Raw genomic sequence first — 72,089 nt, 5'->3', positions numbered from 1 at the left:
GTTCTCATACTCCACACAGTCTTCCACCTCCCATCCAAGGAGGCCCGACTCAAGACCTTGGGCACCTGTGGCTCCCATATCTGTGTCATCTTAGTGTCTTATACTCCAGCATTCTTCTCGTTCCTCACCCACAGGTTTGGGCATCATGTGGCTCCCCATGTCCACATATTTGTGGCCAACATCTATCTTCTGGTCCCACCCATGGTGAACCCTATTATCTATGGAGTAAGGACCAAGAGGATACGAGACAGGTTCCTTAAATTTTTCAGTTTTTCAAAGTCTGTGAACTAAGTCTTATGTGTATATATGAGTAATATATGAGCAAATGTTATATTATCTACCTTAGAATGTGTTATTTCTTCATGAAACTCCTCTTTTAATGGTCAGAGGGCTAGGATTTTTCTGTGGGAAGTAACTCACCTAAAGATATATTTTATGTTGGAACAATCATCACATTATATGACTCGTCACCAAAATGTTAAAATATTATTTCCTAAAAAACACAAAAAAACATAAAGACAATATAGAATCATCTGTGGCTAAAAACAAGAAATATTTAAAATTAACATGATATATAATCACATATCTTTGGTTTACCATTTAAGATTTACTACCAGATTTACAGGTTTCCTTCTTTTCCCCAGTCATTTTTTCTTAACTAAAGTCCTTTCTCAAGTACATAACTCATTACTTTTTTATTGATAATAGTTTGGTGCTAACTTTTGTGTTCTATGTTCATCTACTGTTTTCTTTATTTCTTCTTGCATGATGCTTTTCTAACTACACAGTTCCATTCTCCAATTATTACATTTCCTTAGCCTTTTGAAATCATTATTCTACAGTCTTCTAGAATCTACTCTTACTTTGAAGAAATCTGTTCTTGGCCAAGTTTTTTTATTTTGTAGGTAATCATCTTTTCTGTCTGACTGTCATTAAATCCTCTTGCTTTCTTTGGTGTTCTATAGTATCGCACAGATAAACCTCAGAGGCATTATGCTAAGTGACAAAAGATTACATACTGTATGATTCTGTTTAAATGAACCTCTAAGAAAGGAAAACTAGTGTGGGGGTAGTATTCAGGCATTCATGTTTTAAAGTTCTGTAGGTGATTCTTTTTTTTTTTTTTCTGTAGGTGATTATTAAATGCAGCTAAGACTGAGCTGTAGCTGTATAAGCTGAGGCACAGAAACATTAGTTGACCATAGGAAAAATATTTCAGTCAAGTACCTCCCTTCAAGCTAAAATGTGAAGAGAAGCAACATTTATTAAGCACTTACTAGATTCTAAGATTTTTTTTTTTTAGATTCTAAGATTTTTATTGTGGGTTTTAGATACATAATCACTTAACAGTCATGATATTTTTTAGAACTAATTATCATAAATACCCACATAATAAGTAACTCAACAAACTCATATTCAATGCGTTAATTTAAAGGAGCTAGGATATAACGTATGTCTAGTTCTAAAGCCATAATTTTCTTATAATCTTACAATGGTCCCATATACAGCTAAATCACTGAATGGACTCCCATGAACACACTTCTCACCAGTAGGCTAGAAACATTTTGTTCCAATAGTTTTTTTTTTTTTATAAAGTTGATTCAGACATATAAGCATTTACTTTCAGTAGAATGACATGTAACACTTAGATAATGTGTACATTCTCATAACAACCCCAGAGTCCTTTACATACATCAATGCATTAAATTTTCATGTGATTATTTCATTTTTATTATCCTTTTTATTAAATAATTTAATAATTTTATTATTATTATCCTTTTTATTAAAGGATTTGTAGGATTCATATCCTCATTTTACAAATAAGGAAATTGAGAAATAGAGAGATCAGTTGACTCTCTCATAGTCACAGAAATGATTAAAAATGGAGAATTAGTTAAAAATGGAGAGTTTGAACCTAGGAACTTTGACACCAGGTTTATATTCTCAACCATTACTCCATATTTAGTTACATATTGATATATACAGTGATGTATCAATGTGACAAGTGCTATGATAAAAATAGAAAGTAGATACATAATTAACCAAGGCTAGGGAGTATAGAAAGTCAAAAATAGTTCCAGAAGATAGGACATACATCAGGAACATTAGATAGGCAACTAATCGAAATTCCCTGTGGATTAGGTCAAGATAGGTAGGATAGAGTGTGGAGTGTGTGTGTTGGGAATTAGAGTGTTGCCCATTTCGAGTTAGCTAATTCTGCATTCAGTCATTTCACTTCCTAAAGATTATCCCATTTTCTCCAACTAACAATCAACCAATTTTATTATTAAAAAGTTTCAACTTTCTAGAATGACAGTTTTCAAAATTTAGGATTGAAGCCTCTTAAAATATGTATTGCTTAGGCCCACACTAAAATTATTAGATTTACAATGTCTGTGGCACATTGCATAAATAAAATCCTATTTACTTTTCATCAATCATTCTATATATTTATAATTTATGATCCACACTCCATCAATCATTCTATATATTTATAATTTATGATCCACACTCCATGCCACAGTTGTAAGAAGCTGAGAATAAACACATAGATGTCCTTGTACTCAGAAAATGTGGCATGATTTAAAATTCCAACCAAGATTTATAATTTTTACTTAGAATATAAAAGTTGGAAAGAATGTCACTCAAAACATTATGACAAAAAAAATACGTATGCTGGATAATCAAAGAACACAATTTTCTTGGATCTGTCAGAAAGTTCAAACCACAATGCAACTAACTAATCCAAAATTCAAGGGAAGATAGGTAACTCCAAAAAATGATGGAACATGATCCTGTGCTTACTAGGGGCAGTCACCCAGTTTCTTTCCCCTAAGGAACAAAAGTTTTCATCTGAAGGAAGAACACAAGTGGAGACTCAGTGCTGCTGAGACAAAGGAACAGAAACAAACTCAATAACTGAAGATGAGGCAGGTTCCTTAGGGTCCTATAGCACTAGGGGAGGAACAGAATCACTGAGGAGGCTTCACTTTCAAGACTCAAGGACATAGTACATGGCTCAGGCAGGATGAACCAGCCCAATTGGTATTGTAATGTCCTCTGGCTCTTACCACCAGACCAGCAGGGTTTGAGTAACAGGTAACAGTGCTCTAGACCTGAGAGAGTGTGGAGAACCTGAGGAGAAGCCTTATTTGTACCACAGCAACAAAGGAAGATCTAACACTGAGAAAAATCCAACTCATCAGCCCACACCCTGAACAAAGATAAAGTTAAATGAATGTGAAGCATTCACAGAGGACATTCAAAACAAAGCGTGAAGAAATGGATGACCTGAATAGTCCTTTACCTTTTTAAAAAAAATATTTTATTTGTTTATTCATAAGAGACACAGAAAGAAAGAGAAGGCAGAGATATAGGCAGAGGGAGAAGCAGGCTTCCCACAAGGAGCCCCATGCAGGATTTGATCCTGGGAATCCAGGATCAGGCCCTAAGCCAAAGGCAGACACTCAACCACTGAGCCACCCAGACATCCCTAAATAGTCCTTTACCTTTTAAAAAAAGTTCAATCTGTAGTTAGAAACCTTCTAACACAGAGGACTCCAGGCTCAGGTGACTGTATTGGTGAGTTTAGTCATTTAAATGCTAAATACCAATTCTCCACAAATTAGCCAAAACATATAAACAGATTGAAAACTAAGCAAATCATTTAAGATAAGATACAACTGAGACCATATCATTAAAGTCCATTTCATAAGTAGAATAAATAGACAGAGGATGAGATCAGTGTCACAACAGGATTCCAGGAAAAGCCACTTGTGCCTATAATTATACAGCATACTGATTGCTTCAAAGAGTTTCAAGTTCAGGATGTGATGTTAATTAATACAAATTCCCTCTACAAATTTACAACTATTTTTTCTGTTATAATAAGAATAAGTTGGATTTTTTTTCTTAAAGTGTATGCTATGGAATATTAGTGTAATAGGTTGGTCAAAGGAGCAATCTGAAGCCAATATTGTCTTAAGGTTTCAAATGAATATTTGTTAAATAAAAGATCTGAGAAATCCTGCAATAAAAATATAGCTAAAATTTTTGTTTTATTGACCAGGATTTACAAATATGTTTCCCCTGAATTCTTTCTATAAATAATGTCAGTAATAAGACCTAGAACTAGAGAACACTGAGTGATATCATATGGAACAAGAGTACACATGTACACATTTGGCTAATATTGGACTTGGGACATCACCAAAAATTCCTGCTTTCCATAAGAGGGAAACAACTCTAATAAACAACATAATATAGCTTCAAGGGGATCCCTGGATGTCCCAGAGGTTTAGTGCCTTCCTTCGGCCCAGGGTGTGATCCTGGAGTCCTGGGATAGAGTCCTACATCAGGCTCCCTGCATGGAGCCTGCTTCTCTCTCTGCCTATGTCTCTGCCTCTCTCTCTCTGTGTCTCTCATGAATAAATAAATAGAATCTTAAAAAAATAAAATAAAAAAATAACATAGCTTCAAAACAAAAACAAAAATCCTATGAATTTGCCAGGATTGCCAAGTTTTTACAATTCTGCTCATGATAGAAAATCTCACCTTTTCTCACATGATTATCATATTTGTAGGATCACTTTCATGTCTAAGAATACTAACATGGTAGAGTCAAAATAACATTCTTTTTGAGAGGGAGTCCAGGCATATGGGAAGTGTTTCAGCATCTATTATTTTGGAACCAGTATAGTAAGGCTGATATGCTATTTTTGTTTAAATTAGGATATTAAGGGATCCCTGGGTGGCGCAGCGGTTTGGCGCCTGCCTTTGGCCCAGGGGGCGATCCTGGAGACCGGGGATCGAATCCCACATCGGGCTCCTGGTGCATGGAGCCTGCTTCTCCCTCTGCTTATGTCTCTGCCTCTCTCTCTCTCTCTCTCTCTCTCTCTGTGACTATCATAAATAAGTAAAAAATAAATAAAAAATAAAAAAAAATAAATTAGGATATTAAGAAATTTATGGGTTTTTTTTATTATTTGTGTGGTATTTTCTTTTTGGAGGGTTGGTTTTGCTTTAAAATGATACAAACTGTGGAATGTGATGTGTTCAGTCCTGATGGAAGTAGAACGAAGTGCTCATTTTCTTCCAAGTGGGGAATCTGAATTATTTCCAAACAATGGAAAATTGTAAGACACTTTTATTCATGCATTGACATGGGCCTCACTTTTCATTTCTGGGTTTGAAAAAGAGGCTGACAGGCCTCTCCTGAGGCAGAACTGCATAACTTCCAAATGTTCTCTTTCCAATCTGAACAAAGAGAATTAGTGCTGTTCCCTTCTTAAATTTGATTCTTTACAAGAGTTATGTATTTTTCTTGGAAAAGACTTTCAGCACCTTTTCTCTAATCTGTTTTGTTCTGACACCGTAGATTACAGGGTTGAGGGCAGGTGGAATGACTACGTAGAAATTAGCCAAAAGGATGTGGATATAGCGTGGTATATTCTGGCCAAACCTGTGGGTCATAAATGAAAAAAATGCAGGAGTGTAGAAAGCCAGCATGACACATACATGAGAGCCACAGGTGCTGAGTGCTTTGAGCCGGGCATCGTGGGAAGGCAGTCGAAAGACAGCACGAAGAATCTGGACATAAGAAATGACAATAGCTATGATGTCAAACACCAGAATAGAGATGGCACATAAGCCATAGATGATGTTGATCCTGATGCTGGCACAAGACAGGCGGGCAATGCCCATGTGCTCACAGTAAGTGTGAGGAATAATTTGATGTCCACAAAATGGTAACCGTAGGATGAGTAGAACAAAGGGTATGGCAAAAGACAAAGGTCTCAGCAGGATTATCAATGCAATGACGACTACCACCCTGTTTGTCAGCACCAATGTGTACTGAAGAGGGTTGCAGATGGCCACATAGCGATCATAGGCCATAGCCACAAGCACAGCTGACTCCATGCCAGTGTATAGGTGGATGAAGAACATCTGGATGAGGCATCCTTCAAAGGAGATTTCTCTCAGGTTGAACCAGAAGATGCCAAGCATCTTGGGGATGGTGGATGTTGACAGGCCCAGATCGATAGATGACAGAATGGCCAAGAAGTAGAACATGGGCTGGTGGAGGCTGCTCTCAGTGTCAATCACAGAAAGAATTATGATATTTCCAAGAACAGCTGTCAGGTACACAGCAAAGAAAGGGAAACCAATCCAGATATGTATATATTCCAACCCAGGAATCCCCAGAAGGAAGAAAGAGTAGGGATGAAATAGGGTAGTATTAAGTGAGGTCATCTTTCTGGGATATTTTTTATAGTGAAATATATTATAGATAAGTATCTCTTATTCACTGAATAAGACTCATCCTTGCTTAGCACACAGAGAAAATGAAGAATTCAGTGAAACACTTATTCTATCTACCCATCACAGAGACTTGAAAATATATGAAATTGAGTGGCAAAGTGAAGCCACTTGTACTGCATCATAGCCATTCAATTAAATTGAATATTTTTATTCAACCAAGATTGACTAAGTATCTAGTATATATGTGCCAAGTTCTGTGCTAAGACTGATTGCAAAAGACAAGTTAGAGAAGGTTCCTTTTTTCGATGGAACTTAGTTTTAGTGGTTGAAACAGTTAAGCAACTCAATCATTTCAATTAACAAAATAATTGTAAAGATAAAGTTGTTTCCTTGCTACCTAGGTACATGAAATATTTTACTGAAAATCATTTTTATGGTATAGAAAAATTATTTGATTTATGACTATATACATTATGTACAAGATAGGAACATAAACATAATGAGAGTCATTATAATTCTGTATGTACCACATTTCTGAGCTGAACACATATAATGCACTCTTCAAAGAACCTGCAAGTGCGGTAAACCAGAAATTTCTAAGACAATTTTCGATCTATGTAGGCTTCTCACTGTTTAAGTCCCCAAAAACATTTTTCATGCCATAGTCATCTTGTGATCTCTCTTTTCTTGCTGGTGCCAGTATCAGAGAAGGTTTTATTAAAGAAGTTGTATTAAAGAAGTCATATAAAATGTCATTTCAGGATAATCTTCTTAATCCGGGTCTGCTTAAAATGGAACATACATATTCCTCTTCATTCCTGTTCTGATTATAGGTAAATAGAGCCTTGACCCTTAAGTGCTCTCCTGCTGATATCTGTCCAGAAAGAAACACAGATTGACAGGTGGGCACATAAATAATAATATTCAGGTTTATAAACTATCACAAAACTGTCAGGTAAAGTGAGTTAATTTATACACATCACTCCTGGAAATAATCATTTCTCTAAGATGTTACAATAAATGCACCTTAATAACTCAAGTACATTGTATCAGAGCTCTTGCTTTCCCTTTTACATACTCTTGATAGATAGATAATAATAGATAGATGGTAAGTAGATAGATGATAGATAGATAGATAGATAGATAGATAGATAGATAGATAGATAGATATCTGCACACACACAGAGAAGGTCTGGCATTTAAAAGTACTCAGTTCAAATAAGAATTACTAATTTTCAGAAAATTACCACCAACAGGAAAGTAGATCTAATCCATACCACTAGGAGGGTATTTCCTTATTAACATGAGAAGTTTGGAAGAACTTGGAGGGCTGAGGTAAAGTGTGTTATTGTGATATATCACCTTTGATGTACTTAACTCCCTTATAGACAGAACTGGGCCTTTCCATTGTTCTTCTGCTCAGTCTTCTGTGAGATTTCTAAGTCCTGTGCAAAGCAGGAATGAGCTATAAACTACATTAGCCAGACGAACTGTATTAGAATAGTATTTCTGGGGATGGAAGCATGTGTCTGTGTATGTCTGTGTGTTGGAAGGGTGCATTGCAGTTTGAGTCTTGGGCAAATTGCTTAAGAAATCCTAGAAAGAAGAGTTTGATCACAGGTACAGGAAGGAGACAGTTACAATAATTAGTCAAGCCAAGCAAATTACTAGATGGAGGATATAGAAGAGATTTCAAGAAAGAAATAAGAACTATATAGAAAACTATCCCTAATTTAAACAGGGATGACTAAATGCAAGGATTGGCTTTTAAACCCAGGGGATTTGGGAAGGGAATGAAGTAGAATCCTATAATCAGATTTATTTTTCTGTGTTGGAGGTTCAGCTAATTTAGAGTGTAGTATATGAGAAATGGCATAATGTTTAGAAGCACACACTAGGAATTAAAGCCAGAGTCTTTATGCCATGTGAATTTGGTTAAATTATTTCTCTTTTTTGGGTCTATGTTTCCTCACCTATGAAATGAGACTAAAATGCTTACATAGCAGAATTCACGCAAGTTTTGCATGACTCAAGATGGGCCATCAAAAAGTATAGTTGCAATTACTCATGAATCTATTGATAAGAACACAATAAAGTAGAAAGCTACAGTGGAAGTGGTTCCAACTTATCTCAGGCCTTCAGATAATCCTTACATCAGGGGTCAGCAGACTAAATCCTGATCCTCACTTTATCTGCATACAAATATTTTGATAGGGTTTCTAACATTTACAATAAAGTATATCTGATTACCCTATCCATAATAGCATTATCTACCCGGAGACCAAACCATTCTAAGAGGATTAGTACTACCTTTAGTTGGGAGAAAATAGCAAGTGTTTTGGTGTATTTTACTAGGTTGTAATTAGTGAGAGATAATTTCTGAATAGCTTAAGGTAAGTTTCATTATTGTTCTCCCTCTGTGTCAAAAATGCACCCAGGATAAGGACATTTATCCAACCTTTAAACTAGATTAGGGGACGCCTAGTGGCTCAGCGGTTGAGCATCTGCCTGTGGCTCAGGGCATGATCAAGGAGTCCTAGGATCCAGTCCTACATCAGGCTCTCTGCATGGAGCCTACTTCTCCCTCTGCCTATGTCTCTGCCTCTCTCTGTCTGTCTCTCATGAATAAAAAAATGAATAATCTTTAAAATAAATAATAAACTAGGTTAGAAGGGATTGAAGGAGAGATAACAGTGAGCAAAGAGACAGAACACATTGAAAGAAAGAACCTTAATAGATGAGTAATTAGGCTCCAGGTCAATGAAGAGCTCTATGCACAGAAAGAATGGCAGAGGCGTTAAAAGATTTAAGGTCTGTGCGCAGAGATGGTATAAGGATGTATTAGAAATGAAAGCAGTAGCTGCTCATGTGCACATGAGAGATTATGCCAACACATTCTTACGGTCAGTCCTCTCATCCCCTCCCTTTAGTCAGCAAGTTTTCCTACCGTCCCCTGCCCCCACGCATCCTATCATCATCTACCAATCTCCCTTGTGCTCACCAGGCCACAGATAAGAATCCATACTTCTAAGGCATTACTTGCCAGCCAGGGACTCCTGGAGAAGTTAGCAAATCTCCCTTAGCATCCTTCTGAGCTCCATTTGCTTTGGTGGGAGGATTTTTTTATACTGTTGCCACAGCCTCTAGAGTGAGAACTTTGTCTGTCTTGGAACTCCTTGGGGGATAGTGGGGGCTACAAAGCTCTGAGATCTGGATTAACTCCTTTTCTAGTGTTAAGTGAATTAGTGGAACAGAATCACCAGACACTGAGAGACCATATCCTGATTCTGGACCTTGACTCCCAAATCTAGAATTAATATATATCCAGGAGGATAATTATTATTATTTTGGTCTTGTAAAATATGTAAAAACCATAGATTGTGTGTCTTGTAAAATTTTTCAACATTTTTTCCAACAGGGTTCCTGGAATTGGTTTTAGGCTATTAGTTCTGAACTCCTCAAAGCAGGGGGGTGGGGGGGGGGGGAGATGCCATTGGTCCAGGCTCCAAATATATATAAACTGATGATTGTATTAAATTTGTGAAAATCTTCTTAGTATTGTTAAAAAAGATCTGTTCAACCCATAAATCTGAAGTTTTATGTTTCTTTAATTTTGAAGTTACTTTTTCAAATATTTCACCTCTTCATTTATTATTTCCCTCCTTCTAAAATTCATTACATATGCTTTTGGCAATTCTACATAAATCTTTCAATATATTCCTTTTTTTTCATTTTCTTGTATTCATTAGTGATAATTTCATAATTTCTTTATGACATATATAACTGTGTGTGTGTGTGTGTGCTGTTCAGTGATCTTACATGCAGAATTTTATATATATTGATTAGATCAACTCTATTAAAGTGTCTTTTTGTTCCAAATAGTCTTTATAGGAACTTAATTATGTGGAAGTTGCATTTGTTTCCTACTGCTGCCATAATAAATTATCACAAATTTAGTAGCTCAAAACAACACAAATTTATTATCTTATAATTCTGTAAGTTAGAAATTCAAAACATGTATCACTGGGCTAAAAATCCAGATGTCAGCAGGCGAGAATCCTTTTCAGGAAACTTTAGAGGTAAATCTTTTTTCTTGACTTCTAGAGGCTGCCCACATTCCTTGACTGCATGCCTCCTTCAGTCTTCAAGACTGGCAATGGCTGTTGTCAGTCCATTTGGGTTGCAATAACAGAACACCATAGATTGTGTGGCTTTTAGATGGCTGCCTTCTTGCTGTTTCTCCCCAGGGCCTTTCTTCATTAATCCCATCACAAGGGCCCCACCCTCGGGACCTAATCTGACCCTAATTACCTTCAAAGATCCATCTTCAAATACTATGATGTTGGAGGTTAAAGCTTCAATGTATGAATTTGGCAGGGGAGGGGGAGGGCATGAGCATTCAGTCCATAAGGGTGCCCTGAACTTGCAGGTGTGTCTGAGCCAGTGTCTTAACTAGTGCTGGCTGCACAATAGGAGAGACCCAGTATGAAGCAAAGGTGCTTGGCCCTTTGTTAAAAATACAGGGAAGAAAAGAGCTTTCATTTTTCTTCCATGGTTTCTCTTTTAATCAATGATGGTGTTTCCCATTTTCTCTTTTATCTTGCTCTCTTTTGGGCTTGGGGAAAACCTATGGGGTAGGTGCAGACATGCACAGGTGTACAGGGTTATTGTCCTGTGAATTGGCGAGTTGGCTACAGGTGTGGATAGGATTGGGGTCAGGAGCTCTGAGCAGGACTAAGGTAGCAAGTAGCCAAGTAAGCATCTTGGGAATATATGGAGGGTAATAGCAGGTGAGAATGTATGAGTCAGGCTCCAAACCCCAGCACCTGCCCCATTTTCATGTCAGATTCCAATCGCAGAACATAAATGTGAAGATAAGATGGTTTAAAAAATTCAAGACAACATTAAAGCCCAAGTATGGCAGAGATTAAATGTCAAGTGTAGGGCCCCCTTTTGAAGGAGGGTTCTAAGTGCTGCAGTGATCACACACTCATGAAGAGCCTAATGGTATTAACTAAGCCTCTACTAGCCTAACTTTTGAGATATATTGGTTAGTAACTGGGCAAAAAAGAAAGCAAAAGGACTGTACCTGCACCAATCAAGTTTTTATTTTTCATAGAATAAGGATTGACTTGAAATACCCAAGACACAGTATTAGAATCTGCTTAAAATTATTGATTTACAAGATTTACAGGGTTCCACTACCAAATTTTATGTTAATTTTGCCTTTTGGTTGTAACTCAAAATGTAAGCACAATGTTAAATATCCATAAAAAGAATTGAAAGAGTACATGATTACATTTGAGGTTAACTCTGAGTGAGAAGTAGGCTGGTGCCATAAAAGAGAGGGAACAACTGAAAAATAAATGGGAAACTGAATTCTCAGGTTAAATTGTCTGACCGACAATTAACGTATCTCAGCAAATTGTTAGAGCTACAAGTAGAATAGCAGTGATCTGGCTTGAAAGCCCTGCTCTTGAACACATAATTATACTGTCCCCCAAAATGATGATGTGGGAAGGTGAGAGAATGACCTGTATCAGTCATCCTAAGCTCTAACACAGAGCAAGGAACTAAAAGGTTAATGGAGACTTGCAAAGTGACCAAGTGATCAAGAAACCTTACTTTTTCATGCCTTCATTTCCTTAAAAGTCATGGCTTTCTATTCCTGTCTCAGGACCAGATTAGAAACTAGTATCTTCAGAGACCTTGTGTTTTTCACAAAACTGGTTCCATGAGATTTTCTTTTTAAATATTTTCATCTGTTTATATATTTTAGAGAGAGTATGTGAGCAGGGAAGGAGTGAGGAGAGGCAGAAGGAGAGATAGAATCCCAGGCAGAAAAAAAAAAAAAAAAAAAAAAAGAATCCCAGGCAGACTCCCTGCTGAGCGTTGAGCCCCATGGGGGGGGGGGGGGGGTTCAATCCCAAAACCCTGAGATCATACCCTGAGCCCAAACCAAGAGTTGGACATTTAACAGATTGAGCCACTTAGATGCCCCCTAGGGGATTTTCTATTGAAAGCTTCCCCCTGGCAAAGAGCAGCATCCTCATAAAGACTGAACAGGTTGAGACAAAAAAGAGACAGTATTGCATCCTTGTACTCAGTGTGGTGAGTCTTTCCCATCTCCCAGCTCACATGGCATCCTCATGTCACAGTGATGGCTGAGGGGAAAAAGAGAAATAGGAAGAGACATGAAGTAAGTTTCAGAGAAAGAAGGCTAAGACTGATGCTTAGAGAAGGAGTAAGATCATATTAGGAAAAACCGCCTAAAAAGTTTTAGTGAAAGAATTTGGATTTTAGCCTAAATCCATTCAATGTGCATTTTAGAAAAATCAGTCTGTCGGATATCTAAAGAATGATGGACAACTAGTATCTTTGGAACATGGTTCAGTGTTTTAAGAGAATTATCTAAAATTAAGTGTTTCATTCTTAAAGGTTTATTTACACTTATTATTTCTGTTTTCTAGGTGAAGAAACTGAGGTATATCAATGTGACAGTTCTTGTGCAAGCATGCACAGCTACTAAGTAATACTTTCTTTCAACTCTAGAGTAAGTCATGAAGCCAGGTTTCAGCACAATTAACCTGACTGCAGAGCTCGTGCTCTCAGGCACTGGCAAGTGCTGTGACTTAATCAACCCAAGAAATGATGATTGGTACTGATTTTCATGCTATTTTTTTTTATTTTACTTATGATAGTCACACACAGAGAGAGAGAGAGAGAGAGAGAGGCAGAGACACAGGCAGAGGGAGAAGCAGGCTCCATGCACTGGGAGCCCGACGTGGGATTCGATCCCGGGTCTCCAGGATCACGCCCAGGGCCAAAGGCAGGCGCTTAACCGCTGCGCCACCCAGGGATCCCTCATGCTATTTTTAGAAATAGAATCAAGAGTGTTTTTTGTTTTTGTTTTTGTTTTAACAGGTGGAGAAAGAAAATGGATGTTGCTCCTAATTCTGAGTGGACCCAATGGTTACATGGTAATGACATTTATCAAAATTAAACAACAGGGAAAGTAAGATGAAGTTAAAGCTAGAGTTTGGTAGAGGCAGGGCTGGGAATTCAATTTTAAAAATGTTTTATTTGTAATATTTGGCAAAAGAAAAGTGAAAGCAATTGCCAGAAGGAATTTAATTTTGAGAATCTGAATTTGATAAAATACCGAGGGTTGGGAATTATTATTTCGGGTTCTTCATTATAAAGATAGTTATTAAAGCAATGTATGTGAATGAGATTGTTCCTAGAGATCAAACTGGATGAGAAATAACAGTAGCTAAAGGTGATGGTTAAGGTTCACCAACAGTTAATGAATGGTCAGCAGAAAAAGTGTCTAAAGGAAGATGAAAAAAAAAATAAAGGAAAATGAGAAGATGAAACTAGAGAGGTGGAAAAAAAATCGGAAATGTTCAATATCACAGCATTTATCTTTCTGCAGCTTACAATAATGAAGTTACAGTCTACATTTTCACCTACAGATATCAGGATATAAGACCATGTTGACATTTACAAGGAAGCATTTGATCTTGCTATTAAGAAGAGGTATGTACATGTGATCAGAATGTCATAATTTTGAGAAATCCTACTCTGTATTAATTTTAAGAATAGACTGCATGATTATATTAAAATATTGATATAGATTTTCTTTCACTGATTGTAGGATAGTTCTGTGAATTTATTTATAGAAATTTGTTTTTCTTGCATATGCTTATTTATAAACACTGCATCAGATTATATAGAGCATTTTTTTATTACACATGATTGCACAGGCCTCAATTTTAAAATGTCTCAGAACAGTTTCTGACACATAAAAAAAAAACATTCTGTAGTATTTATTTAACCAAAGAGTAATGCATACGTTATCATGAAACTATTAACAAGAAAATTAGAGAATGAATTAGTCTGATCCAGGAATTCTTTATAACCATTAATTATTTAGTCTTAACCATTAATCTTTATTTATTAATACCAATCATTTTAAAATTATTAATCATTTAAATATTAACTTAATATAATAGACTCTGGACATTTGGCAAGTGGTTTACATTTTATTTTTATATTTTAAAGATTTTATTTATTTATTCATGAGAGAGACATAGAGAGAGAGAGGCAGAGACACAGGCAGAGGGAGAAGCAGGCTCCATGCAGGGAGCCCGACACGGGACTCAATCCTGGGACTCCAGGATCACACCTTGGGCTGAAGGTGGTGCTAAACCGCTGAGCTACTGGGGCTACCCAATGGTTTACATTTTAAATTAGATACAGAGATGTAACGATGAGTGACACCTGTAATCATGCTGTAATACAGATTGGTATTAGATTTTGTAGGAACACAGAAGAGATCATGTCACCAACACCTTGTGTATGGATCTGGATTATGTCTTGAAGGATGCTTTTCAAAAATTGTTTTGTTTGAACTTTTCTCCATGAGAAGCTTAGACAGAACACTGATTTTTTTTATCAATTCAAACAGAAGGGAGTCAAGGAGAAAATATCGGGGTATTCCTATGGTAACATCAAATGGATAAAATATCTTGGGGAAGGAGTAAAAGTTCAAGATGGCTTAAGCATAATCTTGTACGTATCTTGGATTGAGAATATAAGAACCAAGATGACTAGACTAGTAACCTTTCCTTCAACACATCCATTTCATTGTAACTTTGCTCCATTTAAACTTTTGTAGAAGAAGAAGAAGAAGAAGATCTTGTCAACAGGGTTAGACTATCCTTACTATTCTGTCTCACTTTTATATATTTTTATATATTCACATTGCCCTTGGGGTTTTACAAAATTTATTCTTTAATAGTTATTTAAGAAAAACTACTTAATGTCCATAGGAGCATAAAGATAACTGCAGAGAAATCAGATCTTGTTCCTTTCTCCATATTTCCTATTTCTACTCTTGGTTTCTGTGTTCTTTGTCTATATTTTTCTTCTACTTGGTTTTTTCCTACCACTTTCTGGATACTTACCTAATATTATCTAATACTGTGTCATATAGAATATAATTGAATGACCGGGGAGACTAATTTCCCTTATTTTATTTGCAATCACAGAATATAGTACCATTCTGTCTCTCTTAGAAAAGCCAGAGATAGCTTATTGTTACCCTTTGCAATCAGATCTACAACTAGTGCCTTAAGTAAATTTCCCATCAACTGAGAAACTGTTGCATTATGAATACTGCAAAAAAGGAAGAGTTTGCTGATTTCTTTTGCTGATTTCCACAGAAAAACTTACCTCTGGGGACTGAATCCTACTTTTACTCCTCTTATCCATTATTAATCATACCTTTTAAAAATACTCCTAATTTCACTGTAATAACATAACTTTGTGGAAATAGCCTCTGTTCCTATTGAAACCGCCAGAGGATCTCTTGCTCTTGGCTTTGCTTCTTCTCGTTTCCCATCCATATTCTTTTTTTTTTTTTCACTTGTTTTTATTGAAGTTCGATTTGCCAACATTAAGCATAACACCCAGTGCTCATTCCATCAAATGCCCTCTTCAGTGCCTGTCACCCATTACCCCAACACCCCCGCCCTGCCCACCTCCCCTATCACAACCCTGTTTGTTTCCCAGAGTTAGGAGTCTCTCATGGTTTGTCTCCCTCTCTAATTTTTCTCCCATCCATATTTAACTGCTTATTCCATACCTCGCTTATCACATTCTTCTGTGTATTTGCCCCTCTATATCAATGTCTAGATAATACACTGATTTTCATGCTGAAAATGAGGTCACCATTAGCATTGCCACCAAGGAATCTTCAAATGATCAGAAGAGAGGCTTCCCTCAATCCCCTCCCCCCAAAGGTTTTATTTATTTATTTAAGAGAGAGAGACTGGGTGAGTGAAAGAGAGAGAGAGCACAGGTCCATGGGGGAGAAGGGGTAGAAAGAGAGGAAAAAGCAGACTCCCTGCTGAGCAGGGAGCCCATGGGGTGGAGCGGGGCGGGGAAGGGGGTGACTCCATCCCAGGACTCCAGGATCATGACTTGAGCTGAAAGCAGACACTAACCGACTGAGCCACCCAGGTACTCCAGAAGACATACTTTTTACTATAAAATAATTGCACACATGAATGAGTATATATTTTGGAAATAACCTATCAAATGCTATACAAGCTACATGAAGACATATAATAAGGGTTTAGGGAACTTCAAAAATGATTGAACTATCATGTGTCTAATTATCCACTATTCCTAATTGTTTTCTCTCACTAGTTCTTTTATTAACATTTTGACCTGTGTCTTCAACTCTAAAGTCACAATTCCCTTAGCTAAAAATGAGAAATACTAACAAGTTTTATTCAGATAGGTGTTGTGATTTTTAAAAAGATTGTAATTTGTGTTTGTACATGTGTGGAGTATTGTGTGTGTGTGTGTGTCTGTGTGTATGTGGTTGTAGTACCTACAGATGCATAGGTAAAACACATCTTTTCCTTTATTTCCATTTGCTAATTTTCTTCCTAACTTAATTTCCCAGACCTTTCATTGAAAGCATTTTAAACTTCTGATAAGCTACTTACTCTTTGATCATTAGATAAGTTATATGTAAAATAAATAAAATTAATGTTCTTCTTGAAGGGCTTTTTTATTTAAATATTGGAGATGATTTTTGCATAGAATCTGACAAAAAGCCTTGTAAATAATAGGCAGCACCACAATAACTGGTATTTGATGTTGCTGTTTTCACTATTATTCCCAATTATATTTTGTAATAATAATTACTAAATACTAAAAGAAGGACCAATTTAACTAATTAAAATATTTTTAATATTTTGGTATATATTTTGTTGAATCTAGGTGTTTATTGTATAGTTATTATTCATCCTGTGTTTTAATCCCAGAGTGTTCTTAATCGACTGGAGTCGATTTCCATAACTATATTTAGAAGCTAGCAGAATCCTAAATTGGTCAAATTGAAGGGGGTGTCTGTTGGTGATGATGGTGATAATGAGAAGAAGTAGCTAATTAAGTGTCTTCTATTATCTTTAGGTCTCTAGCAGTATAGAAACTATCTGGTGACTTGTAGATTGGGTCAGCATGCATTTCTGAAGATTTATTACCAAATAGAATGTTCCCTCCCAATAACACCCAATTCCACCTCTTTTCCTTCTTTTTGCTGGGGATCCCAGAAATGGAAACACTGCATCTCTGGATCGGCTTTCCCTTTTGTGCTGTGTACACAATTGCACTCATTGGGAACTTCACTATTCTGTTTGTCATCCAGGCTGAGAGCAGCCTACACCAGCCTATGTTCTATTTCCTGGCCATGTTGGCTACTATTGATTTGGGTCTGTCCACAGCTACCATCCCCAAGATGCTTGGAATCTTCTGGTTCAACCTCAGAGAGATCATCTTTGGAGCTTGCCTCGTGCAAATGTTTTTCATTCACAGCTTCACACTTATGGAGTCAGCTGTCCTGTTGGCAATGGCTTATGACCGCTACGTGGCCATCTGCAACCCACTTCGATATAGCACCATCCTCACCAACAGGGTTGTTTCTGTGATTGGTGTTGGTGTGTTAGTGAGGGCATTTATTTTTGTGATTCCTTTTGTATTTCTGATTTTGCGATTGCCCTTCTGTGGGAATCGTGTCATTGCCCATACCTATTGTGAACACATGGGTCTTGCTCGTCTCTCTTGTGCCAGCATCAAGATCAATATTATTTATGGCTTATGTGCAATTTGTAATCTAGTATTTGACATCATAGGCATTGCCCTTTCTTATGTTCAGATACTGCGAGCTGTTTTCCGTCTTCCTTCTCGTGAAGCCCGACTCAAATCCCTCAGCACGTGCGGTTCTCATGTTTGTGTAATTCTTGCCTTCTATACACCGGCCCTCTTTTCCTTTATGACACATCGCTTTGGCCATAATGTTCCCCGCTATATCCACATACTCCTGGCTAATCTTTATGTTGTAGTGCCACCAATGCTCAACCCTGTCATATATGGAGTCAGGACCAAGCAGATCTATGACCGGGTGAAGAAACTATTATTACAGAAACCATGAAAGGAAAAAGAATGACACCTAATACATGTGTAGTTCAATATGACATTGTATGAAACTTAAATCAGAGACATACCTTTTCATAAAAATTCTGTTAAAATATGTATCTATGTTGGCTCTATTCTTTCAGTATTGAAATGCATTTAATTTCCATCTGCTGTTAAGGCCACTTCCCAATATACATTGCTACATCTTCTTCATCCCATAAAAATTCATTTAGTAGGTCATGTCTCTTTATTCATTTCAATATCTGATATTTATTTGTCAAAGTTTTTTTTTTAAGATTTTATTTATTTACTCATGAGAGACACAGAGAGAGAGGCAGAGACACTGGCAGAGGGAGAAACAGGCTCCATGCAGGGAGAGCACCACGGGACTCGATCCCGGTTCTCCAGGATCACGTGCCCTATGTCAAAGTTTTGAATGCATCCATTTTCACTAGATTAGTTGATGTTTCATGGATCTTCTTTCTTCTCCGAATATAATCATTTTCTGACTGTATTTTCACAACTGCAGGCAGCTGGGGATAAAATAGTCACTATTCCACTTTCTCTGACTTTATGGAATTTATGGAGTTTAAATTTAGTCATCAAACTGAACTTATAAACATTCATCATTTTTCTTTCAGCCTCTTAATATCTCGATAACTAGATTTGTCTCTATTTACAAATATCAAAGAATTTATACTCAAAACAGTCTGACAATTTTTATATTTTAAATACGCTACAAATTTTATGCACATTTAACATAATTATTTTTTCTATTAATTAAATCTCGTATTTACTATCTTTTACTTCAACCTGAGACACAGATCTTACACAACAAAGATTTTCCTCTTTAGAATTTTCTAACCATGGCTGTTAAATCTCATATACTTTGCTTTGATTTTATTCATAATTTTACGGTTACTTTTGCCATTGTCCCACAGATGCCCATGCAAATTATCAAATTTTAATATAAACAAGCAGTCTTTCTACTTTCTATTCATAAAGGATCTTTAAAAAATGCAGTCCTTTTTCTACTTTCTGAAATATACTATTGTTGGTTTAATTCTCTCTTATAAACTCTAAAACTTATACACATGAAGTTATTGTTTCAGAAAGTCAATATTCATTTAAATGTTTCCAAATATTTACCATTTCTTTGTTATCCATTCCTTCTTGCATCTTTACTACTTCATCTGTAAAGATTTCACTCATGCCTGAAGAATAAACTTAAATATTTCCTCATTACAACTTTTATGGTAGTGAGTTTCCTTTTCTTTGCCTAAAAATAACTTTGTTTCATCTTAGTTTTAAAGTTATTTACAGGATTCAGAGTTATAAATTAACAGTGGATCTCTCAGCTTTATAGAAATATGATTGACAAATAAAAATTGTAGTTTGTACAATGTGATTTTTTAAATATATATATATATATATATATATATATATATATATATAAATGATTACACCATCAAGTTATTTAACAAATCCATCACCTCACATAGTTAACTACCTTTCATATTTTGTGGTGAGAAAACTTAAGGTTTACTCTAGCAAATTTTAAGAATACAATACAGTATTATTAACTATAGTTGACATGCTGTACGTTAGATCCCCAGCACCTATTCATCTTATAATTGAAAGATTGTACCCTTTATCAAGTGTCCTCTCTTTCCCCCCCCCTCCCTAACCACCATTTACTCTCTGGTTCTGTGAGATTACTTTTTTAGATTCCATATAAAAATGAGACCATATAGTATTTGTCTCTGTGTCTGGCTATTGCACTTTGCATAATGTCCTCTAGGAAAAGATTACCTTCTTTTCAAGACTGAGAGTAGTAATCCATTGTTTTACCTATATCACATTTCTCTATCCATTCATTTATTGATGGATGCTTAGACACTCTCCTTATCTGGGCTACCACAACTAACAATCCAGTGAATACAGGAGTGTGCATCTGTCTTTGAGCTACTGATTTTATTTTATTTTTTTAACAATTTCAAATTTTATTTATTGTTTTGTGTATTTTTTTTACTGGAGTTCGATTTGCCAATGTATAGCATATCACCCAGTGCTCATCCTGTCACATGCCCCCTTCAGTGCCCATCACCCAGTCACCCGATCCCCCTGCCCACCTCCCCTTCCACTACCCCTTGTTCTTTCCCAGAGTTAGGAATCTCTCAGTTCTGTCACCCTCACTGATATTTCACACTCATTTTCTCTCTTTCCCCTCTAATCCCTTTCATTATTTTTATATTCCCCGAATCAGTGAGACCATATAATGTTTGTCTTTCTCTGATTGACTACTTCACTCAGCATAATACCCTCCAGTTCCATCTACGTCGAAGCAAATGGTGGGTATTCCTTGCTTCTAATGGCTGAGAATATTTTGTTGTATACATAGACCACAGCTTCTTTATCCATTCATCTTTTGATGGACACTGAGGCTCCTTCCACACGTTGGCTATCGCGGACATTGCTGCTATAAACACTGGAGTGCAGGTGTCCTGCCATTTCACTGCATCTGTATCTTTGGGGTAAATCCCCAGCAGTGCAATTGCTGGGTCGTAGGGCAGGTCTATTTTTAACTCTTTGAGGAACCTCCACACAGTTTTCCAGAGTGGCTGCACCAGTTCACATTCCCACCAACAGTGTAAGAGGGTTTCTCCACATCCTCTCCAATATTTGCTGTTTCCTGTCTTGTTAAATTTCCCCATTCTCACTGGTGTGAGGTGGTATCTTTTTGCGGTTTTGATTTGTATTTCCCTGATGGCCAGTGATGCGGAGCGTTTTCTCATGTGCTTGTTGGCCATGTCTATGTCTTCCTCTGTGAGATTTCTTTTCATGTCTTTTGCCCATTTCATGATTGGATTGTTGGTTTCTTTGCTGTTGAGTTGAATAAGTTCTTTGTAGATCTTGGAAATTAGCCCTTTATCTGATAGGTCATTTGCAAATATCTTCTCCCATTCTGTAGGTTGTCTTTTAGTTTTGTTGACTGTATCCTTTGCTGTGTAAAAGCTTCTTATCTTGATGAAGTCCCAATAGTTCATTTTTGCTTTTGTTTCCCTTGCCTTCATAGATGTATCTTGCAAGAAGTTGCTGTAGCCAAAATCAAAAAGGTGGTGCCTGTGTTATCTTCTAGGATTTCGATGGATTCTTGTCTCATATTTAAATCTTTCATCCATTTTGAGTTAATATTTGTCTATGGTGTAAGGGAATGGTCCAGTTTCATTCCTCTGCATGTGGCTTTCCAATTTTCCCAGCACCATTTATGGAAAAGACAGTCCTTTCTCCAGTGGATAGTCCTTCATGCTTTGTCGAATATTAGTACACCATAGAGTTGAGGGCCTATTTCAGGATTCTCTCTTCTGTTCCATTGATCTATGTGTCTGTTTTTGTGCCAGTACCACACTGTCTTGATGATCACAGCTTTGTAGTACAACTTGACATCCAGCATTGTGATGCCCCTGGCTCTGGTTTTCTTTTTCAATATTCCCGTGGCTACTCAGGGTCTTTTCTGATTCCACACAAATCTTAAGATTATTTGTTCGAACTGTCTGAAGAAAGTCCATGGTATTTTGATAGAAATTTCATTGAAAGTGTAAACTGTCCTGGATAGCATACATATTTTTACAATATTAATTCTTCCAAACCACAGCATGGAATATTTTTCCATCTCTTTGTGTCTTCCTCAGTTTGTTTTAGAAGTGTTCTGTAGTTTTTAGGGTATAGATCCTTTACCTCCTTGGTTAGGTTTATTCCTAGGTATCTTAAGCGTTTGGGTGCAATTGCAAATGGGATTGACTCCTTAATTTCTCTTTCTTCAGTCTCATTGTTAGTGTATAGAAATGCCACTGGTTTTGGGGCATTGATTTTTGTATCCTGCCACACTGCCGAATTGCTGTATGAGTTCTAGCAATCTTGGGGTGGAGGCTTTTGGGTTTTCTATGTATAGTATCATGTCATCTGCAAAGAGGAAGAGTTCTACTTCTTCTTTACCAATTTGAATACCTTTGATTTCTTTTTGTTGCCTGATTGCTGAGGCTAGGACTTCCAGTACTATGTTGAATAGCAGTGGTGAGAGTGGACTTCCCTGTCATGTGCCTGATCTTAAGGAAAGGCTCCCAGTGTTTCCCCATTGAGAAGGATATTTGCTGTGGGCTTTTTGTAGAAGGCTTTTAAGATGCTAAGGAATGTTCCCTCTATCCCTACACTCTGAAGAGTTTTGATCAGGAATGGATGCTGTATTTTGTCAAATGCTTTCTCTGCATCTAATGAGAGGATCATATGGTTCTTGGTTTTTCTCTTGTTGATGTGATCTACCACATTGATTGCTTTACGAGTGTTGAACCAGCCTTGTGTCCCGGGGATAAATTCCACTTGGTCATGGTGAATAATATTCTGAATGTATTGTTGGATACTATGGCTAGTATCTTGGTGAGAATTTTTGCATCCATGTTCATCAGGGATATTGGTCTGTAATTCTCCTTTTTGGTGGGGTCTTTGTCTGGTTTTGGAATTAAGGTGATGCTGGCCTCATAGAATGAGTTTGGAAGTACTCTATCTCTTTCTATCTTTTGGAACAGCTTTAGTAGAATAGGTATGGTTTCTTCTTTAAACATTTGATAGAATTCCCCTGGGAAGCCATCTGGCCCTGGACTCTTGTGTCTTGGGAGGTTTTTGATGACTGCTTCCATTTCCTCCCTGGTTCTTGGCCTGTTCAGGGTTTCTATTTCTTCCTGTTCCAGTTTTGGTAGTCTGTGGTTTTCCAGAAATGCGTCCGTTTCTTCTAGATGGCCTAATTTATTGGTGTATAGCTGCTCATAATATGTTTTTAAAATCGTTTGTATTTCCTTGGTATGGTGGTGATCTATCCTTTTTCTTTCATGATTTTATTAATTTGAGTCTTTCCTCTTTTGTTTTTAATAAGGTTGGCTAATGGTTTGTCTATGTTTTTAATTCTTTAAGAGAACCAACTCCTGGTTTTGTTGATCTGTTCTACAGTTCTTCTGGTCTCTATTTCATTGAGTTCTGCTTGAATCTTTATTAACTCTTGTCTTCTGCTTGTTTTGGGTTTGATTTGTTGTTTTGTCTCCAGTTCCTTTAGGTGCAAGTTTAGCTTGTGTCTTTGAGTTTTTTCCAATTTTTTGATGGATGCTTGTATTGTGATGTATTTCCTCTCAGGGCTGCTTTTGCTGTATCCCAAAGATTTTGAACTGTTGTATCTTCATTCTCCTTATTTTCCATGAATCTTTTTAATTCTTCTCTAATTTCCTGGTTGACCCTTTCATCTTTTAGCATGATGGTCTTTCACTTCCACGAGTTTGAATTTCTTCTAAATTTCTTCTTGTTATTGAGTTCAAGTTTCAAAGCATTATGGTCTGAAAATATGCAGAGGACAATCCCAATCTTTTGGCATCTGTTGAGACCAGATTTGTGACCCAGTATGTGGTCTATTCTGGAGAAAGTTCCATGTGCACTTGAGAATGTGTATTCAGTTTTGTTAGGATGCAAAGTTCTATATGTATCTGTGAAATCCATCTGGTCCAGTGTATCATTTAAGCTCTTGTTTCTTTGGAGATGTGCTTAGAACATCTGTCGATTGTAGAAAGCGCTATATTGAAGTCACCAAGTATAAGTGTAGTATTATCTAAGTATGTCTTTCCTTTGGTTATTAATTGATTGATATCAATTGGCTGCTCCCACATCAGGGGCATAAGTATTCATGATTGTCTGGCCATCTTGTTGGATATACCCCTCCAAGCATGATATAGTGCTCCTCCTCATCTTACTACAGTCTTTGGGATAAACTTTAATTTATCTGATATGAGGTTTGGTACCCCAGCTTTCTTTTGAGGACCATTTGAATGGTAAATAGTTCTCTAACCTTTCATTTTCAGCCTGTAGATGTCCTTCGGTCTCAAATGAGTCTCTTGTAGACAGCAAACCAATAGGTCTTGTTTTTTTATCCAGTCTGAAACCCTGCATCTTTTGATGGGATCATTTAGCCCATTCATGTTCAGAGTTACTATTGAAAAATATGCATTTAGTGTCATTGCAGTACCTATTCAGTCCCTGATTTTGTGGATTATTTCTTTGGGCTTCCTCTTTCTTTTACAGAGTCCCCCTTAATATTTCTTGCAGATCTGGTGTGGTGGTCACATATTCTTTCAGTTTCTTCCTATCTTGGAAGCTCTTGATCTCTCCTATTCTGAATGAGAGCCTTGCTAGATAAAGTATTCTGGGCTGCAGGTTCTTCTCATTTAGGACCCTGAATATATCCTGCCAGCCCTTTCTTGCCTGCCTGGTCTCTGTGGAGAGGTCTGCTGTTAACCTAGTACTTTTCCCCATATAAGTTATGGTTCTCCTGTCTCTTGTTGCTTTAAGGGTTTTTTTCTTTATCTTTGGAATTTGCAACTTTCACTATTAAATGTCTAGGTGTTGAACAGTTTTTATTGATTTTGGGGGGGACCTCTCTATCTCCTGGATCTGAATGTGTTTCCCTCCCCAAATTAGGGAGATTGTCTGCTATGATTTGTTAATATGCTTTCTAGCCCTGTATCCCTCTTGGCGCTCTCTGAAACCCCAATTATATGGAGAGTTTTCCTTTTGAAGCTATTGTTTATTTCCCTTAACTTTTCCTCATGATCTTTTGTTTTTCTCTTTTTTCCTCAGCTTCCTTCCTTACTATCAACTTGTCTTCTATGTTACTCACTCTTCTTTTACCTCATTAACCCTCATCATTAAGATCTCCAGTTTGGATCGCATCTCATTTAATTTATTTTTAATTTTGCCCTATTAGATCTAAATTTTGCAGTCATGAAGTCTCTTGATTCCTTTATGCTTTTTTCTGGAGCCACCAGTAGCTTTATAATTGTGCTTCTGAATTGGCTTTCTGACATCAAATTGTAATCCAAATTCTGTAACTCTGTGGCAGAGTACTGTTTCTGATTCTTCTGTGGTGAGTTCTTCTTTCTAGTCATTTTGCTCAGTGCAGAGTGGCTGTATGAGTGGGCTGAGTCAAGAATATCAACCATGACCTAAGTAAATTTCACCATAGATGATTCTGACTAGGTCAGAGACCAGAAATTGAAAACAAAGGTCAGAATGAAATAAAACAAAAGGACCACTGAAGTGAAAAACAAATTTTAAAACAAAGTAGTAAAAAATAAAAAGCCAAGAATCCCAGAGAAGAAGAGGAAAAAAAAAAAAAAAAAAAAGGAGAAGAAAAAAAGGTGGGGGGGGGACTGAGAATTGGTGGTGGTGACGAAGTTGTAGTGGAGGGAGAATTTACTCTACCTGAGGGGTTCTAGAGGATGGTCCTCTTGTTTCTGAGTATATTAAGTTCTGCAGGTTATAACATACTCAGTCCCAAATTTACATAAACGAGAAATACTTGTAGAAGACTCCAACATTGACCACCAACATAAGTGAAATAAAAGATGGAGGGTAGAATGGGAATGAAGCATCTCACAGAATGAACCCACACGATGTACCACTTGGTTCTGGGTGCATACTGGTCATGTTTTAGAAGGTATGAACTTCTGCCATTGTAAAACAAAATGAGGCAGAGAAAACAAAACACACATACACACACAAACACACACACACACACACGCACACACACACACGCATATCCTGTATATCTCCCAAAATTGAGTATGTTGAAGGGAATCTTAGAAGTGGAAAATATATCTAGGACCTGTAATTGTAGAAATATGAAAATCTAAAAGGAAGCATCTTAAAAATGAAGAGGTGTTAAAATATTATAGTTAAGGTGAGAAAAGAGAAAAAAAAATGGAAATTTGCAGTCTGATATAAAAACGTGTTTTACTGAAAAAAGGAAGAAAAAAATAGGAAGTGTACCGTCTGGTTCTATATACTGTAAATCCCTCAACTTCCCCTGGAACTTTGCAGTGCTGCTTCGTCAATAACTTGCTTTTCCCCTGACCTTCCAGCCGGTCTTCTGGGGGAGGGGCCTGCTGTGCTGATTCTCAGGTGTGTGCACCTGGGGGAGCTGCCCCACCCCCTGCCAGGTGTAGGGCTCAGTGGGAGCTGTTTACCCCTGGAGGCCTCTGTTCCTTGGTGACCCTGCCCCTCCAGGCACTGAGTGAAACAAGGAGGAACAACAACACTGGTGGCAGGCAGCTCTCCAGCTCTAGAGTCAGTTCCCCCAGTAAGCACCCACAGTGTCCCAGTCCACACTGGCCTGGATGCTCCCGGGGGTGGGGGGCATTGACCTGCACAGCTTGGGTGAGCCCGGGGACAGGAGCATCCTCCCTGTCCTGTGCTCTCCCCCGCCTGTCCCGGGGGAGCACAGGATTCTGGGCTGTGACCTCTGTGCCCTGGGATCCGGGCCTGTGCTGCTGAAATTGCGCTCCAGGGACCACGGCTCCCGAAGGCAGCAGGGTGCAGCCCCCTTCGCCCAGAGCCCCCGCCTGACCAACCAGCTTCTCCCGAGGCCCCGTCGGGCACGAGATCCAGCCCTTTACCCACTGGGCCGGCGGTGTGGGGCGCTCTCCCCTGGGACGCACTTCCTCTGTTAGTGACCCCGGGACCTAGGGGCTCCACTGCCCCTCCTGTGGTTCTGCCCGAGTTCCCTGAGAGCACCTTTCCATCCAGAAAGAATCTGGCGCAGACTTTTTTTTTTTTTAAGATTTTATTTATTTATTTATTTATTTATTTATTTATTTATTTATTTATTTATGACAGACACAGACACACAGAGAGGCAGAGACACAGGCCGAGGGAGAAGCAGGCCCCATGCAGGGAGCCTGACGTGGGACTCGATCCGGGGTGTCCAGGATCATGCTCCGGGCTGAAGGCGGCGCCAAACTGCTGAGCCAGCGGCACTGCCCTGGTGCAGATTTTTTAAAGTTCCTGCTTCTCCAGGTCTGGGCTTTCCTCTCCCGGAGGCTGTCGCTGCCCGGCCTTAACCCCGCTCCTCGCAGGGGCCCCTCCTCCAGTGGATTCTTTTTTATTTTTTCCACCTTCCTACCTTGTTAGAAGCGAAAACCCTTCTCTCTGTAGCGTTCCAGCTGTTCTCTCTTTAAACCTCAGGTCGAATTCGTAGGCGTTCAGGATGGTTTAAAAGTTACCTAGGTAAGTTGGTGGGGACAGGTGACTTGGGAATCCTACTCCTCCATCTTCTCAGCTCCCTGATTTTATTTCCTTCAGATATTTACCAAGAAGTGCAGTTGCAGGATTATATAGTAGTTCTATTTTTCTTTTTTTGAAGAAAGTTCTTACTTTTCTCTATAATGCTTGTACTGAAGCTATCCTAGTAAAGAGATTAAGTCTAAGTATGTGGAGTCAGAGTGTTTGTGTTCCACACTAGCCTCTGCCAATTCCTAACTCTATGTCTTTGGGCAACCTACTTCACCTGTCCAAGCTCTTCAAGAAAGGGAATTTACACTCTCTTCTACCTCTCAGATTTACTTTGGGTATTACAAGTGCATGTGACAAATGCATGTCAAAACATGGATAAATATAATAAGGAGTCAGTAAACAGTAGTTGTGATCATTATAATTATAAAACCACATCCGTGTGCTTTTGTCTCTGCTTCCTGTTCATAATATCACGAATGCAACACTTTTTACACATCTCACATAGACAGATGCAGAAATCTAAAATGGTGTGTCAGAGATTCACCCAATAATTGTGTGCTTTACCTCTCTGTTTCACCTATGATGTTTTATTCATTTCTTGTAGTCAGAAAAGTCAGTATATTTCACTTTTAAATATAAAAGTCTACTACATTTTATCATACACAACCTTCTGATATCTTTGCATTTCTTTTTTAATTTTTTTTATTTATTTATGATAGTCACACACACAGAGAGAGAGAGAGAGGCAGAGACACAGGCAGAGGGAGAAGCAGGCTCCATGCACCGGGAGCCCGACGTGGGACTCGATCCCGGGTCTCCAGGATCGCGCCCTGGGCCAAAGGCAGGCGCCAAACCGCTGCGCCACCCAGGGATCCCTATCTTTGCATTTTTATATTACTGCAAAATATTTTAAACTCAGAGGAAACAATAAATATATGAAAGTTTATATATCTTCCAGCCAACATAAAAGTAAATAAAAATTATATGCAAAATGGGATCATTTCTGGACCCACCGCTCTCCCTTATTTTCAAAGTATAACCACTATTTTAAACTTGATATGAATGATTGACATGCATGCTTAATTCTTTAAAAAATAAGAGATGTATGCGTATACATACAGTATTGTGGGGTTTTTTGAGAAATTTTTATAAAGAAAATCATAATGAATCTATTTTTGTAACATCATTTTCACACAATATTTCTGTTTTGAGATATATTCATATTGATATTTTCCTTGTATTTATCCTTTCACTGTATAAATATAAAAAGTTTAACCATTATCCTCATATTTCATTTTTAGGTTGTTTTCAATTTTTTTAAAGCAATATAAACCTCTCATCATTCAGGCTACAATTCTAAGATATGTTTGGTCCATCAGAGATGCTACTGCAATATTGTTGCCCACAATGGTAACCAATACAGCAATTTTATTGCAGTTTTTATATTTCCTATCATAGTGTCTCACTTTATTACTGTGTTTCCTGGGGTGAACTTCCAGGGCTATGCTCCAAGTCCTTGTCCAGGGCTATGCTTCCAGAGGAACCCAAACTAAGATTAGAAGGGTTACATGACATTACTGTATTAATAGAGGAGAATTGTTCAATGAAAGGAAATATGGATCTAATTCTCTCTCAGGTTTGTGGCTGTGTGCGTGCGTGTGTGTGTCTGTCTCTCTCTGAATGAAGCGCTAATTGTTCTACAATCATTTAATTAATAGTCCATCGTTTTCCCCACTGACAGACTACATAGAAGTGCTATGTATGTATACAGTATTTTATATGAAGTAAGTGGTTAAAATTAAGTATCAATACGTGGAAGGTAAAATTTTATTCCTATTTTCATTCTGAAAATGTATTTTCTTCTCTCTCATAAGTGATAATTTAGCTGTGATTGACTTCTGAAATGGCCATTTTTTTTTCAGAATAGTAAAATAGTATTTAGCTCTTAACTCACTTTTTCTTTTTTAAAATATTTTATTTAAATTCAATTTGCCAACATATAGTATAAAGTTCTCATCTCATCAAAGTGCCCTCCTTAGTTCTCCTCACCCATTTACCCCCATTCCCCCACCCACCTCCTCTTCTGCAACCCTTTGTTTCCCAGAGTTAATAGTCTCTCATGATTTATCTTCCTCTCTAATTTTTCCCCACTCAATTTCCTTCTCTTCCCTAATAGTCCCTTTCACTATTTCTTATATTCCACATATGAGTAAAACCACAGGATAACTGTCTTTCTCCGATTGACTTATTTCATTAAGCATAATACCCTCCAGTTCCATCCATCTCCATGTGTATGGTAGATATTCATCCTTCCTGTTGGCTGAGTAATAAAGAACTTTAAATCTGGCCAGCTTCTTTCCTTTTTTGGTTTTGGAATCTTCTTGTTTTTAAGTCATTTTATTTCTCTTTATCTTTGATTAAGTGAAATTTTAATGCATGCGGTGTGATATAATTTTATAGTATAGGCTAGTAACTATTTCAAGTACATTTTAATGCAAATATAATTATTTTTATAATTAGAAAATTCTCATCAATAATATCTTTTTTTTTAAGATTTTATTTATTTATTCATGAGAGACACAGAAAGAAAGGCAGAGACATAGGCAGAGGGAGAAGCAGGCTCCATGCAGGGAGCCTGATGTGGGACTCGATCCCAGGTCTCCAGGATTAGGCCCTGGGCTGAAGGCAGCTCTAAACCGCTGAGCTACATGGGCTGCCCCCATATCTTTAATATAGCTCCTTCACCCTATTTTCCAATTTCTTCTTTTAAAAATTCTTCAAAAACTACTTATTTTTCACTTATGCTCAAATGATGTAAATATTCAACAACCTTTCATTGTTTTACTCTTTTTTACTATATTTTTAGTGAATTATTCAGTATTATTTGGAAATTTTTTGTAGCTATTTCTTAGGTTCCCACTTTATTGTATTTGTATTCAACAATTGTAAAGTTTGACTACAATAATTCTTACATGATTTTATATTTTTTAGTTGGTTGTTTCTTTTTACTCAGTTATTATAGTATCTGTTTAAAATTTTTAATCTTTTGTTTTTGAAGGTGATAGATATAAACATTTGAATAGTTCTTCATTTTCCTTTTAGTTTATTTCACTCAGAAAAGTGTTTTTTGTATATTTATTATGTTGTACTGGGCACAATAGTTTTTCCCTTTTAAAAAATTTATTTATTTATTTGAGAAAGAGAGAGAGTGGGGGGAGGTTTAGAGGGAGAGAATCTTCAAGCAGACTCATTGCTAAGCACAGAGCCCCACATGAGGCTTGACCCCACAAGCGATCAGATCATGACCTGAACTGAAAGCAGGAGTCCGACACTTAGCCAACTGAGCCACCCAGGCTCCAAGTTCTTACCTTTTTAATCACTGAGTAATATTCCCTTATATATATATATCAGTAAATATACCCTGATGTGTTTATCCATTGTCCAGTGAAAGTGTATTTGGATTGTTTCCCCTTTGGCAGTATTGGGAATAAAGTTGCCATGAACATTTAAATGCTGGCTTTTTCTGTGGATAAATGCTTCCATTTCTCTCGGTGTAATGACCAGAAGTAGAATTTTTAGGCCACAGGATAGATGTGACCAAATGTATATTTAACATTATAATACTTTTTACCCTCACCATCAACTTAAGAGGTTCCTGGTTGCTCTCTATTTATAATGTACTACATCATACTATCAATCTAGTGAGGCAGGGAAAGGCATTGCATTAGGAATTAATATTTATTTGCCTTATGATTAAAGTTTCTAAGCATGTTTTACTGTTTATTGGATATTACATTTCTTTCTTTGTGAGTATATATGCAAATTTTTACCCACTCTTTTATGTTTTTTTAAATTCTTGATAATTAAATCATAGAAGATCCTTATATAGTCCAGTTATATATATTGTAAATATTTTTTCCCTGTCTGTGGTTCCCTTTAAATTTTTTGATAATTTTTAATAGAATAAAAGTGTTTAAGAAATCTTTTCCTTTTTCAACATCTCAAATATATTATCTTATTATTTCTTCTAGAGCACTTATCATTTGAATTTCAATAATTAGATTAAGAGCGTGGATTTATCTCAAGAAATGTTCAGATTCTGCCTATAATTTGAAGTCAGAACAAATACAGTTGACCAATAGCTTTGATGTGGATTGCTAGAAAAAGAGAGGTCAAGGAAGAGTCCATGCTGTATTTTTCTTAGGACACTAGAAATTGAATAGTGATGGTCAGTAATGAAGATATGTTATGTGTATGTGTACAGGAGTGTTATGTGCATTTAGGAACTTTGGCAATAATAGACTTTTATTTATAAGTGAAGTTAAAAAGTGACTGGAAAAATATCAAGTGGAAAAATGATTAAACAGGAAATATTCAATTTTATTTTGTTTTAAATCTTCTTTCTTTACTCTTAATGGTATTTTATGATAACAAAAATTATATATGTTCAACATTAAACATTTTATACAATTAAAAAATTTCCATAAAAATAAATCTCACAGTCTAGGGATAAATCATTTAAAATCTGATCAATTTGTGAAATTCGATTTTCCTAATGTTTTACATACTACATATAATTTTATGGCTCGCAATTTTTTTCACTTGACACTAAATCATGAAGAGAGTCCAATGAAAGAAAGTAAGCTATCTGAAAATAAATCATTAAAGATTATATATATTATTCACGTTTAGCATAGCTATAAACAAAAGGAAAGAAGAAAAAGAAAGAAAGAAGAAAGAAAAAGAAGAAAGAAAGAAAGAAAGAAAGAAAGAAAGAAAGAAAGAAAGAAGAAAAAAGAAAGAAAGAAAGAAAGAAAGAAAGAAAGAAAGAAGAGAAAGAAAGAAAGAGAAAGAAAGAAAGAAAGAAAAAAGAAAGAAAAAGGAAAGAGAAAGATCAAACAGTAGAATCACACTAGCTGGCTTGGGAACCAGGCTGCAGTTCTTACTAGCTGTGTGACCTTGGGCAATGTATTTCATGTCTGCATGTCTCACTTTCCTCACCTGTTAGAGTATAAAAATAACACCTGAGCCATAGGATTGCTGTGATAATGAAACCAAATAATATATGTAAAGTGTTCAAAACTGCCTGGTACACAGTGAGAGCTTTAGAAGCATTAGCTATTGTATGATTCTGAATAATTTATTTGTTTATTTATTATTAGTTCAACATTTAAGATCATACTGATTTCAAATACTACTGTTTTGATATCCATATTTAAATTTGTGGACACCTCCCCTTTGTCTTCAAAATGCATCATTGTACTTTGAGGATATTAGAGTGTCTACTTCAGTTTGAACTAAAAGTACAGTAGGAAAATTTTTCCAATTGAATTTGGGAATAATGTGAATGCAATAATGTTCTGTCCAGTACAAAAAAATCAAGACTTTCAGGCAATGAAAAGAATAATCACTTACCATATACTAGTCCTGCTGTGTGTCAAGTGCAGTGTTGACATTTTGGTCATATTATCTCTTTTCCTCCTAACATATATAATTTACCTCTATCTTATACATGAGAAAGCCCTTAGTGTCACAGAGCTAGTTATTCTAATTAAATATCAAATTATTTACCTTACAAAATAAGTGGTGCATGATCTGATGTAGGGTCACTACCAGTTTTGGTTCCTACTCCAATCTTTGTTTTAACTAACTGCTCTACTTTACATATGAATCTGCAAAAAATAAGATTTTAGCAAATCTTCCTGGACATCCTCATGTTTTCTCTTCTTGAAATACTTTTGTGTACTACACTAGGAAAGTAGTCATTGGAACTGCATGCTAATTATTACCTTATACCTGAACATGTATTCTCTGCCTGAATAGAAATAATTCCTTCCTATTCAGAGACTCAGTAGTATTTTGTAGATCTATATTTTCACCCCAAATATATTTCATTGCAGAGATTCTATGTTTTCTATGCAAACACACAAGCTACTTTTGTAGGCAAATTACTTTTATAGCCAAAGTGTACAAATAATATAATAAACAAGAAATTGTTCTGAAAAGAAGGAGAGAGAGAGAGATGTTTGATATGACCAAAGCATATCCCTCATTGGCTTCTGAATGAACAGTGCTTCCACAAACCATCTACAGAATACTTTTAGTGAGATCGTTATGTATCTGGTTTAAAGATATTGAATTTCTAGTATCTCTAAAAATTCATTTTACTTCTGTTCAGTGCCCTGGCCTCCTGCCATTACTTATACTTCTCTGTTTCTAATTTCTTCTGATGTTGTCCTTTGACCAATTTTTTTTTTTCATGTGCTGGCCTCTGACCTGCTACACACTGGTTCTATGGCATGCTCATCACATTGGGGACTTAACTCCTTTCCTTCATTAACTAAAGTAATCCACTAATTCAATCAATAAAACCATTAAGTAAAAAGGTGTTTATACTTTGAGAGTAAATGAAATGAAGTACTAAAGTGAGAAGACAGGGGTCTGGGGGCAAAAGCTATAGTAGGACACAGCAAAGCAATCCAACAGAGAATTGGAGGAGAGAGGAAAAGAAAGAAAATGAATAACAGAAAAAAAGGAGGAGGAAGAAGAGGAAGAGAAGAAAAAGGAAAAGGAGAGAGAGACGGAGAAGGAAGAGGGAATTCCACTCATAGTGGAAATGGAAAAATGTCTTTTTTTTTTTTTTTTTGGAAAAATGTCTTCTGTAACTCACCCCTCAGATCTCTGGGAACCATGAACATATTTATGTTCATCTTCATAAAAATAATATGGAACAGTTGCTCATGCACCTTGATATTTAGAGTTCACAGCTTCTGTTCTCACTGCCTGAATGGCTGATGCACAAAAAATGGCACCCTTCCAAGTAAGTGATGATGGCCTTACCTCATTTTCCCTTTTAAAGCCTCTTCTAATTCCTCAGATGCATAGATGTTAACATTTAATTCCCTGGTTAAAAACTGGAGATGTTCAGCCATTATTTACTTCTGGCTAAATATTCTGAGCACCCTTTCATGAATCTGCTTGGTTCTGACTCCATAGATGACAGGGTTGAGCATTGGTGGAATCACTACATACAGATTGGCCAGAAGGATATGGATGTAGTGGGGAACATTTTGGCCAAAACGATGTGTCAAAAAAGAGAAGAGGGCTGGGGTGTAAAAAGCCAAAATTACACAGACATGGGAGCCACAGGTGCTGAGAGACTTGAGCCTGGCCTCATGGGAGGGGAAATGGAAAACGGCACAGAGAATTTGGACATAGGACAGAGAAATGGCCATGATGTCAAGCCCCAGGATTGCTATGGTCCCCAGACCATATATAATATTGATTCTGATACTTGCACAGGCCAGACGCGCAAGACCCATATGCTCACAGTATGTGTGGGAGATGACATGATGTTCACAAAAGGGCAGTCTCAAGATGAGGAATACAAAGGGGAGTACAATGAAAAAAGATCTCGCAACCACCCCAAAACCAATAAGAGATACTACTTTGTTAGTAAGGATTGTGTTATAACGAAGAGGGTTACAGATAGCTACATAACGGTCATAAGCCATGGCAAGAAGGACTCCTGATTCCATGCCAGTAAAAATGTGAATGAAAAACATCTGAGTAAGGCAGTCATCAAAAGTGATCTCCCTGAGGCCAAACCAGAATATGCCCAGCATCTTAGGGATAGTGGTTGTGGACAGTCCCAGGTCAATGGTAGCCAGTATTGCTAGAAAGTAAAACATGGGCTGGTGGAGGCTGTGCTCAGTCTGGATGATGAACAAGATGGTGAAGTTTCCTATGAGTGCAATCAGATACATGGCACAAAAGGGAAAGCCAATCCAGATGTGGACTGTTTCTAGTCCTGGGATTCCCACCAGCAAGAAGGAGGAAGGGTGGAGCTGAGTTTGATTGGAAAGAGACATCTTGCTTTGGATTTCATATGAATGTGTCATTGCAGATGTGTGCTGATCCATATTGGAAGGTACCAGTCAGTTATGATGATGTTTATGTTACTGCAAAAAAACAAAAACCAAAACAAAAGTGGATATCTTATCTGTTTATCCCATTATCAAAAATCTCATCAATAGTCTTGCTGCAAGAATAACTGAAAACCTCTATCCTAAAACTTTTTTTATCCTAAAATGTTTATAACTAGAATTTAGTTACTGAAAGCTGGATCAATTTTATTACTCAAAATATTTGTTTCATAAGGCATTTCACTTATTCTATTCAAGACCTTGTTTTATTGTATATGTTTATATATCTACTTATTTACATATATATGCATACATATACACACATACAGTGAGGAAATTAGTGAATTAATGAATGAATAAAGATAATACACACATATACATATGAATGCATATATGTAAACATACATACTCACTACCCTCTATATGAGTTTATTTCTGTCCCTTTTTCACATAGCTGTGATGTAAACCAGGATCATGATTTCTTAGTTGCTTACTAACCAATTTGAGTTTGTCCCATATGTGTTAATGACACTTAATGGTTGCTTGTGGATTAAATATCCTAACCAAAAACACACGTAACATTCACACACACAAAACTGTTTCTCCTTCGTGGTTGTATTTAAATTTCCAAAAGAGCTCTAGAGACTACTGAAAACCACATGCTAGGAGGAAATGTTTAAATTCATCATCTTTGAATGATGATCCTCAGAGGTTTTAATATATTGATATCCAAAGTGGGTTACAAGCAAACTAAGATGGTACATAGAATGTTAGTAACGTATTATTTACCTCATTCATGAATGTTAGTGACCAACTAGTGTCTTAAAAAGACTTACCAACTGGGCCACCTAGGTAACCCGATATTTTTTCAAGATTTTATTTATTTATTTGAGAGAGAGAGAGAGAGAGCACAAGCAGTGGGGAGAGGGAGAAGCATGCTCCCTGCTGAGCAGGGAACTCAATACGGGACTAGATCCCAGGACCATGAGATCATGGCCTGAGCCAAAGGCAGACATCCAACTGACTGAGCCACCCAGGTGCTCTAAGTGTTCCACTCTTGATTTCAGCTCAGGTCATGATCTCAGGGTCAAGAAATCATGCCCCATGTCAAGCTGCACTGGGCTTGGAGCCTGCTTAAGATTTTCTCCTTCTCCCTCTATCCTTCCCACCACTGCTTGTACTCTCCATCTCTCTCTCTCAAAAACAAACAAACAAACAAAGACAAAACATCAATCAACCTAAGTACTAAGGAGGATACCACATGGAGAAAATATAAATTACACTGGACTATGAGGAACAGTCTATATCTCATAATGACCAATTTATTTGGAACTAGTAAAATGTTGTAAATCTCAAGGGAGTCTTTCTGGTACTCCCACTATTATAGTGGAAAGCAGATAAAGCAAATATTCTCTCATCCAGTACTTGGTGATTTATAATTCTGTTATGTTAAAGGCAAAGTAAAAGTGACAGAATTTGTTGAAATGGATAAATGTTGGCCTTTACTTAAGCCAAAAATACCCAACCAAATAGAGGAGAGTGCCCATATCAATGGAAAGATCTCATTTAAATGCTTAAGTGCAGGGGTGCCCGGGTGGTGCAGTTAGTTAAGCATCCAACTCTTGGTTTCAGCTTAGGCCCTAATGTCAGAATTGTTTTTTATTTTTTTAAGATTTTATTTATTTACTCATGATACACAGAGAGAGACAGAGATATAGGCAGAGGGAGAAGCAGGTTCCATGCAGGGAGCCCGATGTGGAACTCCATCCTGGATCCCTGGGATCATGCCCTGAGCCAAAGGCAGATGCTCAACCACTGAGCCACCCAGGTGTCCCAACTGATGTCAGAGTTGTGAGATTGAGCTCCACATTGGGGTCCATGCTCAGGGCAGAGTCTGCTTGATATTCTCTCCCCCTCTGCCCCTCCCGCTTGTGCTCTCTCTTTCTCTCAAATAAATAAATCTTTAAATAAATTAATAAGTGCTTAAGTGCAAAAGCCTTGGGTAGTCTGAGAAATGTTTTAATCCAGAAATACAGTGAGAAAGGGGAAGGCAGGAAAATACTAGAAAGTAGGTATTATATAGTGGTTTCACTATATATAAAGTGGTTTCAGTTGAGCCTCTTCATTTTAACACATTTTTGAGCATGTCCCATGGCTTCAGAATGTGTCCTTCCTGTCAAGAACATGGAGTGTTAAGACAGGAGGCTAGGGCTAGGGTGATAAATATCACTACAATGGCATTTATATTACAATATATAACTGTTAGTGAAGTAAAAGTTGTACACCTTAAATTTATTTACACACTGTTGATATCAAACTTATTTAATAAAAAACGACGGGTTGCTAGAGAACTAAGAAATAATCATTTTTGGGCAGCAAAAAGTTACAGATGTGACAACAAAATCTTTTTGTCAGATAAGTCTTTGGTTAAATCTCAAATATCATCTTTATTTAACTTAATAAATGTGTATACAAGGCTGTAAGATGTGAACAATGAGCTATTCTTATGTTTATACATACATAAAAGTTGTGCTGACAGTTTGCTTACATTTTGCATATGGTAAAATCAATACAAGTAGTGGTTACAAAAATTATTGTGAAGGGATTGGTTTTTCTCCTGGCTGTTAAGGAAAATCTAAATTATTCTAATAATAATAAATATATTTGTAAAAATTGATCTTCCATCTCTCATAGGTATATTCTAGAGTGGCTGACAATAACGTTTTAAAAACTAAGAGGAAAGCAATACAAAAAGCCTCAGATGTTGATTGAGGTAGTCAGAAAAAGAGAAGAAATAAAATTTCCTGAAAATTCAGAGCGTGAGGAAGAAATACTGATAGGATAATCTCTCCTTTATATACCTATTTTCTTTGGAATTATCATTTTACAAAATTATGTGAAATTATATTTACCTGTTGTGTTAGTCTAATGTATAGGCAGCCCTTTAATGTTAAAGAAACCCTCTCTTACTTATATCTGTATATATAAAACCTAGTATTGAGCCTGGCATATCAGTTAAGAGAATGTTAAATATATATTTTAAGGGAGCTCTTTAAATTGAAGTATAATAAACATGCAGTGTTATATTAGCTTCATGTGTACAATACAGTGATTCAACAATTCTATACATTACTTAGTGCTCATCACAGCAATTTCACCCCTCCTTCTATTTCACCCATTTATCCCTCTCATCTTCCCTTTGGCAACCACCAGTTTGTTTGCTGTATTTAAGTCTTTTTGTCTTGTCCTCTTTTTGTTATTTTGTTTCTTAAATTCCACATCTGAGTGAGATAATATGGTATTTGCCTTTCTCAGTCTTATTTCTTTCACTAAGCATTATATTCTCTAGCTCCATCCATGTCATTGTATATGGCAAAGATCTAATTTTTTTCTTGTCTGAGTAATATTCCATATGTAATATATATATACACCCACTCACCACATCTTTTTATCCATTCATCTATTGCAGGACACTTGGGTTGCTTCCCTATCTTGGCTATTATAAATAATGCTGCAATAAACATAGAGTACGTATATCTTTTCAAATTAGTGTTTTTACTTTCTTTGGGTAAATATCCAGTGTGGAATTATTGGATCATATAGTAATACTATTTTTTTGAGGAACCTCTGTACTATTTTTCACAGTGGCTCCATCAACTTGTGTTCCCACCAGTAGGGCATGAAGGTTCTTTTTTCCGCACATACTTGCTGACACTTGTTATTTCCTGTCTTTTTGATTTGAGCTGTTCTGAAAAGTATAAGATGGTATCTCATTGTGATTTTGTTTGCATTTCCCTGATGATTAGTGATATTGAGAGTCTATGAGCCATTTGTATGTCTTCTTTGGGAAAATGTCTATTCAGATCCTCAGGCCATTTTCAATTGGATTATTTGTTTTTTTGCTGCTGAGTTGTATAAGTTCTTTATATATTTTGGATATTAACCCCTTCTCAGATATACCATTTGCAAATATCTTTTTCCATTACACAGTGAAAGAAACCATCAATGAAACAACAAAGCAACCTACTGAATTGGAAAATATATGTGGTATTCTCTTTTTAGTAGTGAACTTAAAGTTGTAAAGAGACATCTTTGTGTTCTGTTATTTAAATAGGTAATAAAATGTAAGTACTCTGTAAGATTTATTTCATAAAAATATAATGAAATATAGCTTAAATCATATAGGATATTTCCTAAAAAGAGTCTTAAGTCTTGAATGATGGAGATATTCAGTGAACTGAACCCAAGGGTTTCTGTCTATCATAGGAAGTTTAGCTTCTAAAGTAGGGAAATCTTTGTGGTTTCAAAAAATGGTCACTGTTGCTTAAGGGAACAAACTTACAAGGAGCAGTAATTAAGCCCTAAAGATCTAATGCAGTGTAGTGAATATAGACAACAATACTGTATAAATATCAAATTTGCTAAGAGACTAGGACTTCATTTTTTCAACCAGTAGAAAAGATAATTATGTAATATGATAAACGTGTTAATTATCTCCATAATGACAATCATATGACACTATATAAATGTGACAAATTAACATGTTGTACCTAAATATATATGATGCTACATATAAGATATATTCCAATTTTAAAAAATGGTCTATCTTTCTGACACAAACTGTATGCCCATCAAAGGAATTACAACCTAAAAATCTTGAACCCTAGGAGATGGTGCCATATGCCAATGTTATACAAGGAAATACATTAACAAAACCTTGTGACTTCTACAGATATGCCATGTTTTTTTCCTAGTGTCCACACGTGCTACGAACTGTTTATACAACACATACTCTTACTGAGCATGAGGTCAAGTCTTAATCTGCACTGCACAAAGCAGTGCTCAGAAACACAGTGGACTCTTTCCACTGTTACTTTCTATATGTCTTTTACTTGTGATTACCCTATCCTTGAAGTGTGAGAGAACACATGTAGGGTTTGTTTGGTTTTCTTGCACCTTATCCTGATAGGAAACAATGGACAAATCTTTCTAGATTAAGACATCTGATCTTATAATGATTGAAAAGATAAAAATGCAAACGAGAGTTAGTGATATTTTTGTTATTATGTATACATATAGAACTTCCTTTGTGCCATACACCTAATCTCAGCCCCTCTGTTCTCCTCAGCTTTATGACACTATTATCTTTTCTCCTTTCTTCCCCTCTGCTCTGGCTACCATCCTGCCTATGGGCTGGGGAAGGGTGTAGCCCACTCACCAAACTGTGCACCATAAGCCATTCTGAGCCTGTCTTGATCTCTCTATTTTCATATGTACCCAAATAAGAAATGGAGTTATATCCTTCATGTGATGCTCCCCAAAGGATAGCCTCCAACGGAAACTCTCTAGGGCCTTATCTGTGAAGGACAGGAGGGCCTTGAGGTCCCTGTTTTGAGCCAGGTCCTACACTAGGTAGAAAAATCCACTAGGGAGTTCTGCTCTTCTCTATGGATAAAGATGCCAAGTATCCAGAATCAGTGATGTGCACCTGAGCCTGTGAACCAAATATAGTCACTGCCTGGAAGATTGGCCATCACCACCATGATACTTCTAACACCCTAGAAATCAGTTCTAATGTGATAAAGCTCAAGCAGAATGGATTCTAATTGCAAGCTCATCCGCTTACTGACTGTGTGATATTGAACAAGCTATTTATTCTCATTAAGATCTAATATTCTTTAAAAACATGACTTTCTTTATTTATTCATGAGGGACACAGAAAGAGAAGCAGAGACATAGGCAGAGGGAGAAGCAGGCTCCCTGTGGGGAGCCTGATGCAGGACTCAATCCCAGGACCCCATGATCAGGATCTGAGCCAAAGGCAGGTGCTCAACCAATGAACCACCCAGGTGCCTCTCTAATATTCTTTTTATATGGAAAAGAGGAAATAAAATAGTATCTTTTTCATATGTTTTATGTGAAGTAACATGTAGTTTGCCTGATAGGATGTCTTTTACACAATAAGTATTTAAAGAATGTTAATAACAACTAGAAAATTCCACTAACTTTGGGGTGCTCCCTATTCACTTTATTACAAATAAATTCCCTCATGTTTCTTCACAGAGCCAAAACAGACTCAAGCTCCCACATGCATCTCAAGGTCCCAGCACGTCATTCCCTATTGCCTTTCATTTAGCGTTCACTTTCTTACACTTCTCACGAGGGCCTTCCTAATCTCCAGTATCCAACAAATGTATCATAAGTCATTGCATTGTTTGTTTCTTTGGTGTTGAGTTTAAGAAGTTCTTTATAGATCTTGGAAACTAGCCCTTTATCTGATATGTCATTTGCAAATATCTTCTCCCATTCTGTAGGTTGTCTTTGAGTTTTGTTGACTGTATCCTTTGCTGTGCAAAAGCTTCTTATCTCATTCATTTGGGGAATATAAATAATAGTGAAAGGGAATATAAGGGAAGGGGGAAGAAATGTGTGGGAAATATCAGAAAGGGAGACAGAACGTAAAGACTGCTAACTCTGGGAAACGAACTAGGGGTGGTGGAAGGGGAGGAGGGCGGGGGGTGGGAGTGAATGGGTGACGGGCACTGGGGGTTATTCTGTATGTTAGTAAATTGAACACCAATAAAAAATAAATTAAAAAAAAATAAGTCATTGCAGACTTCTCCAAAGTGTTTGCATTTAACAATTCTTGTGATGAAATATCTTGAACATGGGAAGTCATTTAAGTAAACTGTGCACTTGGGCTTCAGCACAAATAAGACATGGATTAAAATGGAGGCATGTTCTGTACTGTCTCATTTCCTCAGCAGGTAGAAATACTACTGTCCCAACTTTAGTGTTTATTGTTAGCATATTTTTTATAACTTTCTTACACATGCAAAAGTTTGTAAACAAGTGGGAATCATTCCGTGGCATTTACAAGGTCTTTGTTAATATTCTCTAGATGCCATATTCCAGTAAAATATTGTTCCAACTGGCAAAGCAATCTAAAGAAAATCTGATTCATCCTCTTAATTATCTTATGCAAGAGTTGACAAGCATTTTTTTTTTTTTTATGATAGTCAAAGACAGAGAGAGAGAGGCAGAGACACAGGCAGAGGGAGAAGCAGGCTCCATGCAGGGAACCCGACGTGGGATTCGATCCCGGGTCTCCAGGATCGCGCCCTGGGCCAAAGGCAGGCGCCAAACCGCTGCGCCACCCAGGGATCCCGACAAGCATTTTTAAGAAAAGTGACCACAGATGCCAAACTTTCTTTTTAGATTCCTTTTTTTTACCCTGCTCTGATAATTCCTTGACAACAGCAAGACCTCTCTGATCCCTTCAAACGCAACACTAATTTCATACATGTGATACTGCTGTTTCAGTTATTCCAAAATAGTGTTTACCAAATTATGTGTTCACCACCAGAAGAACCAGAAATTTTCAAATCCTATGATTCTTTTTCCTTTTTATTTTTTTATTTTTTTATTTTTATTTTTTTTAATTTTTATTTATTTATGATAGTCACACAGAGAGAGAGAGAGGCAGAGACAAAGGCAGAGGGAGAAGCAGGCTCCATGCACCGGGAGCCCGACGTGGGACTCGATCCCGGGTCTCCAGGATCGTGCCCTGGGCCAAAGGCAGGCGCTAAACCGCTGCGCCACTCAGGGATCCCTCCTTTTTATTTTTAAGTAGACTTTTAAAAATGTTTGATCTCAGAAAAATTGAAAGGTAGTACAGAGTTCCTATGCAACCTTCACTGTTTCCCCTGTTATTAACAATGTACCCTAGTACATTTTTTGTTATTTAAATTCAATTAGCCAACATATAGTACATCATTAGTTTCAGATGTAGAGTTCAGTACTCATCAATTGCATATAACACTCAGTGTTCATCACATCAAGTCTCCTCCTTGATGCCCATCATCCAGTTACTGCATCTCTCCACCTCCCTTCTAGCAACTCTCAGTTTGTTTTCTATTGTTAAGAGTCCCTTGTGGTTTGTCTCCCTCTCCGACTTCTTCCCCCCATTCAGCTTTTCCTCCCTTGCCCTATGATTCTCTACACTGCTTCTTATAGTTTACATATGAATGAAACCATATAATTGTCTTTCTCTGATTGATTTACTGCGCTCAGGATAATACCCTCCAGTTCTATCCATGTAGAGTACATTTTTTTAAAAAATGAAGAGAGAGGGTGTGTAGAAAACAAACATGACTGTAGCATGGGAGCTACAATTGCTCAGTGTCTTGTGATGGGCATTTGTAATTTGAGGTGGAATACAACCCAGAGGATGTAGCCATAGGAGATTCCCAGCAGTACCAGGATGAGGACAAGGAAAAAAGTGGCTAAGAGACCACAGATAGCATTGATTTGAAAATTGGCATAAGCCAACTTGGCAATGCTCATGTGCTCACTGTTTTCTGGGCAATATTGTGGGCATCACAAAGGGCAGACACTGGATTAGGTAGACTGGGGACAGTGTGAGCATAACTGCACTCAGTGCAATAAACTATCACGATGATTGTGTAGTGGAGTGGTGCACAGAAGGCCACTGAATGGTCAAAAGTCATTGCAGAAGTCCTGAAGACACCATTCCTGTGTATGAGAAACATCTGGGCCCCAGAGACCCCAAAGCCAATCTCTTGAGTGTTCAACCAAAAGATATGTGGTGCCAAGGATGTGGAGAAAGCCAAATATAGAACCAGAAATAATATAGGGGTCACAAGGATTCTGTCTGCCTGTATCACTATTTAAATTGTTACATTCAAATAAGAACTAAAATCTAAATACAACAGAAGAGCAAGGAAATCCAGGCGTTGGTAGTCTCAAGCCCTGGCATGCCTAAAAGAAAAAGTGAGAATGATGGGTTGATGAGGAATTCTGAATTTGGCTGGAATATGAGGAGATCCAATTCATTCCTAGAAAGAAAAAAAAAATGTTGGCAAATTGAACACCAATAAAAAATAAAATTATTACTAAAAAAAAGAAAAAAAAACATAATGCTTTCAGATGATTAGTTCATACTTAGTAGAGTACAAGAGAAGGCAGTGATATTGTTTCTTATCTGTATTGGCCTATCGGAGAGAGAAAAGGGAAAGTTCCTGACACTGGACACAGCTTGAATCTAAGGAACAAAAGTTTTATGACAAGTAATTGCAGAGCCAATGCCAAGGAATAATAGAACATCCTCTGTAGTTCTGAACCAAAATAATCTATATTCTGCTACTTTTTTATTAGCAAAGATTAGTGTCTGGATTAATATAAAATGTAAGGACTTCCCAAATTGAGCATGTTAAGGACAAACCTAAACAAACCATTAAGGCAGAGAAAGACAGATGTGGGTCTCTGAACAGAGCTGCACTAACATAAAGAACCATTATATGCCAACGGACTTAAGTGTGTTTCATTTGATACTAATTTTCACATGACTTCAAATTCAGAAATTCATCTCTAAAATCAATAGATATCCTCATGAAATTATTAAACAAATACTTGTAGATAAATACCATTAAACAAATGTTAAACTGAACTAGGCACAAGAGGATTTGGCCCATAATAAATAATCTGAGAGCCAAAATACTTGTGATTACAGCAATGTGCATCCCTTTGTTACTGGGATGATGGAAGAACACAAGGTAACAAGGAAGACTTCAGGTTTTTCCCTGTATACCAGGAGGATATACAAGAAAGACAATGATTGGAGTTGGTGAAAGTAGGAAGTTTGAGGGAAGTACTGATTGTGGACATAGCTCACCCAAGGACATTCTTTGTCCTTACCCCAGCAATATACATAGGACAGTGTCCCTAGTTTCTGATAATTCTTTTTCTAACAGAAAATCAGAAATAGAGAAAAGACAGGAAAACTGGAGAGTGGAAAAAAAGTTCTATTTTTAACTTTTTGAGGAAACTTCATACTATTTTCCAGAGTGGCTGCACCAGTTTACATTCCCACCCCCTTTTTCTGCATCCTCACAAATACCTGTTGTTTCCTAGGTTGTTAATTTTAGCCATCCTGACTGTTGTGAGGTGACACCTCATGATGATTTTGATTTGTATTTCCTTATGATAAGTGGTGTTGAGCATCTTTTCATGGGTCTGTTAGCCATCTGGATATCTTCTTTGGAAAAAAATGTGTGTTCATGTCTTCTACCCATTTCTTAACCAGATTATTTGTCTTTTGGGTATTGAGTTTGTTAGGTTCTTTATAGATTTTGGATACTAACCCTTTATCAGACATGTTATTCACAAATATCTTCTCCCATTCCAAAGGTTCCCTCTTAATTTTGTTGATTGTTTCCTTCACTGTGCAAAAGCTTTCCATCTTGATGAAGTCCCAATACTACCTTTTTGCTTTTGTTTCCCTTGCCTCCAGAGACATGTCTAGTATGAAGTTACTTTGGCTGAAGTCAAAGAGGTTACTTCCTATATTGTCCTCTAGGATTTAGGTCGTTTTCTGACTTACATCCAGGTCTTTCATCCGTTTTGACTTTATTTTTGTGTATGGTATAAAGAAGTGGTCCAGTTTCATTCTTCTGTATCTCACTGTCCAATTTTTTCAACAACATTTGGTGAAGAGACTGTCCTTTTTTCCACTGGATATTCTTTCCTACTTTGTTGAAGATTAGTAGACCATACAGTTTTGGGTCCATTTCTGGGTTCTCTGTTCTGTTCCATTGAAATATATGTCTGTTTTTGTGACAATACCACACTGTCTTGATGACTACAGCTTTGTAACATAGCTTGAAGTTTGGAATTATGATGCCTCCAGCTTTTCTTTTCTTTTTCAATGCACAGTCTTGCTGATAAACGATTACATGTCTCCTTCAGGAAGACCAGTGTATAAGTGGCTGCTCAGTAAGATCCTTCTTCAGGGGGAGATAGCCTCCATTTCAGTGGGCTCCAGGTTTCAGAGTTGTGTCAAGATTGAATTCAGGAAACACAGCAGAAATTCCTGACATCGTTCCAGACCTGCAGAAAGTAGCCCAAAAGGAACTTCTCCTGGCTTACCAGATTTTCCTTAGGAATGTATTTCCCACAGCCTTCTTGAGGAGAGTGTTTTCTAGGGCCTCTCAAGCAGAGTTATAGGCTGGTTGAGCAGGCATGTAAAATAAATCCACTCTAACATTCTGTGTTCCTGGAAGTCTTTGGGAACTTTCCTTTATGGTTTTCTTCAGGGTAATTCTGGCATTTCATTTTACTGAAGACCATCTTTGAGTATAAGTTTCATTCTACTGTCCAACAGTTAGAATGATTCCCAAATGCATTGAGTCCAGAATCTCTACTTAAGGTCCTCTTATTACAATTCAGCCTCATGCTGTCATAAATTTTACTACTCAGATCCAGTACTTAGAATTTAGTATCACACATGTTCCCCAGATTTCTATTGTATAAAGTGGCAAAATCTTTCAATTCTTTTGGTTAATATATTTTACCCCCTGCAGGCATTTGTGTCCAATCATAGATTTAGAATTGTAATTTCTCACACACTGGACACTATCCATATATGATTATTGAACATCTAAATGTGGCAAATTCAACTGAAGGAATGTATTTTAATATTTATTTATTTCAATTAAAGTTTAAAGTCTGAAGCAGTATAAAATATTTTTCAGTTTGGCATGTTTTGTTTTGTTTTGTATTTTACTTTAGCCATTGAAAATTTAGTGTACAAAATAAGATGTGTTTTATGTGTTAAATACTAGATTAAAGAGATTTACTTTTATTATTTAAACGATATTAAATATTTAATTGATATGTATATTGATTTTATGCTTAAATAAATTTTGGATAATATTAAGTTAGATTAAATATGCTATTGAATTAATTATAATTTTTTTTAGCTTTCATAACATGGTTAATAGAAAATCTTAATTATATGGATGACCCACATTTTATTCCTATTAGATACCACTTTTCTCAGAAACCGTGCAGAGGGGTGGCAATTTTTCATGGCATAGATCACCAATCTATTTTAAGCCAACTACCTCAGGGAAAGATATTACATTTTCTTTGTATCTACCTCATACAAGAGAAGAAAAGCTGCTTCTAATGGTAAAGGGGGTTTGGCAGAACTCAGAATTTCCTTCATTGAAGTCTACTCACACAATGCTGTTCCAATTTTTAGAATTCTGTTTCTATCTAATAAATGTCCTAGCAGAAGATTGAGAGATTGTTTTATTTTGTTTTTTGTTTTGTTTTTTAGTGTAGTCAAAAATGCTCTGTTTTCTTGCCTGGGCCTTGAGTTGGATATTTAAAGTTCATTGTTTCCTTTATCCACATTCTCCAACTTCTTTATCAAAGAAAGAACAAATCTATACTTTTTTTTTATTCTTACTAAAATATTTGGCAGAAATACTTGGACACTGAAAGCCTTGTGTTCTTTAAGTGCTTGGTTATAGAGGTTAGTAAGAGTACACTGCATCCTGCATACCATCAATGTCTCCTTTGCCAATAGCAGCAGAGGCCCTACTGTCTCTAAGGCTAATTAGGCAAGAAACTAATTCTAAATTCCATTCTTAAGAATTTGTTACCCAGGAAGCACTTTTAGTACCTATACTTAGTGCCAGTTAGGGTTCAGAACTACAATGAGTATTAAGGAATAAATAATTTATTACAGGAATTAGATATGATTGTGGGAGGAGCTAGGGGGAAAAAGATCTAAAAACAATTTACCAGCCAGATTAGGCCTACATGAATGAGTTAATGTTTGCAGAAGATGAGGTACCCTCAGCTTCTGGGGTGGGAACACAAAGGGAGTGAGTGTAGAAATTTAAGGAAGGTGATTTGTTATCCCTGGCTACTGCTTCTGTGTTTTCAGTAAAATATCTAGTGGCAGATTTGCGATCCCTGTTGATGAGTAGGTCGGTAGCCATGGAGAGCTTTGTGTAGAGCTGAAGGACATGGTGAGAAAGTAGAATCCTCTAGTATCACTGTTTCTCTGGTTGGACTGTCACTACCTGTAAACAATATTGAACTACAGAAAATAGTAGCTGGTGTTTCACATTTGCTCCCACAGCTTATGCCTTTCTGATGTGACCAACTCTAAACTGGAAACTTAATAGGGAAGAGAATTCTGGAAACAAAGTGTTAGCAAGGTAGTCATAGTGCAGTCACGCCAAACACATTTTATCATCTGTGTTTGTCCAAGTGAGGAGCAGAATTAAGTCTCAGCTAATATTTTAAGGAATTAAAGACACATTATTTAATCAATGAATAGTAAATAAACTGAGGAACAAGTGAACTCAAAAAATTCCATCAGGGTAATTTTAACTATGGCAAAATGACAGTATGTTATTTTATTTTCCTACAAATTAGTTTGAACAACAAAGGGAGAGTGAAAAAAGCATAGGAGGATTAATCAGCTCTAAAAATTATTAAAATATATTATAATTCTGTAGTGATGAAAACATTGTGATACAGGTTCACGAACAAACAGACAAACCAATGATATAAATAAAAAGCAGACTCTTGCACAAGGTGAAATTTAATATGAGGAAGAATAAATGCAAATCAGTTCTGAAGTGATGAATTGTTAAGTCAATTATGTTATTCAACAGGTTGGAAATAGATACAGAAAAGTATTTCATTTTCTTAGATTTCACCTCCAAATAAATTGCAGTTAGATTGGAATTAGAAGTAAAACCTAACACACACACACACACACACATCCAAATAACAACATAGATGTTGGGATGTTGATATATAATACAGCTATGCAGAAGCCCTAAGTTTGAAAGTGATAAAATGCTGTGTTATAGGTATTATAATAAGTATTTATTTCATTTAAAACTTTAATCTGTCATATGAAAATAAGTTATTAAATATAAAGGACCTATAGTAAAGTGTTAATATGTCAAGTGTATTCAAAATCTCATGCTTTGAGACTAGGCAGAAAACTTGGAGAAGGGTCAAGGAAATTAGTAAATAAACATCATAAAAATAAATAAGAACATGACCTATTCAACCAGAATCTATTATCTGATGATCCTACTTCTACTTCTTCTAAGTGTAGAAACTTTAGAAATTTTTCAAATATGTGCAAAAACAATTCAGAAAGATATCTCAACATCAATTCTGGGTTAAAAATAACTAAAATAGGGATCCCTGGGTGGCGCAGCGGTTTAGCGCCTGCCTTTGGCTCAGGGCGCGATCCTGGAGACCCGGGATCGAATCCCACGTCGGACTCCCGGTGCATGGAGCCTGCTTCTCCCTCTGCCTGTGTCTCTGCCTCTCTCTCTCTCTCTCTCTGCGTGACTATTGTAAATAAATTAAAATTAAAAAAATAACTAAAATATTATACATATATTCAAACGATGAAAAGATAAAATGCAAATGAAAGATTCTAGTACATTTAAGAGGAATACTAACATGTATCGACATAGATCTCTGCATTTAATATTAAGTGAAACAATTGTCTGTGAAATGATATACAATGCATTACCATTTACATGAAATAAAAAATCATAATCCCAAACCCCATGAAATTATTGAATTAAAAATGAACAATTTAGACTCTAAGAAAGATTGAAAGTATGTAGTGGTCATTCCTGTCTCTTAGGATAAGAAAAAACTAGAACTGGGTGGGATAAGACTCATAGGTCCTTTCAACTTAAATGTCTCATGTATTTGATTAAGAATAACATTCAAGATAAATAAATTACAGTAATAGTAGTTTTTAATTACATGTTGTGAGAACAAAGGCATTTGTTGTATGTTTTCTTGTCTTACTTTTGTTGAATGGAGGGAAAAATAAGACTTAAAACTTGTGGGGAGAAAAAAAGCACTGTTAACAAATGTAATGATGGGAAGTGTCATTGGTTGGACTGTTCACTCTCACACAGAGTGTAATAATGCAAAAAGTTCTTGCTTCCTTGAACTTTAAATATTTTGAAGATTCTTCAAATCATAGAATCAATAATGAGCCAACATCAAATGCTCTGGAATATAATTTGGCATCATTAAAATTAGACAGTGAGAAATCTCTGAAAAGAATACACATTTTCCTTGCAAGGTCAAAATGCTTGGTAAACAAAGGCAAGAGTACCTACTTTTTAGCAAAGACACGGAGCACTCGCTCTCGAATCTGTTTGGTCCTTACACCATAAATGATGGGGTTGAGTGATGGTGGGATAACCAAATAGAGGTTGGCAACAAGAATGTGAATGTAGCGTGGTATGTTGTGTCCAAATCGGTGAGTGAGGAAGGAGAACACTGAGGGGATATAGAAAACACAGATGACCCCAACGTGAGAACCACATGTGCTGAGTGCTTTTAGCCGAGCATCCTGTGATGGGAGGCGAAAGACAGCTCGGAGAATGTACACATAAGAGATGCCAATTAGGACCAGGTTCAGCAGAAAGAGAGAGACCACAAAGAGCCCATAGATGGCATTGACACGGATGTTTCCACAGGAGAGTTTGGCAATGCCCATGTGCTCACAGTAGGAGTGAGCTATTACATGAGCCTGACAGAAGGGTAGGCGGTAGATGAGATAGACTATGGGAAGTGTAAATAAAACTGGACGAATCACAATGCACATGCTGATGCCGACCAGCACTCGGGATGTCAAGATGGTTGTATAGTGGAGGGGAGCACAGATGGCCACATAGCGATCAAAGGCCATGGCTACCAGGACCTCGGCCTCCATGCCAGTGAAGGCATGGATTAAAAACATCTGGGCCACACAAGCTCCAAAGTTAATCTCATGAGCATCAAACCAGAAGATTCCCAGCATTCGGGGCACAGAGGTTGTGGAAAGGGCCAAATCAATAGTTGAAAGGAGGGCCAGAAAATAGAACATGGGCTCCCTCCGCAGGGTCTGCTCCATCTTGATGACTAGCAAAATCGTGGCATTGCCCAGTAAAGCCACAAGGTAAACAGAACAGAAAGGCAGGGAGATCCAGGCATGGGCCCCTTCCAGACCAGGGATTCCAACGAGGAAGAATGTGGCTGGGTGAAAAATGCTCCTGTTGGGGTAAAGCATCCTTCCAAATGACAGAGAAGGAGATGTCTTTCCTAGAAGGAGGAGAAAAAAGTTTGAATATGCTTATGAAAATGACTACCTTAGTGCTTCAGTATATAGCAAAAATGAAGAAAAGTTGCTATCTGCAAGGGCTTATGAATGTATCTTTTTTATTATAAGCTGAACCATACTCATTTGAATAAGCCAGTCTCAAAGAATTTAATCTTTTTTTTTTAACTTCCAAGGCTTATCAGGAAGCCAATGGCAGAATTATTAAGACACAGAACTTGCTATTAAATATGGAATAATTTTGTATAGCTTTTACCTTTTGTAAAGCTTCTGTCTGAAGAGAAACACACAAAAAATCAAGGATGGACACATGGAAATGCAGATGTAATCCAAAAGGCGACAGGCCATCTAGAAAGTAAAGTGACAGGATAGATGTACAATACACTTCCATAAATAGAAAATGCAGAAATTATCTAATGATTCATGCATCACTTATTGACATAGAAAAAATGCTAAGATCCAGCCAAATATCCTGTCAAAGTGAAACAGATTATCTGAAGTACACATTATCACAGACAAAAGCACAGATACTCTGGGACCTTAGGTGTATTTGTCTTAATGTCCCTGTTTTTCCAAGACCATCCCATATCATAGCCCAATGCATTTCAGAGTGTTAAAGGAATGGTGGCTTCTAATGGAGTTTGAAACTTTCTTCATTTACTCTCCACATCACATCAGTTCCTCTGGGAAAACCTGCTGATTTCACCACTGCTACAGAACGAGCATGTACTGAGTTTACTCCTTCTGCTTAACTGGGAATGTGGGTAAAAGACTGCCTAGAAAGCATCAGATGGCATGGACCTGAAGAAAGCATTCTGAGCAACATAAAACTGTCTGAAATAACAAAGTCTGTACAGAACTGCTTTCTGTAATTATCTAAAGGACATGGAGAAGGCTGCTTTTGCAATACCTTCAAAACAATAAGCACCTATCACTCACAAGTTCAAGTAATGAAATAAAGGGAGGTGCTCTGCATATCCACCTTGAGTGGTTAAAGTAGCACAGACTCCAGTTTTTATCCTTTACATAGCTCCATATTTCTATGGGAAACATAACAAGTTAAAAAAATAAAGTAAATGCTATATCCATTCTAAGATTACATGTTTATGTATGTGTGTGTTTGTGGGAGTGGATGGTGAAAGGAGAGAGAGAGAGAGAGAGAGAGGAGCTATATTTTGCAGGGTCTCCCTTATTCTTTTTTTTTTTTTTTTTTTTTTTTTTTTTAAGAACTGAAACTCCAGGAAACAGCCATTGTCCAATAGCAGGATGCTGGGGCCAGAAACAAGCCTTTTAACACCCTGATGCCTATCTTGGATTTTTCTCTGAAAATAAACTTTCAGCAACATGCCACACTCACCTTAGGTTTTCATTGTGCTTCAGAAGTCCATTTCATTCATTCCCTAGAACCCATAGCAGAAACAGAAATGATATTTTATCAACCAACTATATAATCATTTTGTAGAAAAACTTTAAATGCCTTGGATCTTCTAGATAATTTTAAGGATATCCAATATCCATTTAAAGGTTGCAAGGTTAAACTTGGAACATCAAAAAAAAAAAAAAACAAAACTGTGTGAGATCCCTCGGTGGCTCAGCAGTTTAGCACCTGCCTTTGACTCAGGGCGGGATCCTAGAGTCCTAGGATCAACCATGTCGGGCTCCCTGCATGGAGCCTGCTTCTCCCTCGGCCTGTGTCTTTGCCTCTCTCTTTCTCTCTCTCTCATGAATAAATAAAATATTTTTAAAAATAAAATTAAAAATTAAAAAACTGCAATAAAAAATAGTTTTCAGTAAAAAAAAAAAAAGTTGCCAAGTTTTTTTTCCTGTTAGATTCAGAGATTGGACCACATGATGCATATCGTATCAAGCCAGCACTTCTCAGCCACCATTTACCATACCTCTTTCATTTGACTGCAACACATACCAAAATCAAAACAAAATTCATATTTCATGTTGCATTCTTCCACAGGAATAGAGACAGGAAAAAAATCAAGCAGCACAGCTCTATGTGCTTCAAAAAAATACAGTCCAAGGAGAGTTGTTTTATGCTAAGACTTTAGCTGCTTACAAAATTAGAAAAATGAGCTAAGTCAGTTTTCTAATATAAATTGTCCCCTGGGATTGAATCCCTTGAGATTGCTGGCAAAATTCCCAGACTAGGATTAGAGAAATAGAAGCCTAATAAAATATGACATGGATAGGAATTTATATGGATAAAACTATAAATGTAGGGCAAAACCACACAAATGTTATCATTTCTATAAGATATAAAGATAGATATATCCCAATACTTCTAAGTAATATTTTGCATCCTAACTCTATGGATTACTGTTTCCTGGATAAAATTGTATTTAATCTATATTTGAAGTTCAAACATAATAATCTGCCATAGGAGACCCCATTTACAACCGGAGTGCTCATTATCTCCCTGCACTGACCTGACAATGTGCTCTAGATTCATTAAATGCTTAGCTATGGGGATTGACATCTGTGAGCTTTTCATCACACTGTCCTTTGTCTGTGATTAATTTTCTCAATATTCTCCTTTGACAATTTTTTGTATCTATGAAACAGAGGTCATAGAAAGAAGTGGTGAAAATACCCAATCCTAGAGGTGGTCTGATTCAGTTCAGATACTGGATCTCCCACTTACATGATTTGGAAGAGTTTGTACAGTGTTGTGAGATATTAATTCCACTTTACACATACAGTTCACAAGGGAACATATTTGGACCAAGGATTTTCAATATAGGAAATATTAGACTACTGGCAATCTAGAAGAAATGGACGCATTTCTGGAAAACCACAAACTACCAAAACTGGAACAGGAAGAAATAGAAACCTGAACAGGCCGATAACCAGGGAGGAAATGGAAGCAGTCATCAAAAATCTTCCAAGACACAAAAGTCCAGGGCCAGATGGCTTCCCAGGGGAATTCTATCACACGTTTAAAGAAGAAACAATACCTATTCTACTAAAGCTGTTCCTAAGCATAGAAAGGGTGGAATACTTCCAAACTCATTCTATGAGGCCAGCATCACCTTAATTCCAAAACCAGACAAAACCCCTTGAGAAAGGAGAATTATAGACCAATAAGCCTGATAAACACAGATGCAGAAATTCTCAACAAGATACTAGCCAATAGGATCCAACAGTACATTCAGAATATTATTCACCATGACCAAGTGGAATTTATCCCAGGGATGCAAGGCTGGCTCAACACTTGTAAAGCAATCAATGTGATAGATCATATCAACAAGAGAAAAACCAAGAACCATATGATCCTCTCAATAGATGCAGAGAAAGCATTTGACAAAATACAGCATCCATTCCTGATCAAAACTCTTCAGAGTATAGGGATAGAGGGAACATTCCTCAGCATCTTGAAAGCCATCTACGAAAAGCTCACAGCAAATATCCTTCTCAATGGGGTAGCACTGGGAGCCTTTCCCCTAAGCTCAGGAACAAGACAGGGATGTCCACTCTCACCACTGCTATTCAACAGAGTACTGGAAGTCCTAGCCTCAGCAATCAGGCAACAAAAAGAAATCAAAGGTATTCAAATTGGTAAAGAAGAAGTCAAACTCTCCCTCTTTGCAGATGACATGATACTGTACATAGAAAACCCAAAGACTCCACCCCAAGATTGCTAGAACTCATACAGCAATTCAGCAGTGTGGCAGGATACAAAATCAGTGCCTAGAAATCAGTGGCATTTCTATACACTAACAATGAGACTGAAGAAAGAGAAATTAAGGAGTGAATGCCATTTGCAATTGCCCCCAAAAGCATAAGATACCTAGGAATACACCTAACCAAAGAGGTAAAGGATCTATACCCTAAAAACTACGGAGCACTTCTGAAAGAAATTGAGGAAGACACAAAGAGATGGAAAAAGATTCCATGCTCATGGATTGGAAGAATTAATATTGTGAAAATGTCAATGCCACCCAGAGCAATTTACACATTTAATGCAATCCCTATCAAAATACCATGGACTTTCTTCAGGCAGTTGGAACAAATAATCTTAAGATTTGTGTGGAATCAGAAAAGACCCTGAGTAGCCACAGGAATATTAGAAAACAAAACCATAGCTGTGGGCATCACAATGCCAGGTTTCAGGTTGTACTACAAAGCTGTGATCAAAAGCTGTGTACTCTAAAGTTGTGTGGTACTGGCACAAAAACAGACACATAGATCAATGGAACAGAATAGAGAATCCAGAAATGGGCCTTCAACTCTATGGTCAACTAATATTTGAGAAAGCATGAAAGACTATCCACTGGAAAAAAAGACAGTCTTCAATAAATGGTGCTGGGAAAATTGGACATCCACATGCAGAAGAATGAAACTGGACCACTCTCTTTCACCATACACAAAGATCAACTCAAAATGGATGAAAGATCTAAATGTGAGACAAAATTCCATCAAAATCCTAGAGGAGAACACAGGCAACACCCTTTTGGAACTTGGCCACAGCAACTTCTTGCAAGATACATCTATTAAAGCAAGGTAAATAAACAAAAGCAAAAATGAATTATTGAGACTGCATCAAGATAAGAAGCTTCTGCACAGCAAAAGAAACAGTCAACAAAACTGAAAGACAACCTACAAAATGGGAGAAGATATTTGCAAATTATGTATCAGAGAAAGGGCTAAGTATCCGAGATCTATAAAGAACTTCTTAAACTCAACAGCAAAGAAACAAACAATCCAATCATGAAATGGGAAAAAGACATGAACAGAAATCTCACAGAGGAAGACATAGACAAGGCCAACAAGCACATGAGAAAATGCTCCGCATCACTGGCCATCAGGGAAATACAAATCAAAACCACAATGAGATACCATCTCACACTGGTGAGAATGGTGAAAATTAACAAGATAGGAAACAACAAATGTTGGAGAGGATGTGGAGAAAGGGGAACCATCTTGTACTGTTGGCGGGAATGTGAATTTTTGCAACCACTCTGGAAAACTATGTGGAGTTTCCTCAAAGAGTTAAAAATAGAGCTACCCCAGGACCGATTGCACTGCTGGGGATTTACCCCAAAGATACAGATGAGCTGAAATGGCAGGACACCTGCACCCCAATGTTTATAGCAGCAATATCCAGAATAGCCAAATTGTGGAAGGAGCCTCAGTGTCCATCAAAAGATGAATGGATAAAGCAAATGTGGTCTATATTTACAATGGAATATTACTCAGCCATTAGAAACAACAAATACCCACCATTTGTCAACATGGATGGAAAGGGAAGGTATTATGCTCAGTGAAGTAAGTCAATTGGGGAAGGACAAGCATCATATGGTCTCATTCATTTGAGGAATATAAAAAATAGTGAAAGGGATCATAGGGGAAAGGAGAGGAAATAAGCGGGAAATATCAGAGAGGGTAACAAAACATGAGAGACACCTAACTGGGAAACGAACAAGGGGTAGTTGAAGGGGAGGTGGACAGGGGGATGGGGTGACCCGGGTGATGGGCACTGAGGGGGGGCACTTGATGGGATGAGCACTGGTGTTATGCTATATGTTGGCAAATCGAACTCCAATAAAAACTATACAAAAAATGAAATATTTGACTATCAATTGAACTACAAATGTCTACTCAAATTTTATTTTTCATCTTCATTATCTATAAAGACATTTTGAGTTAAACAAAAACTGAAAGACTTTATCACCAGCCAATCTGCAGGACAAGAAATGGTAAAGGATTACTACCAGCTGATGGAAAATGGCCAAAGCTTTTAAATGGTTATTAATGAAGAAATGAGAATTACTGGGAATACTGAATAATTAGATTACCTATTTCAAATATCAAATTAGCTTAGTGCATAAAAATGTTTATTATATTACTTTGGATGATTGCAAAAACAAAATAAGTACTGAAATGGAAAGAAGAATCTATTCACTCAAAGATATTATACTCTCATTAAAATTAATGTGCATTAGGAGTCTACATATACACACTTTTCTTTATAAATGTACATGAAATATATAAAATAATATATGATATATTTTCAATGAACAAGTAAAAAATACAAAACAAAGTATTTTGAAATAGCATAACAATGTCAAAATGTTTGGAGGTCACTGCAATACAGATAACATTATTGACTCTCATTCAATTTATGGAATTGAAACTGTTTAAGTAGTGACCATACAACACTTTAACAATGAAAACTATTAACTGGAAAAATGACTCCACTCTGACCTATTGCCAATAGGATATACTAAAAAAATTGGTTTCCCATGCTTTTTAAAAACTAACATGGCAGTTTCTGTTGTCAAGATGACAGTTTATGTAAGTACTGTCATTCCTCCCAGAAAGCTTTAGGTATTTTAAAATCGATGTTAAAACTATGTTATATATATATATATTTATATTTAAAATCAATAGAAACAGTTATTAAAGGATAAGAGTGAACAGTCTAGCAGATACTTGCAAACACGAGGGATAGTTATTTCAAAGATAGGGAGGGATGTGAATCTTTTTGTCTTGAGGTTTTCAGAGAAGCCAGAGGCAAAAAGGACCAAAAGCCAAATTCCTAAAGAATTAGGTTCCACAGTAGTGCCTCCACTACACAAAACTCCTTCCTTGGTTGGGTTTTACAACAGATACAGATGCCACAGTGTGTCATCCATATCCTTCTTTCAGATCAGAAGTTCTCAGCCATCTAACTACTGAGAATATAACCTTCTTTACTTCTTCTTTTGCCTCAATGAAACTTCTTTGTCTAACACCACATCCCCTTCCTGGGGAGCCCCCATAATGACTGGTTGATGAAGAACCATAAGCTTACCCTATTTACCCTAATCAGGACAAATTTGAAATGACACTCCAGCTCCAGAGACTCCTGTATAAACATCTGGCTGACACTTGTTGCCCTTTCATTACAAATAACTTTCTCCCTCTTTCTTCACCCACCTCTCCCAGGTGCTGATCTTAGGAGCAAAGCTATATTAGTTTTCTAATGCCTCTTTGCTAAATGACCAGAAATGTAGTGCCTTAAATCAACAAAAATTTATTTTCTTGCAGTTCACTTGGTTAAGAAGCTGATGCATATCTTGCTGAGGTAAAATCAAGTTTTCAGCAGGTCTGAATTCCTTTCTGGAGACACTAGAGGTAAACATATTTTGTTGCCTTTTCCAGATTCTATAGGTTGCCCACCTTCCTTAACTCATGGCTCTCTTCTCTATTTTTGGAGCCAGCAATGAAAGCTTAAGTCCTACACATGTGGTATTTCTCTTACTTTTCTTTAAATATGTAAATGTACCCCGATGTCCATAGCAGCATTGTCAACAATAAAGAATTTCTTTATCTATCTATCTATCTATCTATCTATTATCTATCTATCTAATCTATCTTTCTATATCTATCTACACACACACTATATACTAAGTATACTTAGTATATATTAGTTTTATATATACTAATATATATTAGTTTATATATATTAGTTTTATATATATATAAATTTACTGAGCCATCAAAAAAATTTAAATCTTGCCATTTGCAATGATGTGAATAGAGCCAGAGAGTATAATGCTAAGCAATAAGTCAGAGAAAGACAAATACTATATGATTTCATTCCTAGGTGTAATTTAAGAAACATAACAGATGTTATGTTACAGATAACAAGGAGGGGAAAGAGAGAGGTGAACTATTAATCAGACTATTAACTATGAAGAACCAACTGAGGGTTGCTGGAGTGGAGGTGGGGGCGTTAAATGGGGTGATGGGGATTATGGAGGGCACTTATGATGAGCATGGGTGATGTATGGATGTATTAAATCACTAAATTCTACACTTGCAAATACTATTGCAAGGTGTGTTAAATAACTGGAATTTAAATAAAAACTTGTAAAAAATAAATGTATAAATAATTACACAATTGAGTCATCATATCTCCTTCACTGACTCTTTCTTCTGTTCCTATTATTGTCCACTTTCAACGACTTGTGTTTACATTGGCTCTACATTGATAGTCCAGGACACTTCCTATCTTGAACAACCTTAATCCCATGTGCAGTGTTAGTTCCTCTTATAAAATTTTACATATTCACAAATTCTGAAGATTAATATGAGGATGTCTTTAAGGGGGCATTATTCTGCCTCCATGAAAATCTCCATCTCAGGATGTGCTTTCTAAGAAACTCAACCTGTGGGATGCCTGGGTGGCTCAGCAGTTAAACATCTGCCTTCTACTCAGGGCTGATCCGGGAGTCCTAGGATCAAGTCCTACATCAGGCTCCCTGCATGGAGCCTGCTTCTCACTCTGCCTCTGTCTCTGCCTCTCTCTTTCTGTGTCTTTCATAAATAAATATATATATATAAAATCTTAAAAAAAAAAAAGGAAACACAACCTGCAAACACTGCTTACACAGTGTCTTGGAAGAGCCTACCAAGAAATCACAATGGCAAAGAAAAACTCACTGTAAATAATCACCAAATGTCCAAAGACATTTTTTAAAATGCTACCAATATAGTAAAAACCTGTGTGAAATAGAATTAAAAAATAAACCACTTCAGGTTTTTACAATATATGTAATTGGAAGCCTTAAAGAGATGAAAGAGAGAAAATTACAACCATGAAGAAAGCACAGGAGATTTTTGTTAAAAGGATCAAAAATTTAAGTGTTGAAAGTAATTATATTAAGGGACTAAAGAGTAAAATGGAAACTGCTGAAAATAAAAATTTGGGGTTTTAAAAGTAAACATGTATTTTTAGGACTATAGCCAAATAAATGATGGAAGGAAAGAAAAGTTAAAATACATGGAATAAAGATAGGGCATTCCAACTTTATTTTTATGTACTTACAAAAGAATATGGTGGGAAGTGGAGAAGGAAATATTCAAAGAAATAAAGTTTGAAAAGTAATAGATAAAGAAATATCTGGAAGCAATAGATATATATCACATAAGAAAATAAGGATTGAATACTGAACATGACTTTTATAAAAATTTATAAATCTAGACTTATAATGAAATTTCAGAACTTTGAAATAAAGATGATTCCAAAAAGAAAAAGAAAAAAACCCTTTCAAAAGAGTGAGAAAATGATTGGCACCAGTTCCATTGATAGCATTAGTTGCAGGAGAACAAAAAAGTTGAACAATAAATTCAGAAAGATGGTGGAATAGAACTTGGTTCCAAAATTCAATAAATTCTTTATTTATTATTCAAATATGAGAGCAGATGAGGATATACTTAGACATAAAAGTAAAATTAAATATTACCAGACTAAGCAGGGTTGTAGCTAGTAGGAAAAATATTCTCCATAAAGACTGTGAATGCCACAGAAAGAAGATATTCATGAACATTTATTGTAGAAAGAAATCATTAAAAATATATATATATAATCAAATAAAAATGGCCTGGAAACAGTTCCAGATAATTCCAAAATGAGAGATAGAGGTATACAAGAACAGGACAAGGCAAAAGGGGTATAAAATTTTTGTTTTGTTCAGAGTAGGATAGTTATAAATTATTATAATTAGAAAACCAATATTTGACTAATGCTACAAAGTTAATGAAACAAAGTTAAATTAAGAAAGCAAGAAAGGGGGCACCTGGGTGGCTCAATGATTGAGCTTCTGCCTTTGGCTCAGTGGTGGTCCCAGGGTTCTGGGATTGAGTCTTGCATCGGGCTTCCCACAGGGAGCCTGCTTCTCCCTCTGCCTATGTCTCTGCCTCTCTCTGTGTGTCTCTCATAAATAAATAAAATCTTTAAAAAAATCAAGAAAGTTAGAAAAAAGAAGGTATTGAAAAATGTGAAATTTTTAAGCAATCAAAAACAAAGATCAAAAAGGCAGAAATGTATTCTTATTGATTACAATTCTGCTACTCAATAATTTTACCAAAAATTATAGAACCTGCATAAACTATCTTAAACTTCACCAAAAAAAAATGCAAGGAAATGCAAGATGCTTTCTAATCAAATAATAATAATAGCATGAATATCTACTAAGAGATGAATACATAAGTAAAATCAAATGTTATAAAACAAAACATGAAATGTTTTAATCTATATAAATTAATAACAAATGACCTAACTAAAATACCATGACTGGTTGTAAAATTTAAAATATCTGTACTGTGTGTCAGAAAAACAAATGATACATTTGCCTCTGGAAAAATAGGACAAAATCTGTGTTGGAGCAGTGTTGAAAGTAATTTTCACTTTAATTCTGTATATATTTGTATTAAGCATTGTGTTTGAGATGAGTGCAATGTTGAAGGTCATTAATTCATGGAGTTGTAAGAACAAGGATTTGCATTATACTTTTACTTTAGTTTCTTTTGTAAGTAGTCTGAAAAAGAAATTTTTTTAATGTAAAGACATGTAACAAGTCTGATGATGCAAAGGGTCATTGCTTGGTCTTTGGGAAATATTGAACCAACTAAAAGCGCTCAGTAGTATAAAAAAAAAAAGGCAACTATTCATAAATTCATTTCAGAGCTTATACATTAAGTCAGTGGAGGAACTAGAGATAGATCATGAGTCCAGGATGGGAGCCCTTGTTTGGGAAGATGGAATATTTCAGGGTCAAATGTAGATTGAGAGAACAAAGTGAATAAAGTGATAGGCAAAGACCAACATATTTCACATAGAAATAATAAACATAATTCAATTATAAGATTACACTTGTGTTTATGGACCTTACTACAGTGATAGTCATTAATATGATACTATAGATAAGTAACAAATAATTTGGGGGTGCCTGGGTGGTTTAGTTTTGCATCCAACTCTTGATTTTGGTTCAGGTCACTAGCAATGTCCTGAGATGGAGCCCTGTATCTGGTTCTATGCTCAGTGGGGAATCTGCTTGAGATTCTTTCTCTCCCTCTCCCTCTGCCCCTCCCACTCTCTCTCTCTCAAATAAATAAATAATCTAAAAATAAAAAAGAAATAGTTTTGAAATTGCATGTTTGTTTTGGCTATCATTCCATGGAATCTTACATATTTGGCAGATCATTGCACTTCAAGCTACAGATTTGGCAATGATTTTTTTGAACCCATTAACTTGTTTTTTTTTAAAAGAATGTAACAGAATGCAACCTCCTAGAAGGCCAGACATTTTGTGTTAACTTGGTTCATGCATTTATCCCTAGCAATTAGAATGAGTCAAGACAACAATAAACACAAAATGAATATAAATTAAAGGCATAATAAAATGAATGCACAATGAATGGACAAACAAACCAACGCATGATGTAGGACACAGGGTCAGATCTCCACTGCCACATTTATCTAATTATAGAATGCAAAAAACAAACAAACAAACAAACAAACAAAAAAACAAAACAAAAAAACATATAACATATTCTTTGCCCAGAAAAAGAGAAGCTTTATATTATGAAGGACTCTGTGGGAAGACATGCAGACAGAGGCCACACAGCTCCTTCCAAGATAGCCCTTTGAACTTGAGATCCAGTGAAGTTTCCACGAGTTTTAGAATCCATTAGTCAGCAATTATGAATAAATCAGCTTGTATCTCAATCTGGCAGCAACAGATTAGGACTAGGAGATGTTTGCTAAAGCAAGAACACACAGGTCTTTGTAGATGGATGAAAATCCTTAGTAAAAGAACATGTCATGAGTCTTATTTTTTTATAAAGACATGGAGCACTCGCTCTCGAATCTGTTTGGTCCTTACACCATAAATGATGGGGTTGAGTGATGGTGGGATAACCAAATAGAGGTTGGCAACAAGAATGTGAATGTAGCGTGGTATGTTGTGTCCAAATCGGTGAGTGAGGAAGGAGAACACTGAGGGGATATAGAAAACACAGATGACCCCAACGTGAGAACCACATGTGCTGAGTGCTTTTAGCCGAGCATCCTGTGATGGGAGGCGAAAGACAGCTCGGAGAATGTACATGTAGGAGATGCCAATAAGGACCAGGTTTAGGACAAAGAAGGAAACCACGAAAAGCCCATAGATGGCATTGACACGGATGTTTCCACAGGAGAGTTTGGCAATGCCCATGTGCTCACAGTAGGAGTGAGCTATCACGTGAGCCTGACAGAAGGGTAGGCGGTAGATGAGGAAGACCATGGGAAGTGTCAGCACAACTGGACGAATCACAATGCACATGCTGATGCCCACCAGTATCCGGGATGTCAAGATGGTTGTATAGTGGAGGGGAGCACAGATGGCCACATAGCGATCAAAGGCCATAGCCAGCAAGACCTCAGCCTCCATGCCAGTAAAAGTATGGATCAAAAACATCTGGGCCACACAAGCTCCAAAGTTAATCTCATGAGCATCAAACCAGAAGATTCCCAACATTCGGGGCACAGAGGTTGTGGAAAGGGCCAAATCAATAGTTGAAAGGAGAGCCAGAAAATAGAACATGGGCTCCCTCCGCAGGGTCTGCTCCATCTTGATGACTAGCAAAATTGTGGCATTGCCCAGTAAAGCCACAAGGTAAACAGAGCAGAAAGGCAGGGAGATCCAGGCATGGGCCCCTTCCAGACCAGGGATTCCAACGAGGAAGAATGTGGCTGGGTGAAAAATGCTCCTATTGTGGTATATCATCCTGTCACTGGTCAAAGGAGGTGAAGTTGCTCCTGGTCTAGGGGAAAAATGAGAGAGAATGAGAGATAGAGATCAAAGGAGAGATCAAAAGGAGAAGGAGATGCCATGTCAATCGCTAGCTTAGTGTTTCAGCATAGAGTTGATGTCATGCTTAATACATAGTAAGTCTGTTACTGAAGGACATATATGAGATATCTCATAGCCATTTGATGAAGCAGGTCAAGGCAACTTTCAGAGTTTCCACCCTGTCTGCTCATTGAGTTCTAATCCCAAACATGGAGTTTTGCAGTAAGCTCAGTGAAGATTTCTAATAGTTGGAGCTTATCATTCATTTTGAAGGAGAATAGGATGTGATTCCACTCTGGAAAATATATTCTGGAGAGTGACACTGGCAACATCAAGACTACAGTTAAGGTCAAGTTAACACGCTACAGGGGTAGTCAAAAATGACTTTAAGGGAAAAAAAAAGACTAAGACAAAGAAAGAAAATATTTTTAAGAAATCCATAATGAAAATAAATTACAGATCCAGGTGTATAGGTGCTCACACAATTAAAATCTTAATTCTTTTGACTGATATGTTAAGAAATTCTGACCCAAGCCCAGCAGCCTCTCACAGACACCAAATCAGATAATAAGGGCCCCTTGAGATACTGGCCAAGAGTAGAAACAGCCATTGTTTATGACTTACAGATGGCACCAAGTACCAGTTGGGAAAGAGAAAAGGAGGACTGTGTTTTGCCTTTTTCACACTTGCTCACTCTCCACAGCATATCCAGTACTCTCAGAGCACCTATTGATTTTACTGGTGTTAATTTTACCACTGCTATGGAGTGAACACTTGCTTACCAGTTCAAAAACACTGGAAATCTGGATAGAGAAACACAAATGGTTTTGGTACTAGAGAAGGTATTTTTTTTTTGCAGCTCTCTGGGACAGTCATGTCTCAATAGAGAAGAATCTACTTCCACAATGATCTTCAGAGAAAGATACTTCACAGTTTCAGAAACTACAGAATGCATCAAACAACTCAGAATGAGATAAAGGAACTTGCACTGGAATATAAGGTTCAGCAGTTTAGCCAAAAATAAAGCAGAGATGGGGCTCCTGGTGGCTTGGTCAGTTACATATCCGACTCTTCATTTCAGCTCAGGGTCTTGAGATCAGCATAGACTCTGCTTGAGATTCTCTCTCTCCTGCTCCCTTTGCCCCTCCTCTTCTCAGGCATGCATGCTCTCTTTTTTTTCTCTCTCTCAATAAATAAAAATTTAAAAACATAAATCAGAGATATCCATTTTTGTCCTTGACATAGCTTCACTTTATCATTTAAATTTTTTTTTCAAAATAGGAAACATATCAAGGTAAAAAAAAAAAAAGAAACTGTCATTTATTAGTTCAATCCAACAATGAAAGAACAAATGCTACAAAGTGCAGAGACTCTCACTTGTCTGTAAAAATGTCAACACCCTTGCCAAGTAAGAAACCATTGCCTAGAAAAATGATGGCCAAGGCCAAGGTGGAGAGTCCTCGTTGTTTACTATGGAGCAATGCTAGGAGCCCCCTCTCAACAGCAGCTCTCCACTGGCCTCATCCCTTCCTACCAACATGGAAATTTATTTCATCCAACACAACTGACAGGATGATATTAAATGCATCGGATCTTCCTGAGACTTCTAAAAATAATCTTATTATAACCTAAAGATAGAATGTGTTTTTTCCTTCCTGCTGCAGTTGGCCATTTGGTCCAGTTCTCAGGCTGCTCTACCCATGTATGTCTGCATTTCCTACAATGCCTGTTCACCAGCTGATTCACCTTTTCCTTCCATAAGGAATCAAGACTTACACACAGCATCGAGCAGCACAGCCCTTAACACTTCTCTCTGAGGAATGCATGGAGAGTGCCTTTATGTTAGGCTTCTAGCACCTAAGGGATATTCCTAAGAAAACAGCCCATTTTAATCTCAGCTTTACACCAAGCTCTGGGATTGAGTCCTTGGAGACTGCTCACAAACCTCTAGATTCTATTCCCCAAACCTAAAATCCCAAGGAACATAAAAGCAACCTGAAGTATACATAAATAAAAGTTGAAGAGTGGGGATAAAGCACATAATTACTGTCATTTATACTTGACACATGTGAAAAAAGATACACTGTGTCTCCATGTGAATGTGACTATGTGGGTCAATTCTATGGCTTACTGACCTTCTACATATAAAAGAAACTAGCTCATTTATTTATTTAACCATTCATTCATTCATTCATTTATTGGAACTAGCTAATTTAAATTCAAATATTTGAACTAGCATAGAAAGCTTTTTAAAATTTTACTATTTCTTTACCCTAAGTTTTTTTTCCAACCTCCTCTCATATAGCTGCTTTGAGTTTCTCCAAGTAGCACTAAAGACATAGATCCATGGTTCTTTTCCCACACTATTTTCTATACATTTTCCCTGTCACAACCATGATTTCACCTGTACAAATTTCAAAAGTCCTGTTGATAAGCGCCTACATTTTTATCCTGGAGCCAGAGTGCTGGTGTTCAAGTTCTGACTCTGCCACATATGAGCTGCTTGACTTTGGGTGACTCATGTAGCATTTCTGTGCCTCAGTTTCCTTAACTATAAAATGGATGTCAAAATAGTGCCTTCCTCATTGGGTACATGTACATTTGAGATACAAATTAAATGTCTCTGAGGCATTTAAAAGTGTCCCGTACTTAGTAAGTGGTTAGTTTTATCTTGTTTCTTCTTCTTCTTCTTCTTCTTCTTCTTCTTCTTATTATTATTATTATTATTATTGATTTCATCTCACAAGAACAACTGCATAAATATTATTCAGGCAGAGCAAGTTTAGGAACCACTTACCAATCACTGTAGCCAGTTTTCTTCTGAAACCTCTGATGATATTAGATATTTACTTTTCAAATTTTAGAATTAATCAGGTATATATCATGTATATCCTATCAGAATGTGATTTTTTTGGACTGAAAAAATAATATCTCTTTATCACACAACTGAAGTTTCCACAAGTCTCCCTAAGACAACAGTTAGGCCTACGAAATAAAGCACTGACTACAAAGTATGAGAAGTAATATTTTTATTTGACCTTGCCAATCTTCTCCATCATTCTCTACAAGCATTAAAGTTATCTCCTACAAATTTATAGTTTTTGTTCACCTGTACATATACAGTGAAATATTCTCTTGTGTCTAATAAGGTCTTTATATACATAATCAAAATCATAATCAAGACATTTGTTTAACAGCACATTTCTTCCTCCATGAGTGTGAAGCAGGACACACTGAATCTTGAGAGTTGCTAAAAGATATCTTAGATCCATAAAGGGAGCTAAGTTTAGGATCGAATAAGACACAGAATCTCAAGAACAAATATTAAAACAAACTTGGTCCATAGTAAACACAGTTTAGACATTCAGCTGTTATATAAAACCAGACCAACATTTTTATTGTAAAAGCCAATAAATTATTTTAATGACAAAGAAAATCTGAATTATCTTTTCAGAAACATAAAATGTAAAATATCTCAACAGACTTTATTTCTTTTCTTTTTTTTTTCTTCTGAAAGACCTCCCTCACAGTGGCCTCAATTCTGTAGCTCCAATCCGAACTGATTGCTTTTCGTGTGCCTAGTTGGGAATGCCCTACTCTACTCTCCTGTCTTAAATTCACTTTTTTTTTTCATACCTCATGCCTTCCCATTTCACAGACAGCTCCCTAGTTTTTCAGGAACACATCCTTATATAATTTCCAAAGACAGTATGAAAAGAGATATAATTTCAAAATATCTATGACTGAAATATTATTTTCCCCTCAACTATGATTGATATTTTGGCTTTAGTCATTATTGGTTGAACTATGTCCCTCCCTACCATAAATTTATATGTTGAAGTCCCAATATGCAGTATGTTAGAACATGACCTTATTTGGGAATAGGGTCATTATCAATGCAATAATTTAACATAAAACTAGGTCATACTGGAGTAGGGTGAGCTCCTAATTCAATATGACTGATATTATTTTTTTAAAAAAGAAGCTCTATGAGGAAATACATGTACATGGGGAAGGCACCATGTAATCTAGGCAGGAGGCATGGAACAGACACTTTCTCACAGTTCTGAGAAGGAAGAAGCACTGCCAATACCTCCATCTCAGACTGCCCGCCTCCAGAGCTCTGAGACAAGAAATTTATGTTGTTTAAACCACTCAGTCTGTGATACTTTGTTACCACAGCTCTAGTGAACTGAGAGTTATATTGGTTGAAGAAGATTTTATAAGCATGATTACAATGATCATTTATGGTCCACATGGAAATCAAGGATTCTGATACCATTGTAATTCACATTTCTTTCAGGTCACTTCTTGTGATTTTTCTTTAGTCTTTGTAATATATTAGTATCCTCTCCTTAAATTTCTGAAAATTCACCCTCATTTACTAAATGAATTGGGCCTTTCTAAGGTATGGATCTATGACATTAAAAGTTGGAAATTATTTTTAATTTTTTGAAATTATATTTAATTTTAAATCTTTACCTTTTTCTTTCTCTTTCATACCTCTTCTTTGTTGACAGTTGGTGTTCTACATTGATCTTTTATGTATAATTTTTCCTTATTTCATATTTTAGTCATGATTTCTCTCCCTCCTAATATTATGAGATATTTCTTTAAATGTATTTTCCCATACGTGTGCTAATTATTTAAAAATATGTATATGTGTAGCCATTTAAGAAGTACTCCAGAATTTAAAAATCTTTTATCTTGAGTTCCTGAGTTCTGAACCAAATGGAGGGATGTTTTTAAGTGTCAAACAAATGAAGACAAAGAACTTCATCATTCATTGACAAGCTACCGATTGAGAATCTTGTCTAGATGTATTCGATGATGAGATTCCTAAGAGATCCACTGAATTAGGTGGGCCTACTAGCCTCATCATGGTCTGAGAACAGGCACTTATAGGACTAGAACATGCAATCTATTCCTGTAAAATATAGCAAGAGGCATACTTTATGCTCCTCCCAGGCTGTTGGTTTCCAAAAGAAAGGCACAAAATAAACTGCACTCATTTTTTTTTTTTGTATTTCTCTAAACATGTGTTTTACCTTTATTCTTGTGTGCCATAAAGTTACATGGAAATAGCTTTAACCCTTTCAAGACTTTTCTTCATGCTTTGTTAGAAAAGACCAAATACAGCCTTTGATCTACAGATAATTCACTGTGTTACTGAGGTAACACCCTCCTAAGTACATGGCCAGATGTTCTTTTTATTACAAGGTTTGTCCATACTGTCTGTCAACAATAAGAGCTCTGCTCAGTCATACATAAGACCTGAGAATTGCTCCATTTGTGCCTTTCTTGTGGTTCTTTCCTTGGCCTCAGTAGTTTCTTTGCATTCATACACTGACTGGTACACAGCTGAAGACTTCTGAGGAATGTCCCGAGGTCGTAAACCTGTCTCCATGCACCTCTCTCCTCTCTGGTCTTCTGCCTTGTAATTCAGGCAGACCATGAGACTCTGGGTTCTCTACCCCTCTTCATGACTTGATAAATTTCCAGTAAGTAAGTAGGGGCAACCTTTAGGCTCATGTCATTCTTCCTTTTGTTACAGATCATTGTCTTTGCTTCCTTTAATCCAGTTTCTTAGCACTGTTGTTTTATAAACTTTACTACTGTTTTTTAGTTTTTTTTTATGGTGAGGTGAGGGAGTAAATCTGGTCCCTGTTACTCCATCATGGCAATAAACAGAAATAAAATTTTGTTTTGTATTTAATGTTTGACTGCTTGTATTTGTCCCAAGTTATAATCTGATTGTGTGGGTGAACACAGTCCAAAACCATACATATTCTAGATTTAGTATCATCCTCTTGACCTCAATGGGGTGAATGCATGCCTGCTTCAGTTTTTCCACTCACTATATGTTGACTTTGTGTGAGCAATCATGACCTAAATGCTTATCTCAACACTGGTGATTATGATTTCTAATAGCTATACAAGAGAGTAAGTAAAAGACACTCAGATAAGTGGAAAAGGATAATGTTAAGGATTCAGTTTTAGTGATAATATTTGACAGAGTGAAGATTGGGTTTGGCAGGTCTTCAAAATTTCAGGCCCAGTACAGGACAAACCTACTTTCTTGAAACAAGTTTTTCCACAACATTCTGGCACTGGGCAAGATCACAGACTATAGTAAAGATTAACCTGATTTGGGTCTTTGAATTAGTAAGAGATCTCAATTGTACTATTATTTTCAAAAACAATAAAATGTGCCATTAAAAAGGTTACATTGTTATATTAAAATCCTCAAAATGTATTATTTGTGATGATCTTCATAAAATGCAGGGAGATCATTGGAGCAATGATAAATTTCAAATTTACAAAGAAGAAACTTAGAAATGAGAGAGTTGGGGAATTCTCCAAAATCACATATCTAGGAAGTTGTACAGTTAAGAATCTGATGAAGAAAATTTTCTCCAAATTAATGCCAGGTATTTTCTAAAGACTCTGACTTTGCCTAAACATGTGGAAAATCCCAAAATGCATCTGTTTGGTCCTGACCTGCAGATGATGGGATTAAGTACTGGTGGGAGAAGCAGGCAAATGTCAGCCATGAGAATGTGGACTATGGGAAGCAGGTGCTTCCCAAAGTGATGGACCATGCATACCCCTATTAGAGGTACAGAGCAGATAAGCACCACACATACATGAAATAAACAAGTGTTGAGTGCCTTTAGTTGCTTGTCATTAGATGCAATGCCTAGTACAGCATGGAAAATTAGGACATAAGAGAGGAGGATGAGGAATGAGTCTCTGCCCAGTGTGATAATGACTACACACAATCCATAGATGTTGTTGACACTGGCATCATAGCAGGATAATTTCAGAATATCTTGATGCAAGCAAAAGGGGTGGCTGAGGACATTAGCACGACAGTGATGGTAGCACCTCAATAGTATAGGGGTGGGCATCACAACTCCTGTACTTTGTAGCAAGCAGCCCAAGCCAATATTACCATCATTGGTGAGGATGCTTCAGTAGTGCATCCTCAGTTTTTTTTTTTTTAACCACATCTAAGGATTTCTTTATCGTTGATGATCATTACAGAATTTCATGTTCAAAACAGAGCTCCTCATAAGGACCTCACAGATTGGTCTACATGTAAAATATGATTTATACAAACAAAACCCACACATAAAAAGAAATGACTGGTTGTCCCGGGGAAGTACAGAGATAGGACAGGGGCTGTAGGCTGCACTCAGGGGCCAGGTCTTCTGAGGAGAAGTGGATGACATATAGCAATGAATCAGTCAAAGGCCATGGCCAGCAGCACTGAAGACTCCAAGAACATGAAGGTGTGGATGAAGAAAAGCTGAGCAAAACAAGCTCCTCCTCTGATTTCCTGGGCTTCCCACCATAACATAGCCAATATTGTAGGGAGTATAGACATGGACATGCCCAGGTCAGTTATTGCCAGGATGGACAGCAGATAATACCTGGGCTGGTGGAGTGAAGACTCATTCCAGATAACAGAGATGATGATGATGTTGCCTATAAATGCTACCAAGTATGCAAGACAAAATGGAATTGAGAGCATGAATAGACTTCAGCCCATGGAAACCTTCTAAGGGAAAGATGGGTTCTGTAGCATCACTGTTATTCCAGACCACCATGGTGTTGCTTCAGAAGCCCTTTGGATGTGAGAAATGCTGACAAAGTCCCAGGCTATTCAGATCGGTGAGTAAATTCTACTGTATTCATGTAAAATCAATCTTTAGTGTTCTTTAAATGACTTACACAAATATAGTATGAAGAAAGACATCCCAGGCATCTGAGTCATCAGTTCAGAAACAGTTTACAAAATATGAAATCTGGTCTCAACTGTGACATTAGGATGCTATCAGGTATACATCACAACCTTGAAAATTTTAATATAAATGCAAAATAGAGAAATGTAAACTTTTAGATAAATTGGTACATTAATACAACAAAATCTAAGTGAAAATAGGGGAGCTGCACTGATCTTCAAATTAGCCTGTGGATCATTTCTCAATCTTATTTTCATTCTTCAAGGGTACCCTGACATCTTTAATCTCATTGTTTTAATATATTATTCTGTTTTTCTAAAAATTAACATATATGTTCTATGAAAATGCAACACAGAAAGGAAAAGGTCATTATGTATAATCTTAACATTTTTAATACCTTCTAGCTTTTAAAAATTTTGCAAAGCATGGACACTCCAGTTGCAGTAGAAGCCATGACTAATTTGTTAAATCTTCA

At 36.8% G+C, this 72,089-nt stretch overlaps 6 protein-coding genes and 1 pseudogene across 6 annotated transcripts in view; 2 read left to right on the top strand and 5 right to left on the bottom strand.

Moving 5' to 3' along the window:
- Positions 1-291, top strand: part of LOC112667857 (olfactory receptor 52D1-like) — a 978-nt gene extending 687 nt beyond the window's left edge. Inside the window, exon 1 of the mRNA XM_025459915.3 lies at positions 1-291. This exon is cut by the window's left edge and continues 687 nt beyond it. Coding sequence (XP_025315700.3) covers positions 1-291 — 291 coding nt within the window.
- Positions 292-5,310: 5,019 nt separating this feature from the next.
- LOC112667330 (olfactory receptor 52E1-like) lies at positions 5,311-6,252 on the bottom strand. The gene has a single exon (XM_025458915.3). The coding sequence runs from the start codon at positions 6,250-6,252 to the stop codon at positions 5,311-5,313; it is 942 nt and encodes a 313-aa protein (XP_025314700.3).
- Positions 6,253-17,329: 11,077 nt separating this feature from the next.
- LOC112667856 (olfactory receptor 52E2-like) lies at positions 17,330-18,268 on the top strand. The gene has a single exon (XM_025459913.3). It carries the CDS (start codon positions 17,330-17,332, stop codon positions 18,266-18,268), a length of 939 nt encoding a protein of 312 aa, XP_025315698.3.
- A 16,024-nt stretch (positions 18,269-34,292) lies between these two features.
- Positions 34,293-35,234, bottom strand: LOC112667855 (olfactory receptor 52E2-like). Its single transcript, XM_025459912.1, has one exon. The coding sequence runs from the start codon at positions 35,226-35,228 to the stop codon at positions 34,293-34,295; it is 936 nt and encodes a 311-aa protein (XP_025315697.1). The 5' UTR covers positions 35,229-35,234.
- A 15,031-nt stretch (positions 35,235-50,265) lies between these two features.
- Positions 50,266-51,204, bottom strand: LOC112667854 (olfactory receptor 52J3-like). Its single transcript, XM_025459911.3, has one exon. It carries the CDS (start codon positions 51,202-51,204, stop codon positions 50,266-50,268), a length of 939 nt encoding a protein of 312 aa, XP_025315696.1.
- Positions 51,205-62,861: 11,657 nt separating this feature from the next.
- LOC112667853 (olfactory receptor 52J3) lies at positions 62,862-63,800 on the bottom strand. The gene has a single exon (XM_025459910.3). It carries the CDS (start codon positions 63,798-63,800, stop codon positions 62,862-62,864), a length of 939 nt encoding a protein of 312 aa, XP_025315695.1.
- Positions 63,801-70,304: 6,504 nt separating this feature from the next.
- Positions 70,305-71,479, bottom strand: LOC112667329 (olfactory receptor 51L1-like; annotated as a pseudogene).
- Positions 71,480-72,089: the final 610 nt, after the last annotated feature.

This window comes from Canis lupus, chromosome 21 (genome assembly GCF_003254725.2).
Source record: "Canis lupus dingo isolate Sandy chromosome 21, ASM325472v2, whole genome shotgun sequence".
Taxonomy (NCBI): Eukaryota; Metazoa; Chordata; class Mammalia; order Carnivora; family Canidae; genus Canis; species Canis lupus.
The sequence above is the reverse complement of the archived record's forward strand: the minus strand, read 5'-3'. Positions and strand labels throughout refer to the sequence as shown.

Coding starts and splice junctions, on each gene's coding strand:
- LOC112667330 (XM_025458915.3), bottom strand. CDS start 6,252: ATGACCTCACTTAATACTACCCTATTTCATCCCTACTCTTTCTTCCTT.
- LOC112667856 (XM_025459913.3), top strand. CDS start 17,330: ATGTTCCCTCCCAATAACACCCAATTCCACCTCTTTTCCTTCTTTTTG.
- LOC112667855 (XM_025459912.1), bottom strand. CDS start 35,228: ATGTCTCTTTCCAATCAAACTCAGCTCCACCCTTCCTCCTTCTTGCTG.
- LOC112667854 (XM_025459911.3), bottom strand. CDS start 51,204: ATGCTTTACCCCAACAGGAGCATTTTTCACCCAGCCACATTCTTCCTC.
- LOC112667853 (XM_025459910.3), bottom strand. CDS start 63,800: ATGATATACCACAATAGGAGCATTTTTCACCCAGCCACATTCTTCCTC.